The 72,089-nt window shown below is 37.9% G+C and overlaps 2 protein-coding genes across 2 annotated transcripts; one reads left to right on the top strand and one right to left on the bottom strand.

Annotated features, from left to right (window-relative positions):
* Positions 1-1,859: 1,859 nt before the first annotated feature.
* LOC131640305 (uncharacterized) lies at positions 1,860-2,399 on the bottom strand. The gene has a single exon (XM_058910719.1). It carries the CDS (start codon positions 2,397-2,399, stop codon positions 1,860-1,862), a length of 540 nt encoding a protein of 179 aa, XP_058766702.1.
* Positions 2,400-15,575: 13,176 nt separating this feature from the next.
* On the top strand, positions 15,576-66,737 carry LOC131640304 (uncharacterized). The gene is made up of 4 exons (XM_058910717.1): positions 15,576-15,754; positions 65,297-65,301; positions 65,440-66,629; positions 66,720-66,737. Exons 1-4 carry the CDS (start codon positions 15,576-15,578, stop codon positions 66,735-66,737), a joined length of 1,392 nt encoding a protein of 463 aa, XP_058766700.1.
* Positions 66,738-72,089: the final 5,352 nt, after the last annotated feature.

Here is a 72,089-nt window from a genome sequence, read left to right as displayed (position 1 = left end):
TGAGTAGGGTAATTTTCTTCATGCGGTCTCAATTTCTGAGAAACGTAGGCTACCACTTGCCCATTCTGCATTAGAACTCCTCCAAGTCCTTTCTTCGATGCATCACAAAATACTTCATAAGGGATATTGGGGTCCGGAATAATTAAAACCGGGGTCGTAGTCAAATGCTTCTTTAGTTGTATAAAACTTTTCTCGCATCTTTCATCCCATACAAACTGAGTCTCCTTCCGAGTGAGTCGGGATAAGGGGAAGGCTATTTGAGAAAACCCTTTGATGAATCTCCGATAATATCCGGCTAGACCCAAGAAGCTTCTAACCTCTGAAACATTCTTAGGCCTCTCCCAATGGACCACTGCTTCTACTTTTGATGGATCCACTGCCACTCCACCTTGCGATATAACATGACCAAGAAATCTAACTTCCGTCATCCAAAATTTGCACTTGCTGAACTTAGCAAAAAGTTGCTTCTCATGTAGAACTGATAGAACAATCCTTAAGTGCTCAGCATGCTCTTGTGGAGTCCGAGAGTAGATAAGAATATCATCAATAAATATCACCACAAACTGGTCAAGATAAGGTTGAAAGATTCGGTTCATGTAATCCATAAACACAGCCGGTGCATTCGTCACTTCGAATGGCATTACGAGGAATTCATAATGTCCATACCGGGTTCTAAATGCGGTTTTTGGAACATCGGAGTACTTCACCCTAATCTGGTGGTAACCCGATCGTAGATCAATTTTTGAGAAAACACACGCTCCTCTTAATTGATCTAGTAGGTCATCAATTCGAGGTAACGGATACTTGTTCTTGATGGTCACTTTATTTAGCTGGCGGTAATCTATACAGAATCGCATCCCACCATCCTTCTTCTTGATTAATAAAACTGGAGCTCCCCAAGGAGAAACACTGGGTTTGATAAAGTGTTTGGACAATAACTCTTCCAACTGGCTCTTTAATTCCTTAAGTTCAATTGGTGACATTCGATAAGGAGCAACGGAAACCGGGGATGTTCCCGGTACCAAGTCAATAGAGAATTCCACTTCCCTGTCAGGAGGTAAGGAAGTGACATCCTCTGGAAAGACTTCTGGAAATGCACAAACTATCGGAATTTGTGACACAGGTAACTTCTCATTCGGATTCTCAGCTAGAAAAAGGACAAAACTCTTCTCTTGATCATATAAACAGTTGATCATATGGATAGTACCTTCCAAAAGAGTAGTCATTGAATCTTCTGGGGCAGTTTCAACAGCTGGAACCAGGATGGCCCTTTCCTTACAATTAATGAGCACTGAATTGGCCGAGAGCCAATCCATTCCCAAGACCACGTCCACCCTCTTAAGTGGTAGACAAATCAATTCGACTTGGAAGACTCGATCATCAACAGTTATAATACAGTCCTCACATTTCCGAGAAGTTTCTACACTTCCGTCGACGGCGGTGCCAACTACCATCGGCGAATCTAAGGGTACCGTTTCTAATTCGATGCGCTGAACACACTGAGGTGAAATAAAGGAGTGTGACGCTCCACAATCAATCAAAACAAGACAAGTCTGATTATTTAGTAGACACGTACCAGCAATTAGTTCATTGTTGCTCTTCGCCTTCTTTGTATCAAGTGTATACACCCTTCCTGTATTCCCTCCTTGACTGCTCCTATCTGAACAATTCCAAGCAAAATGCCCTTTCTTACCGCAATTAAAGCACGTTACACCTTCACTACCCTTGCAACCTCCAACATGATTTCGCTTGCATTTGTTACAAAAAGGCGAGTGTGATGGTCTAACATTCTGGTTCGGCTTGTATTTGGATGGTGCTCCTCTTGGCCTCAAGTGTTGATTTAGCCTTTTATAATTCTCTTAACTTGGTTTGGCTTGTTCTTTCTCTTGCTGGATCTTCTTTAGGCTTTGCTCCACAATGTAACATTGTTCAAGTAATTCAGCATAAGTGTTATAACGTTGTTGTCCCACACAATAGTCTATCTCTCCACGGAGTCCGATCTTAAACTGGTTAATCTTCCATCGTTCATCCGGGGCGTAGAGAGCTTGACTAGAGTAAGTTGCCATATCTTCAAACTTTGCCGCAAATTCAGCCACCGTCATGGAGCCTTGGCGTAGCATTTGAAATTCTTGTTCCTTCTGAGCCCTCATACTATCTGGAAAGTATTTTTCCAACACGGCCGCCTTAAAATGCTCCCAAGTCTTATCAATTCCTAATGTAGTCATTCTGGCGGAAGCATTTGTCCACCACCGAGCAGCTGGTCCACGTAACACTTGAGTAGCACAAACCACTTTGTCTTCTTCTGAACATGGAGTCACTTCAAAAATCCTTTCAACACTAGTAAGCCAATCGTGAACCTTAAGAGGGTCAGAATCACCATGAAACTCGGGAGGGTTCATGCGGTAAAATTCTCGGAAGCCCCTACTCCCATCATTCTGTTGTGGAGGTGGGTGGACACCCTGCATCTTGTTGCATCATTTGTGCCATAAATTCCTGTTGTTGTTGCTGCATTTGCAACTGGTGTTGTTGTTGCATCTGCATCAACTGTGCCCACTGATTGTTACCAGCTCCTCCTTCAGGATTCTCATTCTGATTCAGGACAACATTAGCTCGCGGCCTTCCTCTCCTTCTTGGTTTTTCAGCCATAAAGTCTCCTGTCACATACATAGATATCAAGTTGATCAGGCTCAATACTAATTAACGTGACAGGATTCTCATAATAGCAACACTAACACAGACGACGAACTAAGCTATTGATGCTTCACGGCTGGGTCAAGAATCGACCTGCTCTGATACCAACTATAACAACCGTGCATAACATATATCTAGAATAATGCCATACATAGCTAAAAGGTGGTACTGAAATCATACAATACACTTAAGCGGCCACAAGTTCATGTATAAGGTATATCACTAGTAATCCAAAATACATAACCATAACGTAGCCAAAAGATCAAAATACAACAACCACAACAAAATATCACAAGACATCTATCACGCCCATCTCTAAACATTCTTGCTTTTTCCCTTCTCCTGAGAAGAAGCACCTGCAAAATAATAACAGGAATGGGATGAGATACTAATCTCAGTGAGTGTTCCTAACTTAGGGTCCACTCGACTCTAGGAGGTTGTACCAATGTTGTTAGTGGGAAGTCTATTTCCTTCCGATTCCGAAGCATCTCGCTTCACCTTACCGGAAATCCTTATCTCAACATACAATTGTCAAGTAAAACAAAACTATAAAAAAAAAACATGGATTGACATCGGATTTCATCTCACGATTCAATTCTTTAAACTTCATGGAATTAACATCGAATTGCATCTCACAATTCGATTCTTAATAATGAAGACAAAGAGGGGAAGGTATTGGTTCGCATCCCCGGGAGTTCATCCCCGAAGAATACTCCTGAACTACGGAGCACCAATCAATCCCGAGCGTCACACCCGAGAAGGACCTTCAATATATGGCCTGGGAGCATCCTTGGACATCGCATCGCAAGGACAACCACATATAAGTAACAAGCATCGCACCGTTACTACCCTTATGCCCATTATATAACTCTTGTTCATGACACAACATTGTTATTTAATCTCTTTAATCCTTCTCAATAGGTACCCTAAGGTCTACCTCACTAAGTTTTACTTTTATTAAACAAGATACAAGACATATACTTGAATTTAGAAATAATTAACATCATGTTAAGGTTATGGGACCTTATACATCTCATAGCCCTTTCCGTTAGCTTTCCAACGATATAAATTTTGCGTCAATCGGATATACGAAACTCAAGTTACGAATTTCTGAAGTTTTTGAAAAACTGCCCAAAACAGTAATGTAACGGGTTACATGAATCATGTAACCAGTTACATGACCCAAAAACTGCGTTTTTCACCCTTTTTCATACATGTAACCGGTTACATCAACCATGTAACCGGTTACATTGCTGACAGACCCAAAAATTCTGCATTTTAAAGGTACTAACTCCAATCCAACTTTAATCCAAAAGCTCCCAACAACCCAATATCATCCAGAACATGATCATACACTAATATAGCAGGATTTTCATCAGGAAGAGCATAGATTAACAACATGTATGTTAATGTAATGATGATCAAGTAGGTTTATGCTTCATATAAATGTGCAACACAAAATCAGAAAATTCACATATGAACACACAGAATCTAGCTAGAAACCCACCTGGAGATGAAATAGGTGAATGATAGGGCTGAGATGATGATGGAATCAGTGGGAATGTTGCATGCAAGGGGCTGTTCTTCTTCTCCCTCTTCCCTCTCTTCTTGCTCTTGTTCAGAAATTCTCTAAGTGGAAGGAACAAAAATGGGAAGAAGAATGAATTAGAGTCCATCAATTTAGTTATGTAGTTCATAAGTGAAAGGACTATTTTGTCCTCTACTTAAACTTTCATAAGCTAACTATGTTTATCTTTACTAACTTCATTCTAATATTCTCCTCTAATTACTAATCATCATCATAATTATGCTTAACTACTCACATTGGTATAATTAGTGGTGATTAGCAATCTAGGGATATTACATTCTCCCCACCTTTAGAATAAATTCGTCCTCGAATTTAGAACTTACCAGAACAAGTGAGGGTACAAAATTCGCATCTCGGATTCCAACTCCCAAGTAGCCTCATCCGGACTCGAATTCTCCCATAGAACCTTCACCATTGGTACTTCCTTGGTTCGCAAATTCTTACTCGAATACTCCAAGATGCAATTTGGATGGGGCTGGAAGGAAAGGTTCGTTTCTACTTCAATTATATCTGGGAGGATGGGATGGAAAGAGTCGGGAACAAACTTCCTAAGCTGGGATACGTGAAACACATCATGGAGATCGGAAAGAGATGGTGGTAATGCTAGCCGATATGCCATTTCTCCTATCCGTTCGATGATTTGGTAAGGTCCTACAAATCTCGGACTTAGCTTCCTTGACTTAAATGGGGTTTTCAAGTTCAGCCGAGGGGTAACTTTCAGAACCACGTGGTCACCCTCGTCGAACTTTAAAGGTCTCCTGCGAGCATCTGCATAACTCTTCTGGCGGTCCTGTGCCTTCTTCAACTTATCACAGATCATCCTTACTTTGTCAGTTGTTTCCTGGATAATCTCCGGTCCAAGAATACTTTTCTCACCAACATCCGACCAACAAAGAGGCGTCCTACATCTTCTTCCATACAAGGCCTCATACGGTGCCATCCCGATACTTGCATGATGTGTGTTATTATAAGCAAATTCAATTAGAGGTAGGTGATCCTTCCAATTTCTTCCGCTTTCTAACACGCAAGCTCGTAACATATCTTCCATGGTTTGAATTGTTCTTCCGGTCTGGCCATCCGTTTGCGGATGATTTGAAGTGCTCAAACGGACTTGTGTACCCATGGCGTGTTGAAATGCCTTCCAGAATCTATAAGTAAACTTTGGGTCTCTGTCTGATATCACCGTTGAAGGAACACCATGCAACCGTACGATCTCTTCAATGAATAACCGTGCGAGATGGATGGTCTTGTACGTGGTCTTGACTGTTAAGAAATGGGCCGATTTGGTTAGTCGGTCCACAATTACCCAAATTGAGTCATAACCGTTGAGTGTACGTGGTAATCCCACTACAAAGTCCATGGAGATACTATCCCATTTCCAAACAGGGATCTCAAGTGGTTGCAACAATCCTCCTGGCCGTTGGTGCTTTATTTTCACCTGTTGACACACCATACACCGGGCTACAAAATTGTTGATGTCCTTCTTCATACCAGGCCACCAATAATCTCTCTTCAAGTCTTGATACATCTTTGATGAACCTGGATGGACAGTGAATTTGCTCTTGTGAGCCTCTTCGAGTACGGTCCTTCTTAACTCTTCATCCTCGGGAACGCAAATGCGTTGATTAAAGAGAATTATCCCGTTTGCTGCCTGAGAGTAACCAGGTCGTCCAAAACTAGATTGCAACTCTTCATCCACCAATTGACAACTTCGGACTTTATCCCTTAGTTCACTAGTGATTCCCAGATTACAGAAAACTATTCCTTCGGGAAGCTCAGCAACCTGTAAGTTGAGATCTCGAAACTTTTCCAATAGCTCTAATTCCAACACCATCAAATTAGCCATATGCAATTCCTTCCTACTCAATGCATCTGCTACCTTATTTGGCTACTCAATGCACCTTAACAGTTGAAGGTTTAATTGTAAACAATTTTGAAATGTTTTTGTTTTAAAAACAGAAGAAGTGAAGATGGACACTAGGTCACATAGGTATCTGAAGAGTTTCATCGGGAATAATGCCCTTCAAATACCAGAAGAATATTTTGAAAACAGATGAGAAGATTTTGTAAAGAAATACAGTTTTGAAAACAAACTATGAAAAGAAAAAGGTGTTGGGTCTTACACTCTATTAGAGGCCCATTGAAATTGATTTACTATTTATGAAAAAAACAGTTGAAGAGATTTGAAATGATACAAGGTTTTGTTGTCTGAAAACCTTGATCGTCTGTTTAATCAGAGTTTGAAAACAGTTTGAAATGTTGACAAAAGTCAACTTAATTAGGGTAAAGACAAAATCTATACCTAATTAAGACCTAAATGATTTAGGGTTTTATCACAAAAAATATTTACAAGAGATTAGGTTTTGAAAATCAAGAGAAACTATATTTTAAAGTATTAAAACATACTTAAAGCATATGATTTTAAACCTAATTAAAATATATTAAAATAATGTATTTTTTTGTGATTTTTTTGGATATTCTCAAAATAGATATATTAAATGAGAAGTTTGTGAAAAATCAAGTGAAAATGATTTACTTTGATAGGTGAATTAATTAGTTGAAGTTGTGAAGAAATTGAATGGGAAAAGTGATAAAAAATAAGGTTTTGTCTCCCAAAGGGCTTGAACTCACGCCCTCTAGGTCACCACTCAAAACACTTACCATCTAGACCACGCGCGTGGCTTGTTAGACAAACACCTTCAACTCATTATATTTGAAAACAAATGCATAAATGAGTTAAAAATAAAATGAACAAAACAAAAGGTCTGAGGGGGGGTTCGAACCCGAGACCTTGTGGCAAGAGAGAGTGGGAAGCGCATGTAACCAAGTGAGCTGAACGTTTTAGTCGTTCAAAACACGCTTCTAACTAATTATATTTTAAACTTTCCTCTGAAATTCAAAAAAACGCGCCAAGCATCTTCATCTTCAACCTCACGATTTCAAATTTCTGGAAATCCTATCTCCCTCAATTCTCAACCAAATCCAAAGATGTAAACATGGATTTTGCTCGTTTTTGACAATGATCATGATAGTATCCTTTAATTTCATTTATTCTTAGTATAACTTAAAATTCGCAAGCATGAACACTAAGAACCCTAAAACTGGAATTTAATATGAAATGACATATATGTATGATATGATGCAATTGATTGAGGGTTAATGATCCTCATAGGTGCAGAAACCAACTGGTAACTTCGTTTTTCATTTATCATGCATGAATTATAGAGTTTGAAGCTCATGAAGCTTACCTCAAAAAATGGAGATCGAGCTCTGATCAGAGTGTCTTACAGAGCTGCTGCAGTTATCCAGATAGCTTCAATGATCCTCCAGGAAGGTGTTGAGATGCTTAGTTTGAGTTAGAACTCCCCAAAACTTCTTGCTCGACCTCAAATGATATGGCTCCAAGTGAGAGATGAAGATGATGATCCTCCACTTACAGAAGTGTTCCAGGTGTTTGGATCACTTCTAAATACCTCCTTTGATGTGTTTGAATACTTACTTTCAAAGGAAGAGCTCTGGTTTGAAGAATCCGAGTCTTCTTGCCAAAGAACCTTTGAAAAACCTAAGTATGAGTGAGGAAGAGAGAAAGCAAGATTTCTGTTGCTTTAGTGTGTCTGATTACTGAGGTATGCTCTTCTATTTATAGGCAAAGGTTCAGAACAAATTAGGGAGAGTGAGCTTTGCTTAATGAGGTTAACTTGGTTTCTTGGTTATGAAGAAATGTGAGAAAGATCCATATGCAATGATGAGTTCTTTGGTACCACTCCCTAGCCATCGGTTTTGCTTGACCTTAGGGGACAAATATGATGCAGAAATGAGTTCTAATTGGTTGGGAGAAGATTCCTTTGGTGAATCACCACTTGGCCATAAATTCTCAAAACGTAATCATTACATAATCACATGTTTTGGTTTTGGAATATTCTCTTCAAATATTTGTGCAATGATGCAAATGATTCCATCCTATCCCTTATAATGTTTCTGAAGTTTAGAGGCACCAATTAGTGTAGGCATTTGCATAAAATTGCAAGTTTCAAACTTAGGCATGACCTATAATTTCACTTCAAATGCCTAATTTTGATCAATCATATCTCTTAGATCAAGATGAATTTGAAGAAGGTTGAGCATAATTTGGAAAGCCCTTAACATGTACTTCAATTCATTAGTTTGGAGTTTCTTCAAAATCATTTGGGAAATTTGTGAAAAATGGGCTTAAAGTTTGAAGAAAACTAGGTTTTTTTGCTAGTTTCATGAAGGCAGAAACTTTGAAGCTCCATATCTCTTCAATGGTTGATTTCTAGCCAAACAATCACATGTGACAAAGTTGTTCATTGGATCAAAATCTACAACTTTGATGTTGGAAGTTTTTTTCAGTTTGTACTTGAAATTTTGAGATATTCCCTTCAAAAGTTTTGAAAAAAAAGACCTTTAAACACAGAAAAATTTCTAAGTATGAAAAGTCAATTTTTGACTTTTTGATTCTTGATTGATTTTCTTGATTTTTCTTGGTCAAATGACTTCAATAATCATATATTGATGATATTAATCCTTAAAAGTCATGTCTTGATCCAAAACCCTAAAAGTCAAAGGTGATCTTGTACAGTTGACAGTTTCCAGATGAAGTGAAATCTTGGACTATTGTGATGAATCAAGCTTTCCTCCTCAAATGAATGATATGAATGAAACATATTGAGGTAATAGAGGTTCTTGAGCCATGTTTTGAGTTGTGGATCCATGTCCTGATTAAAAGTCAACTGTCCAGGTGCATTAGGTCAAAAACCCTAATTGTAGACCAGATGAAATTGATGACTGTAGATCTTGAATTGAGGTACAATGCCTAGTGGATATTTTCATATGGATCATTTGAAGGTGATTGAACCCTTTGAGTGATGTCTCGGATCTATTTAGGGTTTCCCAAATGTGGTCCCTGATTTCAGTCCTTGATAGGCTCAAAACCCTAGTCTGGTGACCTGAGCAAACCTGAGTCCTGATGACTGGTGTTGTCATACCCCAAAATTTGCCCATCTCATTTCTCCTATTCAAGCTCATACCAAAGTTCAAGGCTCAAAGATACATCCTCCTAAACAACGACTCAAGGAATTAGGGTTTTGATTTCTCTGAAGAAAACCAATGAATCAAAGGCTCCAATGCATTTCATATGGCTTATGATGTTTCAAACTATATCCATGACAAAATTCAAGTTTCAATTCCAAGGATTAACCACTCAATTGCTCAGAAAGTCAATAGTCGACTAGTTTGACCTAAAAGTCAATTGTGGTCAAAGCATAGTCAAAACTCCTAATTTTTGTCAACAACCTTATTTTGAAGTATCATTCATCATTTGATCACGGATTGATCATGATTCATCAAGAAAATATCAGAAATCAACAAATTCAAAAAGTTTCTAAATTAGGGTTTTCATAAGAGAAAGTCAACTGAACTTTGACCAGCCATAACTTTCACATGGAACATCAGAAACTTCCCATCCAAATCTCAATTTGAAGGAAATTGAATTCTATACAACTTTGTCTCTCACATGCCAAGTCTAAAAATGCTTCATTTGAGAGATATGGAGCAAAAGATTATAGGTCCTTTTTGAAAGTCAACCAAAAGCAGTTTTTTGTCAAAGCCAATATCGTCAAGATAAAATCCTCAAATGGAAAATAGCTTTCAAAGTGGCTTGTAGAGGACATCTTGAGGTTTCCAAAAAGTCCTATAAATCTTCCATATCTCAAAAATTGAGGGAGATATGCCTTGTCAAAGTGGGACAAATTTGAGTGAAAATGTGAAGTAAATATGGTCCAAAAGGAGCTTCCGTGCAAATGGGCCTAACTTTTCATGATCCAATCTTGTTAGTCAAGTTATCTAGAGGATCCAATCTAAATTCCACGAATTACTTTTGATTTTTTTATTTTTATATGAATTTTTAATCATTAAAAATCAATTTAATCAAATATTTAAAAGGGAAAATACAAAGGGATTTGCTTTGCTTTGATTCTAATCAAATATAATCACCCAAATATCCAATATTGAGTTCCAATTTCGTGAAAGTTGAGATTGGAAAGATTGAGAGGAGATTGGATCAAAATTTGCCAATTTTAGAAGCTTTCTCAAATCGAATATTCCAAAAACTCCAATCTTTGATTCATTAAGATTCACTTCAATTTTGTTAACCTAAACTCTTCTCCTATAAGTACTAAAGTGGTTCAGGTGAAAAGGGACGGATTTTGGCAGCCAAAGACCATAGAAGAGTTCTTGAAATTTCAAGAAAAGTTTGAAAGAGAATTCTGATTTGGAGGCCAATTCAAAGCATTTAAAGGAATCAAATACGTTCCCAAGAGATCCCTGAACAATTCCCAATCGTTTTCCAAGTTTGAAGCGCTCAGAAACACTCATAATTCATCACGGTTTGCTTACTCTTTCATACACTCGTTTTCAATGATTCATGCATCATAAACCAATTCTTGTTGCATATCTGTGATTAGTGTGATGTGATAAAGGTTTCTGGAGCTTTAATCGTATTTATTTGTTCAAATAAGATGTCTGCCATTGTTAGGGTTAGGGAGCTCGATTAGGGGCTTTTCGTGTTAGGCAAAATTACAGGTAGTTTCAGGTACCAACAAGTTTGTGAGGATGAGACGAACTCAACCATGGTCTCATAATGTATTTTTGATGCACACACGAGATTTTGGTGGTCGCAAAGGATACGGCAACAGACAGTGTCCGTGGGTAAAGGAGGGAAGGAGCTAAGACGACGGTTGAAGGAGGAAGATGATTACGTGGACCTTCCTGATTGGTCAGTCACGCGCGCATAGGAAGTTTGAAAGAAGATGGATCCTGTGTGCCTCTTTTACGTGCGTACGATGCACCCTGAGCCTATCAACCATCAGATCGTGTGCCAAGCGAATCCAACGTTCCAACATTTGCATGCGCACCATGGACCTCCCTGGGTGCTCCACACTGGATCGCAAGCTAAGTTTTCTAATTTTTTTTATTTTTTATTTATTCAATAATTATGTTTTATATATTGTTTATTTGATTTTATTTAATAAAATTTCTTTTAAATATTCTTTTAAATAATTTCTTCTAAATTTTCTTTTTTCATAAAATCAATTATTTTGAAAACATTTATTTTATAATTAAGTAATTAATTTGATTTAGTTATTAATAATATCTTTTATTTGATTAAATGGCTAAATTAATTGTTTAAATATTTAATTAGGTTAATATTTTTATTAATTGATTAAAATACTTATTAGGGTTAGACAATTTAATCGAAAATTTATTTTTGCCGATTTAATTAATTAGGTTGAAAACCAATAATTAATTAATTTGGTTTTTATTATTTTATTAACCATGGTTAACTTGTGCCCTAAATCAGGGTTTGCGAGGTTTGTCGTTAGATCATCCATACACTAAAAATTTCTTTTCCTTGTGCAAATTTTCAGGGTTACCCCAGGATCCTTCAGACACGCGCCATACCAATCGAAAAGCTAAGTTTTAATTCTTTTCTTATTTAAATATCAGTTTACTTTTATTTTTGCCTTATGAATTAAATTAGGGTTTGCTTCAACCGTCAATGAATTACTCTTACACTCACCCCTCTTTTTGCCTTCATTAATTTTCAGGGTTAACCAACCGATTAAAGCTCAAACCTTCGGTAACCCTAAACTCGTTCTTATTTAATTTCTCCGATATTATTACTTGTGTTTAACCTATTGCTTATTGGGTTATATTCTTGCTTCTTCCCCTTCCCCATGGCTATATATTGTGTAACTGCTCCTGGTTTGTATTGTTTGGCCTTGAAGGCACTTAAACTGTTATTATAACTGCGTGGTTAGTAATTCTAGGGAGTGCAACTCTGAACAAAATTAGAATAACTAATTTACAAGATAATATATCTGAATCAACCACGTGATTGTGCACCCACACACCTTTTATGGTAACCCCTTTTGTTGCCTATTTCCTGTTGCCTTTTCAGTGCAGAATAATCAAGTCCCTCGGATACGAGGACGCCTCAGCAAATGCTGCCATCAGTTCATTCTCATCACTAAAGATCATAAGTCCCTACGATGCTGCCTTTGATTATATGATCTCGTCCCTCGAGGTTGCCTACAAATATGATGTGATAGTCCCTTTCGATTGCTGAGGTGTCCTCTTGGTTTCCTAATAATGACTATTCTTATCCTTCCCTTAGACTACCTGCCCTCTTTATGGCAGGGACAGTCTTATGGCAAACGATAACTTCGACGACCCTTCAATCTCCAAATAAAAGGACTTCCTACCCTCTTATGGTATGGATAGCCCTGAAAGGCTAAAAGAACTCTTTTACAATGTTAAGGTAATTACCTCCTAATTGCTAGCTCTGGTTTAAATCCTTTTCTACTCTTTTCTCAAAAACCTTCAAAAAGGCTACGCTTATTTACAAGCTAAAGTCCTTATTTCATTTCTAAACTTTTGAAAACTAAAAGAGCTAAGCAATTAAGAGCCCATGGAAAACCATGGATGCAAAGGGTGCCTTACACCTTCCCTTTGTATAAATTACCCCCCGAACTCAAAATTTCTTTTAAAGATTTTTCTATTCTTTTAGCCTTTTCTATAATTTGGATAAAATAAAAGTCAGTGGCGACTCTTGCTTACCGCGATATTTTCTTTAAAGTCAGTTCACCGTATTACAGAATCGGCGACTCTGCTGGGGACTTTTTCGAATAAAAGAGGGGTTACCTTAAAAGTTTAGGATCATTTAAATGTTTTCTATTGTTTTCTTTGTTTGCTTTATTTTTCAGGGCTGCTTTGGGAATTAAAGACGAATCCTACACCCGGATTCAAGTACACCTAAGATAGGAAGTGGAATAGTCATGGCGACCTCCTTCATGTATGTGGAGGATTGGTCAATATGAGAGTTCACGCTTAAGTTAGGCCTCTATGGGTGTTTTCATGCTTCTCTTGTATGAGGGAGGTTCGTGCGGATGTTCGTGGGTGAGTCGGAGCTTAAGGACCTTTAGTTACCTTTAACCCATCTTGACTTTTAGGAACGTAGTGGGGGGACTACTCTTGATGTATGTTGAGAGCATAGTCGCTACCCGATACTACAACTCAGATAGGCTCTTCCTCAAAGTATCATTGCATGGTATGTATGTATCATGTTCGAGGGTGCTTTAGGAGGGTCGATAATTCTGGGTAACTCGGTAGAACTCGTTGCTGATATCATCCTTATCCTTAGAAGTACCTTTTGGGAAGGGTATCTCACATGGTCGAAACCCCACGCAAGCCAAGCCTAAGGAAATTATGTGATTTGTGTGGACTTAGTTATGTTTGTGTATCATGCATACATGCATCATTCAAGCATATCATGACTAACCCATTTCAAGGAATTAAAGGATCTTAACCGTATGCTGTTTTGTAGGTTTTTGAATATGGAAATCAAAGTTCGTAAACCATTCTTCCTTAATTTCAAGAAAGTGCCTACACCATTGAAGGTTTTCTGTGACAACATTTCTGGTTCTCTCAGGTTCAGCGAGTCTCTCAACACGCTTATAAGCTTCGTTCGAGCTAATGTGAATGAAACTCTTCTCAATACTATGATTCAGTTCTATGATCCTCTGCTACATTGCTTCACCTTTAGAGATTTTCAGTTGGTACCATCCTTGGAGGAGTTCTCATACTTGCTAGGACTTCCTGTACTTGATCGGATTCCTTATACTGGTAAAGAAGAAAACCCTAAATGGGAAGACATTGCTGCTGCCCTACACCTACCAAAAGCTGAAATTGAGAAGGTTTGGGTTAGTAAGAAAGAATATTCTAGATTACCTCTTGACTTCCTCTACGAAAAGGCGGAGATTTTTGCTAAGGCTTCAACCATGGATGCTTTAGAGGGTGTTTTATCTTTGCTAATTTATGGGCAAGTATTATTCCACCATTATGATAAAATTATTGATGTGGCTGCTATCAAGATATTCCTCAGTAAGAATCACGTTCCTACTCTACTTTGTGACTTGTTACATTCTATTCATTTCCGAGCGTCAAAAAGGAAAGGTTGTATTCTTGGATGTGCTCCTCTATTACATAAGTGGTTTATTTCGCACTTACCCCGCTCCGTAAGAAAGAATGAAGAAGGTTTAACTTGGGCTCATAGAATTATGAAGCTTTCTTTTGACGATGTCATCTGGTACCAAAAAGAGTTTGAGAGAACTTTGTTGTTTGATTGTTGTGGAGAATTCCCCAACATACCTCTTCTTGGTGTTCATGGAGGAGTAACATATAATCCTATTTTGGCTCGAAATCAGTTTGGTTTCGCTTTGAAAGACAAGCCATGTTCCTTATATATTAGTGCAGAATATTTCAGCTATGATTCTGATGAAGCTAAGAAAAGAGATCTCTTCATTAAAGCCTGGTCAAAAGTAAAGAAAGTTGGTGAAAAAGACATAGGGAGGAGAAACTACATCCCATTAGACCCATACTTCCAATGGATCTATGACAGAGTTGTGGAGTTTGGGATGCCATACCCATCTGGTACGCCTATAGTACCAAGAATAGCTCCTCTTGCTGTTCCGGTTGCGTTTGTGCCATATGTCTCTGCTCCAAACGAAGATCTTGTTGCAACTGTTAACCAATTGAAGAGAGAAAGAGACGACTTTGAGAGACGTTTGCGAGAAGCTGAAGCTGAAAAAGAAGTATTGATAGCAAATGCTAAAGAGCGGGAGACTTTACTTGACTATTTTTCTCGCAAATGGAAGATTGAAGATTTTGTTTCTCCAGATCAGATCAATTCATGGGAGGAGGAAATTTCCAGACTTATCCAAGAAAGAGAAGAAGTGATCAAGGCACACAAGGAAGAAGTCAGGACTTTGAAAAGGAAGCGTCGTCAAGAAGACAAAAGTCCCGGATTTTAGATTTCTATGTTTTTATTATTATTATTTCTTTCTTTCTTTTTTTGCATCTTCACTTTGATGTAACCAAAGGATTATGACCTTATGAATTCGTAATTTAATTAATAATAATGTTTTTTTCCTTTTGTTTCAATATGTGTTAAAATCCTTTTAATTCCTTGAAAACATTGCATCCGCATCCGCATATCATTCATAAACATTACATCACAGATTTCTATAAACAGGTCTCTCATCTTTCCGCTGTTTATTTCAGTAAGGAAATGGATCTCGAACAATCTGTCAAGAATCTCCAGGCTCAAAATGCTGAGTTCCAAGCTTTGATCCTGAACTTGTCCAAGGGGCAAGATGAGGTGAAATCCCTTCTGACTAAGAAGGAGAAGAAGACCAGGAAACCAGTAAGCATCCTCAACATGGGAAGAAGATTCAAGGGCCCTCTCAAAAAGGTCAAAGAAGCAAAAATTCCCAAAGACGATGAAGAAGAAGATGATGATGCTAGCATTAAGATTGATGCAAAGAGTAACGCTGCTTTTGCTAAGCAAGATGATGAAGAAGGAGACTACTATTATGAGGAGGAATATCCTGAGGAGAGGTACAAGCAATTGGAAGAACATATGAAGGCTATGGAAATCCCGAAGGTACCTGAGTTGGATTTTGAGGAATTAGGGCTCATCTCTGGAGTCGTTATCCCTCCAAAGTTCAAGACCCCGACCTGTTAGAACAAGAACTGTTCTGATCAATATTCTTAGTTTTGATGATAACATTATATATGAATTTTGTATAAGACAATGTGGTACTCTAATCCTATGCATTTTCCATTTCGGGAAATATATAAAGAGTATGCACAATTCAACACAAGAAGCACTGACTCAGAAGGTTCAAGTATGCAACATCAGAACATGCTCTCGCAAGACATCAGAAGATGGTCAAGCAGAATCAGAACATGGTCTATGAAGCATCAGAAGAACTTGAGTTCAAGAGAAGAAGCACTGAAGTTCTTATGGTATCACGCTAGAAGCACTTCAAAGTCAGAAGACAAGAAGATGCTCTGCACCAAGCTGAATGACTCTGATATTCAAATGTTGTATCTACAAACATCAGATCAGAAGCAAGTACAAGATGGCAGGCTACGCTGACTGACAAAAGGAACGTTAGAAGCTATTAAAGGCAAAGTCAGTTAAAGCAGGAAAAGCAAGGCTCAAGGTAGTTGACAAAAGAGTGAAACATTAAATGCAAAGTTGTACGGATCACGCAACACATTAAATGCTCCCAACAGTCATCTTCTTATAACGCCTATAAATAGAAGTTCTGATGAGAAGCTGAATACACAACTCTTGCGCAAAATACAGAAACGCTGTCAAATTCAAAAGCTGTCAAACTTCATCTTCAACCTCACTACTCTTGTAATATCTTAGTGAGATTTAAGCTTAGACCTTAAGAGAAATATCACAGTTGTGATTATAGCTTTCTAAGAAGCATTTGAATACTCTTGTAAACATTTATTTTTACATTGATTTGTAAAAGGTTCCTAGAGTGATCAAGTTGTGATCAGTAGACTCTAGAAGACTTAGAAGTTTCTAAGTAGTGTATTTCCTAGATTGATCAAGGTGTGATCAGAATACTCTAGAAGACTTAGAGAGTATCTAAGTGGAAAACCATTGTAATCAAGGTTGATTAGTGGATTAAATCCTCAGTTGAGGTAAATCACTCTAACGAGGTGGACTGGAGTAGTTTTGTTAACAACGAACCAGGATAAAAATTATTGTGCAATTGTTTTTATCTTAAGAGTTTTTAAAGTCACACTTATTCAAACCCCCCCTATCTAAGTGTTTTTCTATCCTTCAATTGGTATCAGAGCACTGGTTCTAGGAGCAAGCACTTAACCGTGTTAGAAAAAGATTCAGGGTGAGAAAAACACTAAGTCAATATGGGTGATGCTATTCCTCCTCCTACTACATCTACTTCAAATGATCAACACAACAATGGAAATGGAAATGGATATTCTAGACCACCAGTATTTGATGGTGAAAACTTTGGATATTGGAAAGATAGATTGGCAAGTTACTTTCTTGGTCTAGATGGTGATTTATGGGACTTGCTTGTGGATGGTTACAAACATCCAGTAAATGCTAGTGGAGCAAATATGTTAAGACAAGAAATGAGTGATGATCAAAAGAAACAATTTAAAAATCATCATAAGTCAAGGACTATTCTGCTGAATGCTATTTCTCATTCTGAATATGAGAAGATATCAAACAAGGAAACTGCCCATGACATCTTTGAATCATTAAAGATGACTCACGAAGGAAATGCCCAAGTCAAGGAGACTAAAGCTCTTGCATTGATCCAGAAGTATGAAGCCTTCAAGATGGAGGATGATGAAAACATTGAAACAATATTCTCAAGATTTCAAACTCTAACTGTTGGATTAAGAGTGCTTGACAAGGGATATACAAAGGCTGATCATGTCAAGAAGATCATCAGAAGCTTGCCCAGAAGATGGGGCCCAATGGTGACTGCATTCAAGATAGTAAAGAATCTGAATGAAGTCTCTTTGGAAGAGTTGATCAGTGCCTTGAGGAGTCATGAAATAGAGCTGGATGCTAATGAACCTCGGAAGAAAGGTAAGTCTATTGCATTAAAATCTTTAAATAAAAAATGCACTAACGCTTTTCAGGCTGAAGAAGAAGATTCTGAAGAATCAGAATCAGAAGAAGAAGAAGATGACTGTCCATGGCATCCAGAAGGGTAAACCAACTCTGGAAAAGTAAGCAAAGGAAGTTCAAGAACTTCAGAAGTTCCAAAAAGCCTGAAAGAGGAGAATCTTCTGGAAGTAGAAGAAATGACAAGAAGAAGGTCACGTGCTTTGAATGCAATGAGCCAGGACATTACAAGAGTGAGTGTCCAAAGCTTCGGAAGGAGAAGCCCAAGAAGAAGTTTCACAAGAAGAAAGGTCTTATGGAAACTTGGGATGATTCAGATTCATCAGAATCAGAATCAGACTATGAAGGCGAGCAGGCAAACATTGCGCTGATGACTACTGTGGATGCTGAATCAGAATCTACATCAGAATCAGACTCTGACTCTGAAGAGGTATTTTCTGATCTATCTAGAGATGAGCTAGCTTCCAGTTTAGCTGAAATTCTTGAAATCAAGGCTAAGCTTAGTATCAAATAAAAAAAGCTGAGAAAGCTCTTTGTATCTGAAACTAAGAAGCTTGAATTAGAAAATTCTGAACTCAAAGAAAAAGTTTTAAAACTATCCAAAGACGTTGAGTCATCTTCTGGTTCAGGAAAATCTATTCCAAGCTTGAACAATATTCTTAAAGAATATGACTTGAGTTTCAGGAAATTCTTATCTAGAGGTATTGGTAGAAGTCAACTTGCCTCTATGATATATGCTGTAAGCGGAAACAAGAGAGTTGACATAGGCTATGAGGGTGATACCCCATACAAACTTGAACCTGTAGATGATATGAAAATCACATACAAGCCATTGTATGATCAGTTCAAGTATGGCCACTCCCATGATATTAGGCTCACCTCACATGCTAAAAGCTTTCACGTTACACACACTAAGAAGCATGTGACACAAAATAGATAATATCATGTTGCTCAACCTAAGGAATATCATGTTGTACCTCTTGTTGTTTACCATGCTAAACCAAAGTTCAATCAGAACTAGAGGAGAACTAACAAGAAAGGACCCAAGAAAATGTGGGTACCTAAGGAGAAGATAATTTATGTTACAGATATCCTTGGCAACAAAGAAGACAAAGCAAAACATGTCACGGTACCTGGACTCTGGGTGCTCGCGGCACATGACGGGAAGAAGGTCTATGTTCCATGACCTGGTGCTTAAATCTGCTGGAGAAGTTAAGTTTGGAGGGAATCAAAAAGGCAAGATAATTGGCTCAGGAACCATAAGTACTGGTAACTCTCCTTCTATAACTAATTTTCTTCTGGTAGATGGATTAACTCATAACTTATTGTACATAAGTCAATTAAGTGACAATGGTTATGACATAATCTTTGATCAAAAGTCTTGTAAGGCTGTAAGTCAGAAGAATAGCTCAATCCTATTTACAGGCAAGAGAAAGAACAACATTTACAAGATTGATCTTCAGGATCTTAAGAATCAGAAGGTAACTTGTCTTATGTCTGTTAGCGAAGAGATATGGGTATGGCACAGAAGATTAGGCCATGCTAGTTTGAGAAAGATCTCTCAGATTAACAAAACTAAATCTGGTCAGAGGACTCCCTAATCTGAAATATAAATCAGATGCTCTTTGCAAAGCATGTCAGAAAGGGAAGTTTTCCAAGCCTGCATTCAAGTCTAAGAATGTTGTCTCTTCCTCTAGGTCGTTAGAACTTTTGCACATTGATATGTTTGGCCCAGTCAAAATAGCATCTGTCAGAGGGAAGAAATATGGATTAGTCATTGTAGATGATTATAGTCGATGGACATGGGTAAAGTTCATGAAACACAATGATGAGTCTCATTCAGTGTTCTTTGAATTCTGCACTCAGATCCAATCTGAGAAAGAGTGTAAAATCACAAAGGTCAGAAGTGATCATGGTGGCGAATTTGAGAACAGATTCTTTGAGGTTTACTTCAAAGAAAATGGTATTGCCCATGATTTCTCTTGCCCTAGAACTCCACAGCAAAATGGAGTTGTAGAGCGAAAGAATAGGACTCTTCAAGAAATGGCCAGAACCATGATCAATGAAACCAATATGGCTAAGCATTTCTGGGCAGAAGTAATAAACATTGCATGCTATATTCAGAATAGAATCTCTATCAGACCTATTGTTAATAAGACTCCTTATGAATTGTGGAAGAACAGAAAGCCCTACATTTCATATTTTCATCCTTTTGGATGTGTTTGTTTTATTCTGAATACTAAAGATCATCTGAGTAAGTTTGATTCTAAGGCACAGAAGTGTTTCCTTCTTGGATATTTTGAACGCTCTAAAGGCTACAGAGTATACAATACTGAAACATTGATTATTGAAGAATTAATCAATATTAGATTTGATGATAAGCTTGGTCTTGAAAAACCAAAGCAGTTTGAGAATTTTGCAGATATAGATATCTCAATTTCAGAAGCTGAAGAACCCAGAAGCAAAGTATCAGAAGATCAAGTTGCTGCTTCTTTAGAGAATCTCAGAATTTCTGAAGAGCCAACTGTCAGAAGATCTTCTAGACTCAACTCTTCTCACTCAGAAGATGTTATTATTGGAAAGAAAGAAGATCCTATAAGAACAAGAGCATTCCTTAAGATCAATGCAGAATGTCAATTAGGTCTTGTTTCTCTGATCGAGCCAACTTCTGTTGATCAAGCTCTAGAAGATGCAGACTGGATAATTGCCATGCAAGAAGAACTAAATCAGTTTACAAGAAATAATATGTGGGATCTTGTTCCTAGACCAAAAGGATTTAACATCATCGGTGTCGCGGGCGAAAAATCGTTTTGTTCCTCTTTTTTGTGGATGAGACACCTGATGCCTTCTTTGGGCTCGAGTGCTCATAAAAAATGATTTTTCTTTTGTTCCGACCAAACTTTTTATTATTTCCAAAGGAGGAAAAGGAAAAAAGCTGCAATAACCTAAAAGTGGGGGAGAGATCTTTGGGTAAGAGGGTTGGTTATACGAAGGGAAGGTATTAGCACCCAACGTATCTATAGTACTCTATAGGTTTCTTTATTTTGTTTATTCCATTCTTGTTATGAGAGGTTCTTGTGAAATAGGTGGGACCTAAGGTGTTTGTTTGATTATGCTCGCAAAGATCATCGCGATCCTCTGCATACATATCCCTTAGAGGGAATCAGAGCATCTGTAGCTCGGGGTCTACGGGTGCTAAGGTTTGAATGGTTTTTTTTGTTTTGTTTTGCTCGCCAAGGATCGACCTTGTGCCTACGTATTCTCAAAGGGATGTTGAGAAAGTCAGAGCAATCGTAGTTCCCACTTATGCTAGTGGAAGCAAAGGAAAATAGACAAATGTCGTCTAAATGCTAGATGTATCTAATCTATATCATCACATACATCTATTTAATTTTGTTTGTTTGTTTAACCAGCCTTGTGGCAAAAACTTTCAATGAAGTCAGCCTTGTGACAAAAAGTTTTGATTAATCAGCCAGCCTCGTGGCAAAAGTTTCAATGAAGTCAGCCTTGTGACAAAAACTTTGATTAATCAGCCAGTACGGTGGTAAAACAGTTTGATTGATTAGCCAGCCTTGTGGCAAAAAAGTTTGATTGATTGATTGTTTGTGATGATATATAAGAGATACTCCTAGCATAGAGATGAAAAATGTCTAATCTCCTAGGGTACTTGATTTGGATATTGGGGATGCTTATAAGAAGCCCGTGGGTCCTTGTACGAAGCCCAAGAGGAGGCTATCCGAGGGTCCTTGCATTGTAAGCCCAAGAGGAGGCTATGGGAGGGACAATCCAGGGTCCTTGCATTGTAAGCCCAAGAGGAGGCTATGGGAGGGTCACTCGTTTGTACAAAGCCCAAGGGGAGGCATGGTATAGTTGGTTTGAGCTCTTAGAGCGATTTCACCGGGAAACCATACTCTATGTCCTAACCTAAACTAGGGAGATTCTTTGCACGAAGCCCAATAGGAGGCTATGGGGAACCTAGTGTTGTACTAAGTTGAACAAGTGTGTAACACAATCACAAATATGAACAAGTACAAACAAATATGCACAAGTACATGAACAGTTATGAACAGTTATACATATATGACAAAGTGTGTGCATATAATGGAGTTTATGAAGGAAATATACCTGTAAGCATGATCCATTTTGTATACACAGGGGCTCGGGACTCATACTCGGGGAAAGGCCCGTTGAGTTTATTCAAAGCTATGTAAACAGGTTTTTACAAAAGGGCTTGGGACTTATACCTACATGGAGGCCCATGGTATTTTTGGGAAGATTTAAAGAAACCTTCATTTTTGGTTTGTTATTCAAAGTTAAAAAAAAACAGATTGAGATATGTACAAAAATGTGTATGTACAAAAAAGGCGTACAATGAAATACCTAATTTCATGTACTGGAACGGGTATGTACAAAAGGGGCTTGGGACTTATACCTACATGGAGGCCCATGGTATATTGAAAAGTTTTGAAGTTTCTTTGAAGTTTTGTTGTTTTGAAAATGATTTGAAAATTGTTTGAAAAGATTTTATTTTGGAGTTTTATTGTTTAAAGAAAAAACAAACTGTACAAAAAGAAAAGAAATGGGACTTACACTCTCTAATATTCGAGAGGCCCCACTTCGTTTTGAAAATCAATTGATCAATTAAAAAGATTTAATCAAAAAGAAGTGGTTTATCGTTTTGAAAAAGAATCGCGATCGCTCGTCTTAAAACGATTTGAATTTGACAAAAGTCAACTTAATTAAGTTAAAACAAGTTTTAATGCTTAATTAAGACCTAAATGATTAGGGTTTGATCACAAAAAATATTTACAAGTGATTAGGTTAAAAATTAAATGAAGAACAATATTTAAAGTAATAAAAAACACTTAAAAATGTATCATTTTAAACCTTATTAAAAACATATTAAATAAATCTTTTTTTGTGATTTTTTTTTATATTCATAAAATATATGTGTTAAATAAAGAGTGTACAAAAAATGAATAAAAAATGAATTAATTTGATGTGTTAATTAATTAAATGAAGTTGTAAAAGAAAATGAAAGAAAAATAGTTGTAAAAAAAATGTTTTGGTCCCTAAGGGTGTTGAACCCGTGACCTCTCTCTCATCAGCCAAAACAACAACCAACTGAGCTGCGCGCGCAGCTTGTTAATGATACACGCTCATTTAAATATATTTAAAAACAAGTATTTGAAATTCCTGAACAGAAAATGGCGCCAAGAACACATCCTCAATTTGATTTTGAAATTTCTGAAAACTGAACCAAATTGATCAAGTGAAGGGTCTATCTCACTCGGTTTTTCACAAGGATCATGATGGTGCCCTCATAATTCATTTATTTTTGCTCTAAGGTGATCAATTTTGTGATGAACACGAAGAACCCTAATTCTGAGATTGATCATGAAATCGTGTATGTGCAAGATAAATAGCAATTGATTGAGGGTTAATGATCCTCATAGGTGCAGAAACAAGATGGTATGTTCATATTTCATTTATGATGCATGATTCATAGAGTTTGAAGTTCATGAGCACTTACCTCAAAAACGGCCAAGCTGGAGATTGAATTTTGCGAAGGAGGTGTTACAGATGTTGTTGCTTGATCTGGACAGCTTCAATGAACCTTATGGAAGGTGTCTGGATGCTTGGAGTGAATTGAAAACACCTGGAGTAGTTGGAGGTACCCGATCTGCAGTCAAGCCTAAGTGTGAATCGAGCTCTATGATTCTGATGTTTCAGGTTGGTGATGAGTGTTTAGATAGCTTATATGTGATATATGTGAGGTGTGGGAAGTGTTAATTTGGACAGAAATGATCTGGAATGAAAATTGGCATGATAAGGCTCTTTATGTGTTCATATGGAGGTTGAAGAGTGAATCTGAGTTTTGGGGTGATTTGGGGTGTGTGAGTGGTTCAAACACATCCCATATGATGTTTATGAGTTGCTAGAACCATCACTTTGGCCATAACTTCAAGGGTTTGGAGGTTGAGTTTTGTACCTCTTAGAAACTTAAGAAACTTGCATTCTAAGAAAGAAAGAGAAAGCCTATAATTTGTGAGACTTTGGTGTGTTTTTGAATGGAGTTTGGACCTCTATTTATAGGCCAAAGAGTCTGAACTCAGAGCTTTGCAACTTGATCAAAGTTTGATGATTTGGCTTAAGAGATAAAAAGGAATCTTTTACATTTAATGCAAAATGGTTAAAGTGACCAAACCATGGTTAAAACTCAAGCTTCTTATCCTCTTCCATTCTGATCTCAAATCAGAGAAAATATCTTCAATTATTGCCTCTTTGCATCATTGCTTGGATTATAGGTCATGTAGTCTTGAAACTTAGTGAAAAATGGTGAAAATTCAAGTGAAAATGATCACTAAATGCATAATTCAAAACCATAGCTACACTCCATATTTTTTCATGCTCTTGGACATTTTGGAAAGCTCATGTTACACACTTCAAAACCCTAGTTGAAAGTTTCTTCAAGACCTTTAAGGAAATGGGTGAAAAAGATCCATGAACTTTGAAGAAAATGAAGTTTTAAGTGAAATTTTCAAAAAGTACCAACTTTGAAGCTCCATATCTCTTAAATGGTTGATCTTATGGAAAAAAATTATATGTGTCAAAGTTGTTTATTGGATCAAAATCTACAACTTTCATGTTGGAAGTTTTTTTCAGTTTGTAGGTGAAATTTTGAGTTATTCCCTTCCAAAGTTTGGAAAAAACCATGAAAAACACCTAGAAAAATTTTCTAAGTATGAAAGTCAAACTTTTGACTTTTTGATTCTTGATTGATTTTCTTGATTTTTCTTGATCAAATGACTTCTCATATCATATATTGATGATTTAAAACTTCAAAAGTCATGGTTGACCAAAATTCCCCAAAAGTCAATGGTGATCTTGTACAGTTGACTTTTTCAGACGAATCGCATTTCTGGAGATTTCAAATGAAACAGGCTATCCTCACCATATGAATGGTATGAATGGATCATATTGAGGCATTAGAGGATATTGAGCCATGGTTTGAGTTGTGGCACCATGTCCTGATTAAAAAGGCAGTTGTTCAGTGAATTAGGTCAAAAACCCTAATTGTTGACCTGATGAAATTGATGACTGTGGATCTTGAATTCAGATGTAATTTCCATTGGATATTATCATAGGGATTATTTGAGGATGATTGAAACCTTTGATTGACTCCCTGGGGATTTTTAGGGTTTCCCAAATGTGATCCCTGATTTTGGTCCCTGATAGTTCAAAACCCTAATCTGATGATTTGAAATTTCACTGTTGATCATTCCTTGTGTAGGAGATGTCTTGAGCCCAATGGATTAGGTCAAAATGATTCACTTGGGGTCTTGAGTTCATGTCCCAAGTCATTAGGTCAAATCCTGAGCAAAAGTCAGGAGTATGCTATCTTCAGTCAAAACCCTAATCTGATTGATTCAGAGCCTTTGAGCTTGTTGAAATGAATCTCTGAGGACCAAATGTTGATTGTTGATGAAGATGATTCATTTGAAATGAAGGGAGAACAAAACCCTAATTGATTGTTACTTGTACTGATGAGTGATTTCTTGATTAAATCCTGCTGAGTCACAAGTAGCAAACACAAGCTATGCAATTTGTTAGAGATGCAAATGATGTATATGCAATGATATGAGGTGGTATCTTAGGTCAAAAATTGGGGTATGACAGATGCCCCTATTTAAGTTTCTTCAACCTGAGACATGAAGATTGAAAATCTTCGTTTTGATAGGGTGGAAGAGACTTAAATATCAGAAGACGCAAATTTTGGACCTAAGATACCAAAATTGCGAATGATACAAGGATATCTTTACCGAGGGAATATCAAAACTGACTCCGCTGGGGAAAAGAGGTTGGGAAGGATGTCTCAATCCGTTTTAGGAAGAGAATCCGTTTTTTTTCTTTTTTGGGAAAGCAAGTGTATGCTTCACCGGGGAATGATAGCTTTGTAAGAAAAGCTTACCTACCGACATTATCGACTATCAGCACGGGGATAGACTTGTTTAATAATGCGAAGGTGAAAGGTATGAAACTGTATTACCGACTATCAGCATGGTGATAGACTTGACAAGGTAAAAGAGTTTCAAAGGTTCGGTTAATATTACCGACTATCAGCATGGTGATAGACATGTTTAATAATATAACCAGAACAAAAAGTTACCGACTACCAGCCTCGTGATAGTGGTTTTGAAGACATGATCAGTTATCAGCCGAGTGATAAAATGATTCTGGAGACTTTGCTAGGGAAATTACTGGTTATTCAGCCTTGTGAACAGTAATAAGGCCCTGATTGTCAAATGGTCTTCATGATTGATTTCCTTGAGGGGAAAAAGCTTTTGAAAGAGACATAAGCTGCTCAGATGACGAGGCGATTGTTTATGGTTCTATTTTTTACGACTCTGTTTGAGGAATCGGAACTTGAATCTCTGGTAAAGACAAGGTTCTAACTAAGAATGAATTGGAAAGAGACAGTCAAACAAGACTTTGTACCCATGAGGAATGAACTCGAATGGGGATTTTCTCCTTTGTTTTGAAGAGAAGAAACTAAAGCAACCTTCTTCCCCGAGGAATGATCTCAGTGGGGAACTGGAGAAACAAGAAGTTTTTTTTGCTTATGGGTGACAACCTACTTGGAGAGATGACACGCCCATACTTGTTTCTTTTTTTTCTTTTTTTTCTTTTTTTCTCTTTTCTTTTTTTTTCTACTTTTTTGGGATAGATATATCCTAAACAAGTAAGTATTGAAAAATGCAAGAATGCATAAATGATGCAAATATGTATGAATGATGAATGTCATGAATGTAGCATGCATGCTGACGAAACTGACAGACAAAAGAGCATATACTGGAGAGGGACCGACGTCGCAATACAACCAGATACTTGGCAAATGTTCTTTAACACGGTGTAGATAAACACGAGTGATGAATGGTGCTGCATGTTTTAAACTTCTCTGGGGAAGATGAGCATCTTTTCTCATTGAGATGGAAGATCTTCTTTACTGGAGATGGAAAATCTTCGTCACTGGGGGACAAAAGAACTTCTTCACTGGGGATAGAAGAGCTTCTTCACTGGGGATAGAAGAGTTTCTTCACTGGGGATAGAAGAGCTTCTTTACCTCGAGGGATAATTGCTTCAAGAATTCTTTTCTGGGACAAGAATACCGTTGTCTCAACAATTTTTCAGGGAGAATCCTTTTGTTCATCCTATGGAGACGACTGCTGATGTTCCTTCCGTTGTTCACAACTCAAAGGAAAATTTCGCTTTTATTTTAAAAAAGAAAAGTGAAGTAAATTCATTTAAAACTTATTTTTTCTTCTTTTTTTTTTCAAAAGTGAATAACACAATTAAAGCGTCATTTCGCAAGCTGAAAGAAATTAAAGATTGCAAACAAATGGGCACAAGGCTCAAATTTATTTAATAGAATGGAAATCAGCTAAAGGCGTGATTCCATGGAGTATTTACAAAAGTTGGAAATGGTAATTATGCGGAAAAGACTACATTGAAAGCAATAACCACTATTCCCTAACAACTTTGAGTTCCAACTGTGCTTGTCGCTTCATATTGGCGATGATTTGTTTGAAGATCCTTCGATGAAGTACAGACTCTTCAGGTGACGAAGTATGGACTGATGCAGTTACTTTGTCATAAATCCCTAATTTTTGCCTAGATTGCCCTTTCAGGTTTTCAATCTACCAGGATGAATTTTTCTGTTTATTGTCTCTAATTTTTGCCTGGACCGCCCTTTCGGGTTTTCAGTCCACCGAGACGCTCATTTTTGCCTAAGTCGCCCTTTGCGGGTTTTCGACTTACCGAGCTGTTCTTTTGTATTTTTTTAGACAAAGTATTTCTTGACTTCATCAGCATTCACAGGATGTGGGAGTTCATCACCATCCATGGTAGTAAGAATCATGGCGCCGCCAGAAAATGTTCTTTTGACAACATACGGGCCTTCGTAATTAGGAGACCATTTGCCCCTAGAATCCGGTTGAAAGGACAAGATCTTTTTAAGCACGAGGTCGCCTTCTTGAAATTCACGAGGTCGAACCTTTTTGTTGAAAGCTTGTTTCATCCTTGCTTGGTATAATTGTCCATGGCATAGAGCAGTCATACGTTTTTCTTCGATTAAGTTCAACTGATCGTATCTGCTTTGACACCATTCAGCCTCTGATAACTTAGTCTCCATGAGGACTCTCATTGATGGTATTTCAACTTCTACGGGGAGCACAGCTTCCATGCCGTATACTAGAGAAAAGGGAGTTGCCCCTGTTGAAGTACGCACTGAAGTACGGTACCCATGTAAGGCAAATGGCAGCATTTCATGCCAGTCTTTGTAAGTGACGACCATTTTCTGGACGATCTTCTTAATGTTCTTGTTGGCGGCTTCGACGGCGCCGTTCATTTTTGGTCTGTAAGGAGAAGAGTTATGATGCTCAATCTTGAATTCCTCACATAATTCTTTCATCATCTTGTTGTTCAAGTTTGAACCATTGTCAGTAATGATCTTGCTGGGAATACCATATCGGCAAATGATGTTATTCTTGATAAACCTCACATCCACTTGTCTTGTAAAATTGGCGTAAGATGCTGCTTCGACCCATTTGGTGAAGTAATCAATTGATACCAAGATGAAACGATGACCGTTTGAAGCTTTTGGTTCGATCATTCCAATCATGTCAATACCCCACATGGAGAAAGGCCACGGAGATGAGAGAACGTTGAGTAGAGTCGGTGGCACATGGATCTTATCTGCGTAGATCTGGCACTTGTGACATCTCTTCACGTGTTTATAACAATCAGATTCCATTGTCAACCAATAGTATCCTGCTCTTAAGATCTTTTTGGACATTGCATGCCCATTTGAATGAGTTCCAAAGGACCCTTCATGCACTTCATGCATTAACATGTCTGCTTCGTGTCTATCCACGCATCTGAGCAAAACCATGTCGAAGTTTCTTTTGTATAGCACATCTCCGTTCAGGAAGAAACTGCTAGAAAGTCTCCTTAGAGTTTTCTTATCTTTGTTTGATGCCCCAAGCGGGTACTCTTGAGTTTGAAGGAAGCGCTTGATGTCGTGGAACCACGGTTTATCATCGATGACTACTTCAGTTGCAAACACATAGGCGGGCCTTTCGAGGCGCGTGATTCTGACTGTAGGCATATCATTCCAGTGATTGACTTTAAACATGGAAGATAGAGTAGCCAAGGCGTCTGCCATTCGATTCTGATCTCGAGGTATATGATGCAATTCAACCTTGTGAAGAAAGTCAACAGACGTCTTGCATAATCTCTGTAAGGAATCAAGCCAGGGTGATAAGTTTCCCACTTGTCTTTGATTTGGTTGATCACGAGGGCTGAATCTCCATATATGTCGAGGATCTTGATCCTTAAGTCAATGGCTTCTTCGAGACCCATGATACAAGCTTCATATTCTGCGATGTTATTGGTGCAATCAAATAGCAATCTGGCGGAGAACGGGATATGAGTACCCTTGGGAGTGATGATGATTGCCCCAATTCCATTGCCAAAAGCATTTACTGCTCCATCAAAAATTAGGCCCCATCTTGATCCAGGCTCAGGACCTTCTTCAGGTAATGGTTCGTCATAATCTTTCATTTTCAAGTACACGACATCTTCATCGGGAAAGTCAAACTTGAGAGACTGATATTCATTAATTGGTTGATGCGCCAAATGATCGGCGAGAATGCTTCCTTTGACCGCTTTTTGAGCACGGTATTCAATGTCATACTCGGATAACAGCATTTGCCATCGGGCAATCCTTCCTGTTAATGCAGGCTTTTCAAAGACATACTTGATCGGATCCATTCTGGAGATTAACCAAGTAGTATTGTTGATCATGTATTGGCGGAGACGTTTTGAAGCCCAAGCCAAAGCACAACACGTTTTTTCGAGCATGGAGTAACGAGACTCACAGTCTGTGAATTTCTTACTCAAGTAATAGATGGCATGCTCCTTCTTACCGGTTTCATCTTGTTGTCCAAGCATACAACCCATGGATTCTTCCAACACAGTAAGGTACATGATTAATGGTCTTCCTTCAACCGGAGGAATCAGTATTGGTGGTTCTAACAGGTACTCTTTGATACTGTCGAACGCTTTCTGGCAATCTTCAGTCCATACAACCCCTTGATCTTTGCGGAGAAGTTTGAAAATTGGCCCACAAGTAGCAGTCATCTGAGAGATAAATCTGGAGATATAGTTCAATCGTCCAAGAAATCCTCTTACTTGCTTTTCAGTCTTTGGTGCAGGCATCTCTTGAATAGCTCTGACTTTGTCGGGATCTACTTCAATACCTCTTTGGCTGACAATGAAACCCAAGAGTTTTCCAGATCTAACCCCAAAAGTACATTTATTAGGATTCAAGCGAAGCTGATATTTCCTTAGTCGTTGAAACAACTTCAAAAGGTATCCAATATGTTCTTCTTCTGTGCTGGACTTGGCTATCATGTCGTCCACATAAACTTCAATTTCTTTATGCATCATGTCATGAAAGAGAGTAGTCATTGCCCTTTGGTAAGTTGCGCCTGCATTTTTTAATCCAAACGGCATCACTTTGTAGCAAAAGGTACCCCATGGGGTGATGAAAGATGTCTTCTCCATGTCTTCAGGAGCTATCTTGATCTGATTATAACCGGAGAACCCGTCCATGAAGGAAAAGACGTTGAACTTAGCAGTGTTATCAACCAGCATGTCAATATGTGGTAATGGAAAATCATCTTTTGGACTGGCCTTGTTCAAATCACGGTAGTCAACACACATTCTGACTTTTCCATCTTTCTTCGGAACTGGCACTATGTTGGCCAACCATTGAGGATACTCAGAGGTGACAAGAAAACCTGCGTCGAGTTGCTTTTGAACTTCCACTTTGATCTTGTTTGCCATATCAGGGTGAGTCCTTCGTAATTTCTGCTTAACTGGCGGACATTCTGGCTTCAATGGCAAGTAATGCTGAACGATATTGGTATCCAACACAGGCATGTCTTGGTAGGACCAGGCAAACACGTCAACATATTCTTTGAGAAGGTCTGTCAACTTACTCTTGACATTAGCATCAAGCAGCGATCCAATGGTCACTTCTTTTTTGTCTTCTTCAGAACCCAAGTTGATCTTTTCTAAAGGCTCTTTGTGAGGCAGAATGGCTCTTTCCTCGTGCTTAAGTAATCGAGAGATCTCGTCCGGGATCTCCTCTTCTTCCTCTTCTTCGGCTTCGAACACAGGAAACTCAAAGTTTGGAGAGGGCATAGGGTTATTGCATTCAATGGGTTTATCAATAGTAAATCTGCACATGTGATTTATATCTATTTCAGAAAATTTATGAATGCAGGAGTGTATGCAGATTTTTTTTTGAAAAAGTTTTTTTTTATTTTATTTATTTTATTTATTTTGGTTTTTTAGGATTACCATTTCCAGAAAAAGCAAAAATAAAACATATAATGTAGGGAAATCAAAATGACACTTTATTTATGATTCATTTTTGAAACAAAGCCCTAAACACAAACTCATTTGTCTTGGGCAGGACAAAGAGGGAAACTTTTAAAACAAAGCCCTATACACAAAGTTATTTGGGCGGAATATTTAAAAGCAAAGCCCTATAAAACATCTCTCTGCTTTGGGCAAGGCAGGAGGTCAAAATAACAGCGAGGTGATTACTTTGAGCGGCGAACAACATTCGGAACGTCGACAGCTTTCCAGTAGCAACGAACTCCTCTGTGTATTATGTATTCAGGAAAATTATCCTCAGGATTGTCTTCAGTATTGACATTGACCGCTGGTCGAGCAGGATTTGAAGGTCCTGGTTTGTCACCCTTGTTCTTTGTAGAGTTGAAACGGTCTTTTTCTACTTCTTGAAGAGCATAAGATGAGTCACAATCTTCAGGATCTTTAGGATGTATTTCCCAGTCTTCAGGATGAAGAGACTCATTGTCAGCGACACTTTCCGAGTCAACTGCGGGACCATCTTCCCCTTCATCTTCAAAAATGGCGTTTATGTGATAGTAACCATCTTCAGGATTATAAACCTTGGTAGATGCATTGAAATCTTCAGTAATTTCAGGCTGCTGAGAAAATTGACAGGGCTGATAAGCCTCTTCTGGTTGACTATTATATTCAAAGGAATCTCCCCATCCAGTTGGTTGGATATCCTCAATCGTAATCTTTGAACTTTCAGGCGCAGTATATTTCACCATATAATCAAATTTTCCACTTGGTTGTCCCAAGGTGTCCCAGATCTCTGCAGGAACAGGCTCAATTTCATTGCCTTTGGATTTCTCCGACGGAGGATATGGTTCTTCCTGAGATATGTATCCCGAGTCATTGAGATAACACTTCCATTCTTCTTCAGTATCAGGTAGACCTTCTTCGATGCATTCTTCAATAAGGACATTAACCTCTTGAGGAATTGGGTTAAGGAATCCTCCACTAATGAATGTTTCTTTGATCGGACGAAGGGTTTCACCCTTCTTGGTGCAGTTTGAGAATGTTGGTGAACATCCGAGACCTGCTCTAGTTTCATTCTTGGTAGGGATCACAACTTGCCCCCAGCCAGTGGTAGTTCCATCCTTTACTACTTTCACTGCCTCTTTGTAAGAAGAGATTGATGCTTTCTTCTTGGAAGACTCGTCTTCTAAAGAGAGACCTTGGAACTGCGTTCCTTCCACATCATCAGCACCAATGAAAGAGAAATTGGATAAATGGCTCACCATCAAGGCTTGCTCTCCACTTATTGTTACCAATTTTCCATTTGTTACAAAATTTAACTTTTGGTGGAGCGTAGAAGTTACTGCCCCTGCTTCATGGATCCATGGTCGTCCTAACAGGCAGCTATACGCAGCTTGGATGTCCATGACCTGGAAGGTGATTTGAAATATTTGTGGACCAATTGTCATGGGAAGGTTGACTTCGCCGATAACAGATTTTCGCGATCCATCAAATGCTTTGACAACTACACCACTGAACTTCATAGGCATTCCTTGGTAAGACAAGCGAGCAAGAGTCGTCTTTGGCATCACATTCAAGGAAGATCCGGTGTCTACCAACACATTGGACAAAGAGTCCGACTGACAGTTCATAGAAATGTGCAAAGCAAGATTGTGATTTTTACCCTCCTCGGGGAGTTTTTCATCACAGAAGCTTAAATTGTTGCAAGCTGTTATGTTGGCTATTATCCCATCAAAATGGTCAACAGTCACATCATGATCTACAAAAGCTTGATCCAAAACTCTCATCAGGGTTTCCCTGTGGGCTTCTGAGTTTAAAAGCAATGAAAGTATTGAGATCTTTGAAGGAGTCTGCATAAGCTGATCCACAATCTTATATTCACTTCTTTTGATAAGTTTCAAAATTTCATCAAAGTCAGGATTGACATTGGTTCCACTGGATTGACCAACATCAATGTTTGTATTACTGACAGGAGATTCCACAGGATTCCCCACTGGTGTAACAACATGATTTTGTCCGGTTGCAGGAGTAACAGGCTGCTTTGGAGGTAGCGGAGTATACACACGTCCACTTCTTGTTACTCGACTCACATCAGCAATGTTTACAACGGATGAGAGAGTAGGCAAAGGAACTTCTTGTCCGTCCTTTATCATTGTGGTATTGTATTTGTATGGAACTGCCTTGTCAGAGTCATAGGGAACAGATCCAGGTAGACAAATGATCAAAGGAGCAACAGGAAACTTCGGCTTGTTGTAAGTAACTTCCATGCGCTCAGGCATGTTGAAATGAGGAATGATGATGTTAACTTTAGGCATTTCCGAGTTGATATCTGATACTAAAAGCTCATGCGGATAACATCCTATCATGTTAACTTCATTTTCATCCCTATTTCTGTAGATCTCAATAGTACCATTATCTGGCAAAACTTGGAGATCTCTTCTCACAATGGAACATCCATAGGAATCCACACAACATATGCGACATGAACCGTAGTGATGCATGCGGAAATTTTGCCCTTGACAGAGAGTGGCGTGCATTTGTACCAAATCGGCTCTTGAGTAATTGATATTATAGACTCGGTATGGACCAGGACATCCATACACCATGTTTACAACATGCCCTCCATGATTGGGCAGGGGATTTGCTTGCACATTAGGATTCAGATTTCTGAAAGAGAGGAGATTTGATCTAACCAACCTCTGAACTTCATATTTCAAGGCTATGCAATGCTCAAGATCATGGCCAGGTGCTCCTTGATGATAAGGGCATGAGACCTCAGCTTTGTACCACCATGGGAGTTTCTCAGGTACTGGTGGTGGCGCTTTAGTTTGAACAAGACCTCTTTCAATCAAAGCAGGGTACAATTCTGTGTAGGTCATCGGAATCGGATCGAACTGTGGAGCTCTTTGTACACGATTCTGATTATTGTTAAACTGCTGAGCCTGTGGTCGAGGCTGTTGTTGAAACTGCGGGGTAAATCCCGGATTCGGTGTTGTATTAACGGCTGGTGCAATAGCAGCTACCTGTCGTTGACGATTAACATTTCCTCTTGGCCTCTCTTGGGATACCATGTCAACACTTTGTTCCTTCTTCTTTTGGAAACCACTTCCGAACTTTTTAGTTCCGCTTGAAGATCCACCTTCTTTAGTTAGACGTCCGGTTCGGACTCCTTCTTCTAGACGCATACCCATGTTTACCATTTCGGTGAAATCACTTGGAGCACTAGCAATCATGCGTTCATAGTAAAACGGACTGAGAGTATTCAAAAAGATCTTTGTCATCTCTTTCTCTTTTAACGGTGGATTAATCTGAGCAGCAGTTTCTCTCCATCGTTGGGCATATTCTTTGAAAGCTTCATGGTCTTTCTGAGCCATGGATCGAAGCTGATCTCTGTCTGGAGCCATATCCGAGTTATACTTGTATTGTCGGACAAAGGCCTCACCTAGGTCATTGAATGTTCGAATATTAGTGCTATCCAAGCCCGTGTACCACTTCAGTGCGACACCAGTTAAACTGTCTTGAAAGTAATGGATAAGCAACTGATGATTATCTGCATAAGTAGACATCTTCCTGGCATACATCACAAGATGGCTTTGTGGACAAGAACTACCTTTGTACTTTTCAAAGTCAGGGACCTTGAATTTAGCAGGTATTTGTACACTGGGAACCAAACACAGCTCCTGGGCATTCTTTCCAAACAAATCTTTTCCACGGATAGCCTTAACTTCCAGTTGTATCTTGTTAAACTGTTCTTGGAGATCTTCCACAAGATTACGCTGATTCGTGCTATCACCCTGATCATGATAAATCTCATTGCCATCATAAGGAACAGTGTGAACCGTAGGGGTCGGAACTGTCATAGTGGGTTGAGAAAGTGCCATAGTGATCTGGGAAAAAGTTATCCCGGAATGTGGAATAAACGCCGAACCTTGTGCAGCAGGTGCTTCAGTTGTGGTTGTTTGAACTCCAGAGAAATTAGGGCGGAAACCTGTACCAAAGCTGAAAGGCGGACCCCAACCTTCTGGCATGGAGAAAGATGGAATACCGAACGCAACTGTAGAAACTGGAGTAGTGACTTCAGATGTTACTGTCGCTTGACTGTTGGGCGGCGGCGGCTGATTCTGTGCGGCCATTAAGGAGTCAACCAGAGTAGTGAGACTTTCCAACTTTTCCTGAAGGGTGGTCACTGTACCACGAAGCTCAATATTCTCTTGTTCAGAGTGTTCCATTACTCTTCTTCTGCTTGAACGAGTATTGTATCTGTGATCTGATTGCGAGCGCGGTCGAGAAACTTTGAGACGCGACAGCTTGACGATCTATTGGAGAAAGATCCAAAAGATGAGACTCTATACAACGGACTCGATATGCAGAATGATGTATGCTAAAAAGAAATTTATGATTTTTCCAAACATTTTAAAGATTATTTCCTTGCAAACATTTGAACACAAACAATTCTTTTATTCATTTTTTTTATTCAATAATGGGAAATGTTACAACATTGGAGCGTAGCTCCTTACAAAAGCAAATGATAAATAAAAAAAGCTAAACAATCCTAAGCATCTTCATCAGACGAAGAACCAAATGCATTGTGCAGCTTGAGCTTCATGATTTCTTTCCCATAGTGAGCTTTCAATTCGGCCTTTTCAGCTCTCAGCTTGTCAACAACATTCTTCCAATCATCAGGAGTCGGGGCGTTGCTTGTCGAGCCTTCCAGATTTTTCTTGCTTTCTTTGATGTACCTCTTGATTGCAGCGTCTTTCTGACGAATCTTCTCATCTTTACTCATGAGCCATCCATCTTGATAATAGAGAGTTTCTTCGTGATCTTTCACTCTTTTCTTCAACTTTCTATTTTCCACCTCAGTGCTACGAAACTTTTCTTCCCAAGCATCTTTTTCTGTCCTCATTTTAGCTAAAGTGCGTTGGTATTCCTCCATAGCTGGAATGTTGGGTCGTTGAGACACTGCAGGAAACATGGGTTTTTCATAAGCATAAGGCATTTGAAACTCTTTTGCTCTTTTCTTTACCCAGCAGGTGTAGGCGTCCATGGCAATGCAATTTCTTTCCTCACCTTTTTCTTTCCATCGGACGTCGTACCAAGCTCTCACCATTCTCGCTTTCAACCTTTTAGGATTATCCCCTTCTCGGTAGAAGTAGCCTTCCACTGCGGGACCAACGGGTTTAATTGAATTTGCGTACCCGAGTTGTCGTCGGGCCAGGACCGGATTATAGTTAATTCCTCCTTGTGTACCAATGAGGGGTACGTTGGCGAACTCTCCACAACTATCAATGGTTTCTGTACCACAGCGAGCCAAGGTATACCAATGAATATCATTATTAGTAAGAGACATAAGTCTTCGAGGCCAACGCAAACCTTCTCGGTTTTCCGTGAAAATAGGAGACTCAGGTAAGTGTGAAACAATCCATTTGAACAACAAAGGTGCACAACATACAATGATTCCACCGCCTTGGCGATTCCTATGATGGACAGAGAAATACATGTCACCAAGTAAAGTCGGAACAGGATTTCCAATCAGAAAGATCTTTATGGCATTGATATCAACAAAGTTGTCGACATTGGGAAACAGAACCAACCCATAGATGAGCAAGGCTAGTATGGCTTCAAAAGCTATCATGCTACCAGTTTCGATGAAATCAAAGGCTTTCTTTACTAGGAAGTGTGAAGTTAAACCCGGGAGGTTTCCTTTGGTAGTCAAATTACTCTCTACTTCAGACTTTTTCATGTGGATACTTGCTGCAATGACGTGTGACTTAGGAATGGCTTCCAAACCATTGAAGGGTATTTTGTCAGACACAGGGATACCCAAAAGATTGGCATATTCTTCCAAGGTCGGTACCAACTGGTAGTCTGGAAAGGTAAAACAACGGTAGATGGGATCATAGAACTGAACCAGAGTTTTGAGAAGTCCTTCATCAACATGAGTGTTCAGGATAGGCAAAAGCTTTCCATAACTTTTCCTAAAATTAGAAGGATCTTGTACAGAAGATGCTAACTCTATCAGTCTTTCTACATCAGGCGTTTTGAAACCGTACTTTTTGGTATACCTTTTTTCCATAACTTAATCCTATAATGTTTGCAAAGAAAATTCTCTAAATTCTTTGGAAAAATCATGTTTTTTATGGAAAAAGATGGGGTTTTTTAATGAATGTATGAATGCATGGATGCATGGATGCCACATATTCAAACATGGTAAAGCAAACATGGTAGTTCAAACATGGTAACACTAACATGGTACTACAAATATGGTACACAAACATGGTAACGCAAACATGGTAACGCATAAGTTCAACGGTCCAGCGTCACGAGCATGAGGTCAGAGAACCAAAAATGGGATAGTTCTAGTTAATCACCTGCACAACATGTTCTACTGATACGTCAGAGTCTACATTTTTCTTTCGGATATTACCGGCTTTCCACAATTAAACTCATGAGCCAGTAATATTCTCAAGAAAAACTCGTCTGAGTGTGGTTCTCCGCATGACAACTAATCCAAGTCTTCACCTGAATAGTTTCTGCACCACAACCTAAAAAGGCCAGGATGGGTTGGGGTTCTACGGTCTCTCAGCTTCTACAGTTCAATGAAAGTAATAATGTCTTCGCTACGAAACATGCTAAACATATATTACCAACAAGGAACCTCCACTGAGCGGAAGGATTCTCACGTGCGCCTGCACATGACTATACCCTCCACCTAATTCTTATGTGTACTTAATCCGGGTTAGGATTTGTCCATAATGTATTACTTGTAACAGAACCACACAAGTAACAGAACCAAAGAACCAAACAAGTAACAAGAATAAAATAAAAACAAAATAAATAGAAATAACCCTTCCTTTGGAAACAATAAAAAGATGGTTCCCCAGTGAAGTCGCCATTTTTCTGTCGCGGACGAAAAATCGTTTTGTTCCTCTTTTTTGTGGATGAGACACCTGATGCCTTCTTTGGGCTCGAGTGCTCATAAAAAATGATTTTTCTTTTGTTCCGACCAAACTTTTTATTATTTCCAAAGGAGGAAAAGGAAAAAAGCTGCAATAACCTAAAAGTGGGGGAGAGATCTTTGGGTAAGAGGGTTGGTTATACGAAGGGAAGGTATTAGCACCCAACGTATCTATAGTACTCTATAGGTTTCTTTATTTTGTTTATTCCATTCTTGTTATGAGAGGTTCTTGTGAAATAGGTGGGACCTAAGGTGTTTGTTTGATTATGCTCGCAAAGATCATCGCGATCCTCTGCATACATATCCCTTAGAGGGAATCAGAGCATCTGTAGCTCGGGGTCTACGGGTGCTAAGGTTTGAATGGTTTTTTTTGTTTTGTTTTGCTCGCCAAGGATCGACCTTGTGCCTACGTATTCTCAAAGGGATGTTGAGAAAGTCAGAGCAATCGTAGTTCCCACTTATGCTAGTGGAAGCAAAGGAAAATAGACAAATGTCGTCTAAATGCTAGATGTATCTAATCTATATCATCACATACATCTATTTAATTTTGTTTGTTTGTTTAACCAGCCTTGTGGCAAAAACTTTCAATGAAGTCAGCCTTGTGACAAAAAGTTTTGATTAATCAGCCAGCCTCGTGGCAAAAGTTTCAATGAAGTCAGCCTTGTGACAAAAACTTTGATTAATCAGCCAGTACGGTGGTAAAACAGTTTGATTGATTAGCCAGCCTTGTGGCAAAAAAGTTTGATTGATTGATTGTTTGTGATGATATATAAGAGATACTCCTAGCATAGAGATGAAAAATGTCTAATCTCCTAGGGTACTTGATTTGGATATTGGGGATGCTTATAAGAAGCCCGTGGGTCCTTGTACGAAGCCCAAGAGGAGGCTATCCGAGGGTCCTTGCATTGTAAGCCCAAGAGGAGGCTATGGGAGGGACAATCCAGGGTCCTTGCATTGTAAGCCCAAGAGGAGGCTATGGGAGGGTCACTCGTTTGTACAAAGCCCAAGGGGAGGCATGGTATAGTTGGTTTGAGCTCTTAGAGCGATTTCACCGAGAAACCATACTCTATGTCCTAACCTAAACTAGGGAGATTCTTTGCACGAAGCCCAATAGGAGGCTATGGGGAACCTAGTGTTGTACTAAGTTGAACAAGTGTGTAACACAATCACAAATATGAACAAGTACAAACAAATATGCACAAGTACATGAACAGTTATGAACAGTTATACATATATGACAAAGTGTGTGCATATAATGGAGTTTATGAAGGAAATATACCTGTAAGCATGATCCATTTTGTATACACAGGGGCTCGGGACTCATACTCGAGGAAAGGCCCGTTGAGTTTATTCAAAGCTATGTAAACAGGTTTTTACAAAAGGGCTTGGGACTTATACCTACATGGAGGCCCATGGTATTTTTGGGAAGATTTAAAGAAACCTTCATTTTTGGTTTGTTATTCAAAGTTAAAAAAAACAGATTGAGATATGTACAAAAATGTGTATGTACAAAAAAGGCGTACAATGAAATACCTAATTTCATGTACTGGAACGGGTATGTACAAAAGGGGCTTGGGACTTATACCTACATGGAGGCCCATGGTATATTGAAAAGTTTTGAAGTTTCTTTGAAGTTTTGTTGTTTTGAAAATGATTTGAAAATTGTTTGAAAAGATTTTATTTTGGAGTTTTATTGTTTAAAGAAAAAACAAATTGTACAAAAAGAAAAGAAATGGGACTTACACTCTCTAATATTCGAGAGGCCCCACTTCGTTTTGAAAATCAATTGATCAATTAAAAAGATTTAATCAAAAAGAAGTGGTTTATCGTTTTGAAAAAGAATCGCGATCGCTCGTCTTAAAACGATTTGAATTTGACAAAAGTCAACTTAATTAAGTTAAAACAAGTTTTAATGCTTAATTAAGACCTAAATGATTAGGGTTTGATCACAAAAAATATTTACAAGTGATTAGGTTAAAAATTAAATGAAGAACAATATTTAAAGTAATAAAAAACACTTAAAAATGTATCATTTTAAACCTTATTAAAAACATATTAAATAAATCTTTTTTTGTGATTTTTTTTGATATTCATAAAATATATGTGTTAAATAAAGAGTGTACAAAAAATGAATAAAAAATGAATTAATTTGATGTGTTAATTAATTAAATGAAGTTGTAAAAGAAAATGAAAGAAAAATAGTTGTAAAAAAAATGTTTTGGTCCCTAAGGGTGTTGAACCCGTGACCTCTCTCTCATCAGCCAAAACAACAACCAACTGAGCTGCGCGCACAGCTTGTTAATGATACACGCTCATTTAAATATATTTAAAAACAAGTATTTGAAATTCCTGAACAGAAAATGGCGCCAAGAACACATCCTCAATTTGATTTTGAAATTTCTGAAAACTGAACCAAATTGATCAAGTGAAGGGTCTATCTCACTCGGTTTTTCACAAGGATCATGATGGTGCCCTCATAATTCATTTATTTTTGCTCTAAGGTGATCAATTTTGTGATGAACACGAAGAACCCTAATTCTGAGATTGATCATGAAATCGTGTATGTGCAAGATAAATAGCAATTGATTGAGGGTTAATGATCCTCATAGGTGCAGAAACAAGATGGTATGTTCATATTTCATTTATGATGCATGATTCATAGAGTTTGAAGTTCATGAGCACTTACCTCAAAAACGGCCAAGCTGGAGATTGAATTTTGCGAAGGAGGTGTTACAGATGTTGTTGCTTGATCTGGACAGCTTCAATGAACCTTATGGAAGGTGTCTGGATGATTGGAGTGAATTGAAAACACCTGGAGTAGTTGGAGGTACCCGATCTGCAGTCAAGCCTAAGTGTGAATCGAGCTCTATGATTCTGATGTTTCAGGTTGGTGATGAGTGTTTAGATAGCTTATATGTGATATATGTGAGGTGTGGGAAGTGTTAATTTGGACATAAATGATCTGGAATGAAAATTGGCATGATAAGGCTCTTTATGTGTTCATATGGAGGTTGAAGAGTGAATCTGAGTTTTGGGGTGATTTGGGGTGTGTGAGTGGTTCAAACACATCCCATATGATGTTTATGAGTTGCTAGAACCATCACTTTGGCCATAACTTCAAGGGTTTGGAGGTTGAGTTTTGTACCTCTTAGAAACTTAAGAAACTTGCATTCTAAGAAAGAAAGAGAAAGCCTATAATTTGTGAGACTTTGGTGTGTTTTTGAATGGAGTTTGGACCTCTATTTATAGGCCAAAGAGTCTGAACTCAAAGCTTTGCAACTTGATCAAAGTTTGATGATTTGGCTTAAGAGATAAAAAGGAATCTTTTACATTTAATGCAAAATGGTTAAAGTGACCAAACCATGGTTAAAACTCAAGCTTCTTATCCTCTTCCATTCTGATCTCAAATCAGAGAAAATATCTTCAATTATTGCCTCTTTGCATCATTGCTTGGATTATAGGTCATGTAGTCTTGAAACTTAGTGAAAAATGGTGAAAATTCAAGTGAAAATGATCACTAAATGCATAATTCAAAACCATAGCTACACTCCATATTTTTTCATGCTCTTGGACATTTTGGAAAGCTCATGTTACACACTTCAAAACCCTAGTTGAAAGTTTCTTCAAGACCTTTAAGGAAATGGGTGAAAAAGATCCATGAACTTTGAAGAAAATGAAGTTTTAAGTGAAATTTTCAAAAAGTACCAACTTTGAAGCTCCATATCTCTTAAATGGTTGATCTTATGGAAAAAAATTATATGTGTCAAAGTTGTTTATTGGATCAAAATCTACAACTTTCATGTTGGAAGTTTTTTTCAGTTTGTAGGTGAAATTTTGAGTTATTCCCTTCCAAAGTTTGGAAAAAACCATGAAAAACACCTAGAAAAATTTTCTAAGTATGAAAGTCAAACTTTTGACTTTTTGATTCTTGATTGATTTTCTTGATTTTTCTTGATCAAATGACTTCTCATATCATATATTGATGATTTAAAACTTCAAAAGTCATGGTTGACCAAAATTCCCCAAAAGTCAATGGTGATCTTGTACAGTTGACTTTTTCAGACGAATCGCATTTCTGGAGATTTCAAATGAAACAGGCTATCCTCACCATATGAATGGTATGAATGGATCATATTGAGGCATTAGAGGATATTGAGCCATGGTTTGAGTTGTGGCACCATGTCCTGATTAAAAAGGCAGTTGTTCAGTGAATTAGGTCAAAAACCCTAATTGTTGACCTGATGAAATTGATGACTGTGGATCTTGAATTGAGATGTAATTTCCATTGGATATTGTCATAGGGATTATTTGAGGATGATTGAAACCTTTGATTGACTCCCTGGGGATTTTTAGGGTTTCCCAAATGTGATCCCTGATTTTGGTCCCTGATAGTTCAAAACCCTAATCTGATGATTTGAAATTTCACTGTTGATCATTCCTTGTGTAGGAGATGTCTTGAGCCAATGGATTAGGTCAAAATGATTCACTTGGGGTCTTGAGTTCATGTCCCAAGTCATTAGGTCAAATCCTGAGCAAAAGTCAGGAGTATGCTATCTTCAGTCAAAACCCTAATCTGATTGATTCAGAGCCTTTGAGCTTGTTGAAATGAATCTCTGAGGACCAAATGTTGATTGTTGATGAAGATGATTCATTTGAAATGAAGGGAGAACAAAACCCTAATTGATTGTTACTTGTACTGATGAGTGATTTCTTGATTAAATCCTGCTGAGTCACAAGTAGCAAACACAAGCTATGCAATTTGTTAGAGATGCAAATGATGTATATGCAATGATATGAGGTGGTATCTTAGGTCAAAAATTGGGGTATGACAATTGGTACGAAGCGGGTCTTCAGAAACAAGCTAAGCAAAAAAGGAGAAGTTGTAAGAAACAAAGCTAGACTGGTTGCTCAGGGCTATAGTCAGCAAGAAGGGATTGACTATACAGAAACCTTTAAACTAGTGGCCAGGTTAGAATCTATTCGCTTATTGATTTCTTTTGCCACTCAACATAACATCACTCTATATCAGATGGATGTTAAGAGTGCCTTCTTAAATGGTTATATAGATGATGAAGTCTATGTCCACCAACCTCCTGGTTTTGAAGACTCCAAGTCTCCAGAACATGTTTTTAAATTAAAGAAATCATTATACGGATTGAAGCAAGCTCCTAGAGCTTGGTATGAAAGATTAAGTTCTTTCCTTCTGGATAATGGTTTCACTAGAGGAAAAGTGGATACTACTCTCTTTTGTAAAACCTTTAAAAAGGATCTTTTAATTTGCCAAATTTATGTTGATGATATTATCTTAGGAACATCTAATGCTACACTTGGAAAGGAGTTTGCTAAGTCTATGCAGGCTGAGTTTGAAATGATCATGATGGGAGAACTCAAGTATTTTCTTGGGATTCAAATCAACCAAACTTCTGATGGAACGTATGTCCATCAAACCAAGTATGTGAAAGAACTTCTGAAGAAGTTTAATCTTTCTGAAAGTAAAGAAGCAAAGACTCCTATGCATCCAACGTGTATCTTAGGTAAGGATGAGGTAAGTAAGAAGGTAGATCAGAAGCTCTACAGAGGTATGATTGGATCTCTTTTATATCTTACTGCTTCTAGACCTGACATTTTATTCAGTGTTTGTCTGTGTGCAAGATTCCAATCAGATCCTAAATAATCTCACTTAACAGCTGTTAAGAGAATTCTGAGGTATCTGAAAGGTACTACTAATGTTGGTTTAGTCTACAGAAGATAGGAAGAATACAACTTAGTAGGATATTGTGATGCTGATTACGCTGGAGATATAATTGAAAGAAAGAGTACTTCTGGAAGTTGTCAATTTCTTGGAAGTCACCTGGTCTCCCGGTACAGCAAGAAGCAAGGTACCATTGCCCTTTCTACAACAGAAGCAGAATATGTTGCTGCTGTTGGGTGTAGTACACAGATGCTCTGGATGAAGAGTCAAGTAGAAGACTATCAGATATATGAGAGTAACATTCCTATCTTCTGTGATAATACTTCTTCTATCTGTTTATCTAAGAATCCAATTGATCAGTGGTTTTAACACGTTTATTTACCGTTGATTTTAGTCGTCTTTGCTTTATATTGTCAAGTGTTTTACTTCATTCTTCTACATTTTATGCTTTGGTTGTGTATTTTACTGTTTGCAGGCTCAAAGGAATAAATCGAGACAAATCAATGCAAAAAAGTACAAAAAGGGGAGTTTCGAAGGAAGTGAAAAATCAAGCTACATGAGGTCTGACACGACCACCTGTGTCACGTGAAATTGGCCGTGTTAGGATGAAGCGTGGCCAAGAAAATGCAAAAGAGATGAAAGTCACGGGGCTGACACGGCTCGTGTTAGCAAGTGTGAGATCTGGAAATTTTCAGCATGTTTCTCATCATGACAGGTGTGTAGTATTTTTACCATAACTAGAGCTTCGTAACTCGGAATGACGCGGTTTCGGTGGCAAAATTTCGCTAACCAAAAGGGCGACAACTTTGCTGAAGAACTCAAAGCCAAATTTTGAAGTTAAGGGCTAACACGGCCCGTGTTACCTAACACGGGCACCCGTGTCAGCAGTGCTGGGAGTGATTTTGAAAATTTAAGTTCAGAGGGCCAACACGGCCACCCGTGTTGCCTGACACGGGCAGTGTTGGCTAAAACGCTGATTTTGCTGATTTTTGTGATTTTTTATTAAGTGTTGACCCAACGGGGTATTTTGGGTACTTCCAACCAACCTAAGTGAGTTTGCACTATTTAGAAGAGTTTTAACGATGAATTAGGGGACTTTTTGGCCGAGAGAAGATACAAGATTGAAGATTGGAGAAAACAAGGGTTTGGGAGAGAATAAGGTTTTCATGAATGGAAGCGATTGAAGATCAACTTTCATCTCAATTCTTGTAATGTCTCTATTATATATTTTGTTTTCTTTGAACAATATGAGTAACTAAACCCTAATGCTAGGGGGTGTCCTTGATTTGATTCTGTAATGATTTTGAATTCCTGAATTCATCAATAGATTTGATTTCTTATTTAATTTAATTGTATAAGGTTTTTATGCTTTCTTTGTCGGACCAACAAGATTGATTTATGGTTAACAACCAGCTGGACAGCGATTGTTAAGGTTTTTGTACAATTAGACTATAGTAGAAATCACCTAGGACTAGGGATACCCTATAGTTACCGGTTAACTCTTGATAAAATAAAGGCTTGATTTCATCATAATTCTCTAAGGACTTAGGATTTAGGATGAATGTTCAAAGGTTTTCCCGCTAAGGAATTAGGGGAAAATATCCTAAAGGGCTGGTAATTGAATAGTGTCATACCCCAAAATTTGCCCATACTATTTCTCCTATTCAAGTCCAAAATCATCAAAGGAAGAGGTTATTAAATTAGGGTTCTAAAGGGAAGGTCAACTGAACTTTGACCGATCATAACTCTCACATGGTTCATCAAAAATTGCCCAACCAAAGCCTATTCTCAAGGAAATTTCATGTTCTACAACTTTGATGTTGGGTCTAAAGTCAAGAAATGCACCAGTTGGATGATACAAGCTAAAACATTACAGGTCCTCATAAAGGATCGCAAAAAAGACGTTTTTTCTCAAAGGATGGTAAATAAACATGGTAAGTTCAATGAAGGTGAAACCAAAAGTATCTTTTAGAAGACTCTTTGAGGTTTCTAAAATGTACAAAAACGCCTTCATGTGATAAAAAATGAGGGAGATATGATTGGTACAAGGTGGGCGATTTTCAAGAAATGGCATAAAAACCTAAGAGAAGAACTTTGCATTTTCTAGTAATGGGCCAATATTTTCATGGTATTCACGAAATTACAAGTCTATTAAAGGCCCAAAGGCTATTTGATATTTATTTTATGGTTTTATTATATTTATTTTTGAATTTATTTATTTAAATTCAATATAAATCAAATTAAATCAAAAAAATAAATCAAATCAAATTATTAAAAACTTTCCATCCATATCAAAATGTCCAAGTACATCCTTTGGCTTTGTTTACACGTGAAAAATAGGTTTTTAACAAAAATGGAAAGATTTTTATACACATTCAAGACAAAATATTTTTCAATGAAACCTCTTGTTTCTTTCCATATTTTTTCAACCCTAATTTGGTCTACTATATATTCATAACTCGTGCAGCCTCTTGGGACACGAAAAACCTAGCCTCCAAAACACGTTTCAAAGCTTCAAAATTTCTCCAGAACTAGGGCATACGAGATTCTTGTTTCCAGCCTCTTTCAAAGAAAAATATCTATTCCAATCCCCTTATAAAGTGCTAAAGGACAGGTATGGACGGGGGGATGTGATCAAAACACCTCTAAATGCATAGTTTCCACGCTTCATATTCGTGTGCATTTGAAATTCGTTTTTTCACGTTTTAATGTTTTTTAACCATGGCTAATGATTGCATTGAGTTATTTACATGTTTTAGAACAGGTTTGATGCATCACATGGAAGGTTTCACGTGTGAACCAAAAAATGCCATGGTTAGGGCTCACACGTGAGGGGCTCGCGGATCCATATCTAGAGTGCTCAAATGACAAAACTAATCACATATTTGAATTCAGGACACAATTTTACGTGGATCTGGGCTCTTTTCCGTTTCTACTAATGTTGTTTTTACAGATTTTGGGGTTCGAAGGATTTTTCGTAAGAAAATGCGCAGCAAATTCCCATGCTAAATCCGCAGCAAACTTTGGGCAAGATGATGAATAGTAGCATATGAATGCGTGGCGCTGTTGAGTGATATTACTGGCCGGTCAAAGTCCCAGCGCATATCACCTCTCTCCATTGGCCCTCGCGTATCATACTGGGCCCACGCTGATCTTGTTTTTTTGAATTCTACCATTTATCATGTATTTGCTTATTTATTGTTTGATATGTGTGTGGTTAACAACAAAAGTACATGGCGCAGGTGGCAAAGGGCAAGACTTGTTGGTAATCGTATTGTCTGGGGTTCAACTCTTGCCCATGACAATTTTGTTTCTTTTGACATTTATTCTTCTTCACAGATCCAGCGTTTCCCTCCATCATATGCCCACGATGCGCCTTATCATCCTCACCGTCCGATCTCCAGTGATCACGATCTGAAGCCACAATGACGCAACCCCATGGTGCACCTTCAGGACATTACCACACAGGATCTAACGCCTCTTGCCACTTGGTTTATCATTTTTTTTTAATATGTTTTTCATTCTATTTTTTTTTAATTTTCACTAATTAGCCAATTAATTCACTTATTAACTAATTAGTATTAGGTGTTTAGATCACTAATTATTTTTAGTAGGATAATTATTTCAGCCAACTAAATTTTTAAATCATAAAAATACAAAAATTAACTTTACTTTAAATATTAAAAAAAAAGGTTTTAGTTTAAACAAATTTAGGATTTAATTCATTAGACATAGTTTATTTTAAATTAATTAGGATTAATATTAATTTAGTAATTAGTTAATAATTAGGTTAAATAATAAGATTTTTTAAAATTCTAATTGCTCCCGATTCTTCTTCTCCCTCTCAAAATCTCGTGTATGGCGCATGTTTGTTTTATTTTGCTATTTTCTTATTCAGATACTAGAATGTACATAGGTAAAATGTAAATATCATAGTGAAAATCTTTACCTTTCTGTACCTTTAAATTCTGTATTTTAATTATTATACTGCACAGATGTATGTTTAAATTAGGGTGTGTATGGTAAGAATAAATCAAACGATAGATCACGTAAAAATACAAGATAAACTATAAATCGAATCCAACACACTTGCACTCACTCACCCCTAGGGTACGCCCATCTTGGTTGCCTTCAATTACATGGTCGTGTCCCTCGAAATGTAGAGGTATCCATTAGCAAACGTCCCTCAATTAAAATCATCAAAGATCATGGTCCCTCGATGACCCGCGATGTCGCCTCGATAATATGATCTAGTCCCTCGAGTGGTTGCCTCCGATACAATGATCGTCCCTTCGAATATTGCTAAAGGTTCCTCTACTTGTTGCCTTCAACGACCATACGATGACCCTTTGATGTCCCGAACACGTCCAATATAACAAGGATTTCCTACTTCTATATAGTATGGATAATCCTGGGAATCGTAAAAAGCATAGAAAAAGACCAGTTAATTAAGGTAGTTCTTGTAACCTGCCTAGCTCAATAAAAAACATCTTTTCAAAAACTTTTTCAAAGGCAAAGGCTACGCATTTACGCTAAAGTCCTTACGTCCTATTTCAATTCAAAACAAACAAAACATGAGCTAAGCAAGTTAAGAGCCCGTAGATAACTACGGATGAAAAGGGTGCTTACACCTTCCCTTTTCATAACTTACCCCCCGAGCCCGTTTTCTTTCAAAAAGGTCTTTTTCTGTACTTTTTACCTTTCCTAACATTGGACAAAATAAAAGTCGGTGGCGACTCTTGCTCACCGCAACATTGTTTGCGAAATAAAAATAAAAGTCAGTTCACCGTGTTACAGAACTGGCGACTCTGCTGGGGATAAATAAAAAGAGGGGTTTACCTTAGGGCTTAGTTCATTATAAATGTTTTCAATTGTTTGTTTGTATGCTTTATTTTTAAAAGTTTGTTTGGGTTTGTTATTGTGTGAAAGATCCTACACCCGGATCTGAGTACCTTAGGTAAATGGCATGAGATCAAGGAGACTGCACAGCGTATACTGATGCGGTTTATCTGATGGCCATCGTTAGTGTGACACATTGGTTTGTCCTGGTGTTCCTTGGGATCCGACCCGAGGAAATGCTTGGCTACCGCGTGGTGTCATTAAGCACTAATTTGCCCCTAAAACCTTAGTTGAACTAAACTTTGGCCTTTTAGAAAGTAGCGAGATGGCTGGCTTTGGTTCCGACTGAAGTTGGTTGATACTCGAAGCTACACTCATATGGACTGGACTTTCGGGACCTTTTCGGTTGGTGATTCGATCGCCGAACTGAGATAAGCGCCTTCGAGAAAGGTCAATGATATGAGCTCCCTAGAACCCGATCTTTATCTAGGACAGGTTGAACCAATTTAACTTCAGTGGGGAGGGTACTTACCTACGAACTTCATGCAAGCCTTTAAACCTAGGGTTATTTGTGTGACTTATTTGTATTCATTATCTAACCGTTTGGTTCCTCGCATGATTTGTTTATACCCTAACCGTTTGGTTTCCTTGCAGGATTTGTGTATACCCTAACCGTCTGGTTTCCTTGCAGGATTTGTTTGTACCCAAACCAACTGGTTTCCTTGCAGGATTTGTGTGTATGCTAAAAACTTGAACTCTTTGTAGGACTTACTCGTCCTCATCACCTAACTAACCTTTTTCAAGGATCTCAAGTATTTAGGGCGCGCAATTCCAAGTGCCATCATCAAGAGCCAGATTCCTAACAAAGGGGCAAGAGGATTTATTTTCCTCTAGCTAGATACCTTCAAACTCAACGGTACAGTTCCTATCAAGGGGCAAGAGGATTTAGTTTCCTTTAGCTATATGCCTTCAAACTCAAAATTACCGTACCCAGAATCAGAGGCTATGACCCACTGGATATGGTGAGCCTGATTCTTAAAGAAGGACGTTCAGAGATGGAAGTCGTAGTTCTTCAACAAAGCTGCAACTACATTTCAATGTTGCAAATTGGGTTCCAAAAAGATCCTTGAAAACATTGCATATGCATTTGCATACATATCATTGCATAACAGGTTTCCAGACAACGAGCTTATCATTTTCTGCCTCAAATCCCTAAAGCTTGATACTTACAACTCCTTTGTGGCTTCGTCAGAATCTTCTTCTTAGAAGTAATCTGTAGTTCAGATACGAACACTTGGTTTGGTTTCCTCTCTGAGCACTTGGTCAGTAGATCGATAATTGCCAACCAATCCGAGATAAGGTACAAGACTTGATTGATGCAAAGGCTATCATATTCACACTTGCAGGTCAAATTTGAAGTTCTCCTTCGACTCAATGGACCTTCTGAAGCAATAAGTCCATACGGAGAAAATCTCCTCAATGTTGGCAATTCGTAATTTCATGCATTTTCATGCGTAATCTTTCTTGTTCTTGTTCAATACTGTCTATATGCAATACTTGTTTATTTTTGAACTATAATAATGATGCATTGAATATGTTTGTCTTGAAAAAATCCATTCGCTCTCGCTCTAATATGTTTTTATTTGCTTGTGATACCAAAATCTCAGTGATAAAGCATGATGACTCTGAAGGGAGAATGACGAACCTATAATACCTATAATCTCAAATGGTATGCTTTCGAGTAAAACCCTGTTGATGATGTACAGGCATTGATTCAGATCCCTAAACACTGGAGATATAAGGAAGTTAGTCCCTTGTCAACCCCTTTGAGCCCTGAAGTAGGAGTTTATTTTTCTATACGAGAAAACCCTCGCATTTAACCCAGGGGCAGGGTAGTGTTCAGTTAACCTGATTGAGTGTTCAAAATTCAGCAGGAGCTCGCATCTAAGGATACAACAATGGTTATCCTTCAAAAGGTTGAGGAAAAGTCGAGACCACAATGGTCATCTCTCGCAATGGGGGGTTAAAATATGACGATACAACAACGACTATCCCTCGTCGACCAAGAAATGAGGCAGTCACAATCTTTCCAACAAATCAAAGACGTCTCAGGATCATACGACTTGCTCAAAAAAAAAAAGAAAAAAGAACGAATTAAAAAAAAAAAAAAAGGAAAGCCCGCTAAGTCAATAACTTGAAAACAAATGACTAAGGCAAAAGTTAGGGCATCCCGCTGGACTTCAAACTCGGAATTCAAAAGAATTTGGCTAGCCAAAAGTTAGGGAAAAATGAAAGTATTGCAAAACAAAAAGTTCCTTAACAAAAGAAAAAAGTCGTGTGATCAGACACCAAATGCAAAAGGTAGAGTGGCTGCCATGTCCAAACACCTCATTGATTCCTCAATCGTCTCAAACTCCTTTTGAAGGACGAATGCTCGCATCGAGTTAACTGAACTTAGGTTGGAGAACATCACGAAGGGGGTGGGCACCAATAAAAATTTTTGAGCCTAAAAATCTTTTCTTCTAAAAAACCGTGAACCTGGCCACGTTACAACCTTTAAAAGTCCTAATTGAGGCAGGGTTAATTCGAAAGCATACTGTAACGAGAATACGGTAAACTGACTCCTAGGAGTTTTGCTAAACACTTGAGTTGGTATCGCACCACCTTTCATAAAAAAATCGATGTTTTGACATCCTTTCAAAAATTTCTTTTTTAAACTTCAAGACAAACATGAACTTTGCATTAAAATTATATTTCTCATACTAAACAATCTTTGCATATGAACAAGTACTTGACACTAGGAAAGCTTCCATCATGAACTGCAGATGAAAATTTTAAGGGACAAGTTGTCTTCAGAACTCCGTTGAGTTCGAGCAAGAATATCTCAAATTCTGATCACCCTCAGGGGCACAAAAGCAGTTGGATACTCCATTGAGTAATAGTTCAGTCAATCTATGGCAATCAGGTCAAGATTCGAAGAATCTCTCAGAAGTATTGAACAATCAGGGGCATTCACCCAAGCATAGTTGAAAATTACCTCCGACCCGGATTAATCGGGGGCATTGTTCCTAAACTCATGATACTGGGGCAAATTGCTTATAACAGCACAAATCTCAGGAAGCCCTCCCGACAGGCATGCTTTAGAAGTGCTTCGAAGAGTAGAAATATTTCCACGACTTACTGAGTTGGCTAAAACGCCAATATGTACAAGGGGCATGACATGTTATTGTCCAATTCATCTGGGGCAATCAAGTCAAGATTCTAAGAATCTCTCAAAAATACCAAACAATCAGAGGCATGCGCTCAAATGGAGCTAAAGCTACTTCCTGGTCAGTCAGGGGCATCATACTAAGTACTAGGGGCATGTCACCCATTGTGCACATCTCATAAAGTCCTCGCGAGGCGAATCTTTCCGAAGTCCCTACTAGCAGACGCAAATCTATGCAAGTCCAGTTTGACATCCAAGAATGGTAGTTACTATAATACTAGGGGCAACTTTCAAGACATCCATGTCTCCCCATAGAGTCGGGTTCACAAGATCATATCCCCACAGAGTACTCATTAAGAAGAGATCTTCAAATGCTCTCGTCCCGACAAAGACATGGCTCCCCAACAGAGTTTACATCTTCGACACTGCCAATTCCCCGACGCTTTGCTCTGCTCAAACAGGGTTATTCATCTCTCTTATCCCTAGTCAGGGTACATCAAGACGAATCATTCAAATCGTTTCCATCCCCAGCTACACATCTTCAAAACAAGATCAAATATCCAAGTCACAATGATACAGAGATTTATTTTCTCAAAACACTCCAAACAAGCATCAGTCATACATCATATTCATACATTGCATACGTTACTATATAATACATGCATCATGACATTGCGTATTTCTAACGTTGTTTTCAGGTTCCGCCTCGACAAGCATTCTCAATCAGATATGGTCTAATGTAGGACCCGTTCCGGTATTCTCAATCAGATATGGCCTAATGTATGGCTCGTTCTGATATTCCTCTTCAGATATGGTCTAATGAATGATTCGTTCTGACATCCTTCATCAGATATGGTCTAATGTATGGCTCGTTCTGATGTTCTCCTTCAGATATGGTTTAATGAATAACTCGTTCTGACATCCTTCATCAGATATGGTCTAATGTATGGCTCGTTCTGATGTTCTCCTTCAGATATGGTTTAATGAATAAACTCGTTCTGATGTCCTGCTTCCAGATATGGTCTAATGAATGACTCATTCTGACACTTTCTACCGGATATAGTCTAATGTATGGCTCGTTCTGATGTCCTGCTTCCAGATGTGGTCTAATGAATGACTCGTTCTGACACTCTCTACCGGATATAGTCTAATGTATGGCTCGTTCTGATGTCCTGCTTCCAGATGTGGTCTAATGAATGACTCGTTCTGACACTCTCTACCGGATATAGTCTAATGTATGGCTCGTTCTGACATGCTCCTTCAGATATAGTCTAATGAATGACTCATTCTCTCAAATGAAGTATATTTTATGGTTCACTCTTCAAATGTAGTCTAATGTACGGCTCTTTCCGACATCTCCTTCAGATTCCAACAAACACTTATCAATGCTTCAAGCTCGGATATAGTCTAATGTACGACTCATTCTGACTTTCATATTATTAATGGCTGGATTGCATCTTTAATCCCATCTGTGAAAAGTCCCTACATCATCAAGGGCAAATTTCTCAGTATTCTAGTGTTCAATCTCCTTCAACCTTCAGATTCTGACTGGCATCCGAGCCAATCTACATCCTCAGGTTTAAGGAAATTGAACAGGGGCAGCTGTCATACCCCAAAATTTGCCCATACTATTTCTCCTATTCAAGTCCAAAATCATCAAAGGAAGAGGTTATTAAATTAGGGTTCTAAAGGGAAGGTCAACTGAACTTTGACCGATCATAACTCTCACATGGTTCATCAAAAATTGCCCAACCAAAGCCTATTCTCAAGGAAATTTCATGTTCTACAACTTTGATGTTGGGTCTAAAGTCAAGAAATGCACCAGTTGGATGATACAAGCTAAAACATTACAGGTCCTCATAAAGGATCGCAAAAAAGACGTTTTTTCTCAAAGGATGGTAAATAAACATGGTAAGTTCAATGAAGGTGAAACCAAAAGTATCTTTTAGAAGACTCTTTGAGGTTTCTAAAATGTACAAAAACGCCTTCATGTGATAAAAAATGAGGGAGATATGATTGGTACAAGGTGGGCGATTTTCAAGAAATGGCATAAAAACCTAAGAGAAGAACTTTGCATTTTCTAGTAATGGGCCAATATTTTCATGGTATTCACGAAATTACAAGTCTATTAAAGGCCCAAAGGCTATTTGATATTTATTTTATGGTTTTATTATATTTATTTTTGAATTTATTTATTTAAATTCAATATAAATCAAATTAAATCAAAAAAATAAATCAAATCAAATTATTAAAAACTTTCCATCCATATCAAAATGTCCAAGTACATCCTTTGGCTTTGTTTACACGTGAAAAATAGGTTTTTAACAAAAATGGAAAGATTTTTATACACATTCAAGACAAAATATTTTTCAATGAAACCTCTTGTTTCTTTCCATATTTTTTCAACCCTAATTTGGTCTACTATATATTCATAACTCGTGCAGCCTCTTGGGACACGAAAAACCTAGCCTCCAAAACACGTTTCAAAGCTTCAAAATTTCTCCAGAACTAGGGCATACGAGATTCTTGTTTCCAGCCTCTTTCAAAGAAAAATATCTATTCCAATCCCCTTATAAAGTGCTAAAGGACAGGTATGGACGGGGGGATGTGATCAAAACACCTCTAAATGCATAGTTTCCACGCTTCATATTCGTGTGCATTTGAAATTCGTTTTTTCACGTTTTAATGTTTTTTAACCATGGCTAATGATTGCATTGAGTTATTTACATGTTTTAGAACAGGTTTGATGCATCACATGGAAGGTTTCACGTGTGAACCAAAAAATGCCATGGTTAGGGCTCACACGTGAGGGGCTCGCGGATCCATATCTAGAGTGCTCAAATGACAAAACTAATCACATATTTGAATTCAGGACACAATTTTACGTGGATCTGGGCTCTTTTCCGTTTCTACTAATGTTGTTTTTACAGATTTTGGGGTTCGAAGGATTTTTCGTAAGAAAATGCGCAGCAAATTCCCATGCTAAATCCGCAGCAAACTTTGGGCAAGATGATGAATAGTAGCATATGAATGCGTGGCGCTGTTGAGTGATATTACTGGCCGGTCAAAGTCCCAGCGCATATCACCTCTCTCCATTGGCCCTCGCGTATCATACTGGGCCCACGCTGATCTTGTTTTTTTGAATTCTACCATTTATCATGTATTTGCTTATTTATTGTTTGATATGTGTGTGGTTAACAACAAAAGTACATGGCGCAGGTGGCAAAGGGCAAGACTTGTTGGTAATCGTATTGTCTGGGGTTCAACTCTTGCCCATGACAATTTTGTTTCTTTTGACATTTATTCTTCTTCACAGATCCAGCGTTTCCCTCCATCATATGCCCACGATGCGCCTTATCATCCTCACCGTCCGATCTCCAGTGATCACGATCTGAAGCCACAATGACGCAACCCCATGGTGCACCTTCAGGACATTACCACACAGGATCTAATGCCTCTTGCCACTTAGTTTATCATTTTTTTTTAATATGTTTTTCATTCTATTTTTTTTTTAATTTTCACTAATTAGCCAATTAATTCACTTATTAACTAATTAGTATTAGGTGTTTAGATCACTAATTATTTTTAGTAGGATAATTATTTCAGCCAACTAAATTTTTAAATCATAAAAATACAAAAATTAACTTTACTTTAAATATTAAAAAAAAAAGGTTTTAGTTTAAACAAATTTAGGATTTAATTCATTAGACATAGTTTATTTTAAATTAATTAGGATTAATATTAATTTAGTAATTAGTTAATAATTAGGTTAAATAATAAGATTTTTTAAAATTCTAATTGCTCCCGATTCTTCTTCTCCCTCTCAAAATCTCGTGTATGGCGCATGTTTGTTTTATTTTGCTATTTTCTTATTCAGATACTAGAATGTACATAGGTAAAATGTAAATATCATAGTGAAAATCTTTACCTTTCTGTACCTTTAAATTCTGTATTTTAATTATTATACTGCACAGATGTATGTTTAAATTAGGGTGTGTATGGTAAGAATAAATCAAACGATAGATCACGTAAAAATACAAGATAAACTATAAATCGAATCCAACACACTTGCACTCACTCACCCCTAGGGTACGCCCCTCTTGGTTGCCTTCGATTACATGGTCGTGTCCCTCGAAATGTAGAGGTATCCATTAGCAAACGTCCCTCAATTAAAATCATCAAAGATCATGGTCCCTCGATGACCCGCGATGTCGCCTCGATAATATGATCTAGTCCCTCGAGTGGTTGCCTCCGATACAATGATCGTCCCTTCGAATATTGCTAAAGGTTCCTCTACTTGTTGCCTTCAACGACCATACGATGACCCTTTGATGTCCCGAACACGTCCAATATAACAAGGATTTCCTACTTCTATATAGTATGGATAATCCTGGGAATCGTAAAAAGCATAGAAAAAGACCAGTTAATTAAGGTAGTTCTTGTAACCTGCCTAGCTCAATAAAAAACATCTTTTCAAAAACTTTTTCAAAGGCAAAGGCTACGCATTTACGCTAAAGTCCTTACGTCCTATTTCAATTCAAAACAAACAAAACATGAGCTAAGCAAGTTAAGAGCCCGTAGATAACTACGGATGAAAAGGGTGCTTACACCTTCCCTTTTCATAACTTACCCCCCGAGCCCGTTTTCTTTCAAAAAGGTCTTTTTCTGTACTTTTTACCTTTCCTAACATTGGACAAAATAAAAGTCGGTGGCGACTCTTGCTCACCGCAACATTGTTTGCGAAATAAAAATAAAAGTCAGTTCACCGTGTTACAAATAGTATGAGCTTGTTGAGGAGATCTAAATCCGAGGTTATTACAGGAACAATCACACACTTTACCCTAGCATAATACTCATATTTGTCAAAAAGCCAATTTACTTTTCTGTTTATTTTAATTATTGTTTAGTCACAATTTGCAAACACAACCCAACATTAGTTTTTGTTTAATTAAACCACTATTGAAACTCGATATTAACGTGCAGTCCTTGAGATCGACATTTGGGGAATTTCCCTATTATTACTACAGAGGCAAAATAGTACACTTTCTATTTTACCGATCAAGTTTTTGGCGCCGTTGCCGGGGATATATGAGAGTAACATTCCTATCTTCTGTGATAATACTTCTTCTATCTGTTTATCTAAGAATCCAATCTTACATTCTAAAGCTAAACATATTGAGATTAAACATCATTTCATTAGGGACTATGTTCAGAAGGGTGTTCTATCTTTAAACTTTGTGGACACAGACCATCAATGGGCTGATATCTTTACAAAACCCCTTGCTGAAGATAGGTTTAAGTTCATTCTGAAGAATATCAGTATGGATTTATGCCCAAAATGAGAAGATGAGAAGTTCTGACGTATGGATTAGTTCGGAAATGATTTTGTCTTATCTTCTTATAAGAAGTTCTGATATTGATCAATTAGAAGTTCTGATTCTGTTATTACTAACGTTTCATTATCTAAGTTGATTCAGAATCTCTTTTAAAGCAAAACAGTTGTCACAGCTATTCCAGAAGATGAACACGTGTTCACTCTATTTGGACAAGAATGCGTGCAGTTTATGAGACGCTGCCCTAGGTAACTGTGCAAATCATTTCAAATATTACGTTATCTCTCCTAACATCACTTTTTATTAAATGTATTTCTTTTTCATTATGTAACCCTGTTCATTCAAACACATATTGCATTTCATTTCAAATCCGTCTCTATATAAACACATCTCTATAACATTTCATCTCTTTACATTCTCTCTCTTCATTCATTGTCTCTTTCGTTCATCTCTCTCTTTCTCGTTTTTGCATAAACCCTAGTTTCTAAACCGAATCTCGAGTGCATTCTTGATTTCATCCTCAAGTATTCAACATAAAATGTCTTCGGCACATCTTGTTCAACAAAAATATGCTTATCTTCCTTTGAAGACTTGTTCTATCCCTTATGATGAACTGGAAGTTCTCTGCGAAACAATGGTGGATTTTGAAAATCTTTTGGAACATGATTTCAAAACCAAGGCTGCAATGCTGGTACAAGGTTGGTCAAACTACTTTGAAAGATTGGTTGGACCAGTTTATCCTCTCTTGGTTAAGGATTTCTGGACTCATGCAATAGTTACCTGCTATCATCTCCTTCGTTTTAGGGCATGAGGTTTTTGTGACTGAGAAGATGATAAGGAAGCTGTATGGTCTTGATGACACAGATGGAATCATAGGTTCTCTTCCTAGAAGAGTTGATTGGGAGAAAGTTGATAGAGAATTGTTTTCCTCTGGATCTACACATCTCATCTCACTACTTCTTTGAAGCCTTCCTATAGAGTTTGGGCTGAGATTATTCTAGGATCTCTCTATCATAGAAAGCTATCTCTTGCTGCTACGTATGTCAATCAGGATCAAAAGTATGTACTTTTCTGCATTGGAAAAGGTATGAAAGTTAATGTCTCACACATTCTCTTTCAACATTTGAAGACAAATATTGAAGAATCAAGAGATGAAGAACGTAAGAAGAATCCAAATTTCAAGAAGAATACTACCCCTCTTGCCAGAATGATTCCAGATATTCTGATAGAAAGTGACTTGATGGATGTTCTGAGAGCTGTTGGTTCACCCAAGTTCTTAACTGTCATTCAAGGACGTATTCTGAATGCTCTTGATTTACAAATGATGAAGCTGATTGAAAAGGTAACTTCTATTCCAAGAATATTTCCCAATATTCAGACTAGAAGAACTCCTATTGTGAGTTTCTCTCACATGTTCAAAGAAGAGCTAGACAAGTTTGTTAAGCGCTATTTGAAGTCATGTGTCAAAGCTCAAACTTCTGTTGATCCTGCGTGGATTCGAGGAAGAACTCTTCCATCTCTGGATGAGTTGAGAAAGAAAGAAAAGAAGAAGAAAGAAAAGAAATAGAAGAGAAAAGCCTCAGAAGAAGGACCTCATGCTAAGCCAGCTAAGAAGCAGAAGAAACCCTTCGATCCTCTCAAGGTACAATCTGATGATTATCTTGCTGAGCGTATTCATAAAGCTTTTCGTGCAGATTCTTCTGCCTGTTCCTCTCAGAAAAAGCCTCCTCCTTCTGAACCCCACAATTCTTTCACCATTCCAAACAGTAACCAACCACCTCCTTCCACACAAATTCTGAACCCTCCTCCACTAAATACTATCCTCCACATTCCTTCTGAAAACATATCTTCATCCTCCTCCTTCTCAGATTCTACATCTTCTTTCAAACCTTCTATCACCCTTTCTTTACCTTCAAGAAAATCCAAATCCTATTGCCTTTCGTACCCTGATTATCGTTTCACCTTTAACCCTCCTGAACCCTCTATTGATATCTGCTTTGACTTGCTCAAGCTTAAATTCAGAACAAGGATGGAAACTTTGAAAGCTGCTCATGACTCCAAGTTGTATCATGTTGATATTTGAAGCTTATGGAAAATCTTTAAGAAGGACTTTCAATTTGATGCTCTGAACATCCAGAAGAGATGCTTGGCTGAGGAATCTGGTTCTCCTGGTTGTTTCTTAGAAGTTGATGATGGTAGGTACTATCATCCAATCAGAAATTGGAGATCCTTTAAAGAGAAAGAATTTGTCGATGAACTTGAGGAAGTGCAGCCTCTTGCTATGGTTGTATGGAAGCCTCAGTTTCATGTTCTGACTGGAGACTTTCAGTCTTTATTCAACTAGTTAAGGGAGAATCCCTCTGCTAAGGCACCAGATATGGTATATCCAGAAGTTGAATACCCATCAGAACCTGCTGCTCCTACACCTCCAAGGAATCTGACTGAGATCCCTCAAGCTCTTGCAAATTTTGATTCTGATATCCCTGCTCCAGAATATGCTTAAGATGCTTCTATGTCAAAAGCTGATGCTGAGAATCACGCTGCTGAGAATCATCCTGCTGAGAAACTTCGTGTTCAGGAAAATCAAGATGATGTTCTCATGATTGATGCTGCTGTTGAGCATGCTACTCCTTTGAACGATAGCTGTGAAGCTTCTTCTGCTGAACCTTCTGTTCTGGTGAACGCCATGAAGGCTCTTCAAAAGAATCAAGCTGATCTAGCTTCTCGTTTGGACAAGCATGAGGATACTCACAATGAGTTTCGCTCTTTCATGAAGATGCAGACTGAAAGCACTTCTGAGATTCAAAACCTTCTGGCCAAAATAGTTTCTAAGCTAGGCTAGTCGTATTGTGTCTTGGTCTTAGTTATTTTCTTGTTTATTGCATCTGTTTCTTGCATCTAATTCTATCCTTTTGTATCTTCTGATATTTTATTGAATCAATGAAATATTATCTTCTTCACTCATACTGTTTTTCATCTGAATCTTTTAAATGCTTTTTGATGTTATGACAAAAAGGGGGAGAAACATGATAATTGATTTGGTTTACTATGTCAGTTGCTGGGATTAAGTCTCAACATTTCTAACATTATTTGCAAGTTCTATGTCTTTGAGATTTTTTGCAGGATTGATGAAACTCTGAAAAAGCTCAACATGAGAAGCAAATACATGGGTGTCATACCCCAAAATTTGCCCATACTATTTCTCTTATACAAATTCAAATCAATACATAAAGCTCCAAGACACATTCTCCTATACAAGGCTCAAAAACCAGGGTTTGGTTTGTTCAAAGGAAAATCAATGAATCAATGGCTCCAAGGCATCCCATATGGCTCAATATATCTCACATAACCTCTATGATAAGTATCAAGTCTCAGCTCAAAGGATTGGTCATTCAATTGTTCAGAAAGTCAACAGTCGACTGGGTTAACCTAAAAGTCAACTGTGGTCAAAGAACAGTCAAAACTCCTGATTTTTTTGTCAAGACCCTCACATTGAAGTATCATTCACCATTTGATCAAGTATTGATCATGGTTCATCAAGGAAAGATCAAAAATCAACAAATCAAAAAGTTTCTAAATTAGGGTCTGTATAGGAGAAAGTCAACTGAACTTTGACCAGCCATAACTCTCACATGGAACATCCAAAATTTTCCATCCAAAGCTCATATTGAAGGAAATTTGATTCTCTACAACTTTGTCTCTCACATGCCAAGTCCAAAAATGCTTCATTCAAGAGATATGGACCAAGACATTATGGGTCCTTTTCAAAAGTCAACAAAAAGTCATTTTCTTCAAAAGGATACACAAGGAGCATGGAAAATTATTTTGACATGAGACCAAAGACATTGGTTAGGGGACACCTCAAGGTTTCTAAAAAGTCCTAGAACACTTCCATACCTCAAAAATTGAGAGAGATAGGCCTTGTCAAAGTTGGACTATTTTGGAGGGAAAAATGTGAAAGAATTGGAATATTTTTGCAAATGGGCCCAAGTTATTTTGATTCAATCTTGATCCACAAGTTATTCAAGACCTAAAAATCAATTGCCACGAATTATTGTCACTTATTTGATTTTTATTGAATTTTTATTTCATTAAAAATATAATTTAAATCAAATAATCAAAGGAAAAATCAAAGATATGATTGGGGATTCATTCATAACCAATCCCAATCATCATTTAAGCCTCATAAACAAGGGAATTTCGTGCACATGATTATGGGAAAAAGATTGGATCAATTAGCCATAATTAGAAATATTCATGAACAAATTCAATCAAATTTTTCTTCAAAGGCAATCAAAGATTTAACAAGATTTGCTTTGGTTTTGATCAACCCTAATCAGTCCCTATAAGTACCCAAACAAACCAAAGGCAAGGGTTCGGAGAATCTGCAGCAAAGAGAACCCTTACCCGAGTCCAAAAAGTGAGGAAAAAATTCAAAGGTGTTTTTGAGATTAAGGCAAAATCAAGGTGTTTAAGGCGCTCAGAAACGTTCCTGGAAGATCACTGAAGAGATTCAAACCAATCTTGAAGGCTGAAGCTCTCTTAATCGACCATAATTCATCACGGTTTGGCCGTTTTTTACTTCTCACGATTTCATCTTTACATGCATCATATATATGTTTAAGTTGCATATTATTGCTTGTTTGGATGTTTAGATTGATTCTGCATCGTTAATTTGCTCGTTATGTGTCTATACCGTAAATCACCATGAATGGATATTAGGGTTTCAAATTGGGGTTTTGCAAAGCGGGGACAATTAGGCTAAATCGAGGCCATGAATGAGTTCGCAAGAACCAGACGAGCACGTTGGTAGGGGTGCGCCAAATTTCTATGGTGTTTTTGCCCTGTTCGCTATTTTGCAGGTGTAATATGTACAAGCTTTTATAGCGCGTATGTGAAAAGCGCTGTAAAAAGCCCTAATCTGAAATTCCAACGAAGAAGACGATGACGCGTCTCCCTCTGATTGGCTGACCAGCGCGCGCGTTTAGATTTTAAATCCATCCAGATCCGTTGCTTCGCGCGTATGCACCTACAGTGCGCTCTCACTCCTTTGGCCGTCCGATCGCTTCTCTCTCTCTCAATCCAATGCTTCCAGACATGAGGACGCACCATAGACCATGCTCGTGAGTCACACAGAATCGCCAGTTAAGTTTTCCAAAAAATTTTATTTTTAATTACATAAAACCTATTTAATTTATGTATTAATATATATATATATATATATATATATATATATATATATATATATATATATATATATATATATATATATATATATATTATTTTTATTTGTTTTTTTCCTCTTATATTATATAAAAACTATTATATTTTATTTTCAAAACTTTTTCTTTTATAATTAACAATTTATTTATTTTATTTATTTTCTTTTAACATTTATATTATTTATTTAAATTCATATATATATACACGTATATTATTTAAATTATTCTTTTTACATATATTATTTTCTTCATTTATTTATTTATTTATAAATTAATATTTCTTTTATTAAAAATCATTAATTTCTTTTATTTAATTATATTACTTATATTTATTCAAAAATTCATATATATCTTATTTCTATTCTAAAAAATTCATAAAAAATATCTGTTGGTTTGATTTTATCTTCTCTTGATTTAATTAGTTAGGTCGCGAGACCAATAATTAATTAAATCGTGTATGTTATCTTATTCAATTTGTATTCTAATCAGGGTTCACGACGATCATTCCATACACTGAGAATATCTGTTTTTCTGTGCCTTTTTCAGGGTTGCTCTTCCAATACACTCTGACTATGCGCCTGATTAGGATCCGAAGCTGAGTATTCAATTTAATTGTTGTTTTAAAGTTTATTTTGTTTCCTTTTAATTAGGGTTTACCCTTTAAATATAATGAACTCCACATACACTCACATTTCTTTTTGCCTCTGTCTTTGCCAAATATCTTCAGGGTTAACCCCGAGGCTACCATCGACTGCCAACCATATCAGATCAAATCAAAAGCTAAGTGTTCCTTTCTATTTTAAATATTTGTTTATTTTATTTTATTTTACTTATTAAATTAGGGTTAACCCTGATTGACATTTGAACTGATAATGCACTCACATATATCCTGTTTCATATTTTTCCCACCTTTTCAGGGTTTGCCAATTGCCAAAGCTACGAATAGTCGATAACCCTAAACCCTGATCTCAATTGTTACTTGTTTCAAATTTATTGCTCTGTTTATCCCGCTGGTTTCAATTTCCCTTTCCCCCACTAGTTTCAGTTTCCCTTTCCCCACTATTGCTTTAATTTTAATATTAATTGCTATGGTTAGTAATTCTAGGGAGTGCAAGCTTATAATTAACCTAGATTAACTAATTATAAGATAAATATCTGAATTAAACCACGTGATTGGTGCACACACGCACACTTTTGGGGTAGCCTTTCTGTTGCCTGTTGCCTTGTGTTTCTTATAGAATAGCCATGTCCCTCGAATACGAGGATACCTCAGCCATGTTGCCTCGGTTATGCAAAGGTCATACGACCCTAATGATGCTGCCTTCGATACACCAATATGACCTCGACCCTCGAAAGTTGCCTACGAAAAGGCTGAGGTATCCTCTGGCTGCCTACGAAAGGCTATTCTGATTCTTCCCTTAGACTACCTGCCTCTCTATGGCATGGGACAGTCTTATGGCGAACCAACTCTCAATGATCCTTCAACCTCCAAATGAAAGGCTTCCTGTCCTCTTATGGCATGGATAGACCCTTTCACCCTGAAAGGCTAAAAGAACATTTTTCATCTAACCAGGTAATTGCCCCTAATTGCTTTGCCTTGCTCTAAAAACTTGTTCATATTCTTTCTCATAAACCTTCAATATGGCTACGCTCATTTACGAGCTAAAGTCCGTATTCTCTTCTTCTACATTTCTGAAAACAAAGAGCAAAGCAATTAAGAGCCCATGGAAAACCATGGATGCAAAGGGTGCCTTACACCTTCCCTTTGCATAATTACCCCCCGAATCCTATTTTTTATTTAAAAGGTTTTTCCTGTTCTTTAAGCCTTTCTGATTAATTTGGATAAAATAAAAGTCGGTGGCGACTCATGCTTAACCGCGACATTTCGAATAAAGTCAGTTCACCGTATTACAGAACTGGCGACTCTGCTAGGGAGAATTTTCTTATAAAAGAGGGGTTACCTTAAAAGTTTAGGAACACTTTAAATGTTTTCTATTGTTTTCTTTGTTTGTTTTATTTTTCAGGGGCGTTTTGGGAATTAACTGAAGGACGAATCCTACACCCGGATTCAAGTACATCTAAGATAGGAAGTGGCATAGTCATGGCGACCTCCTTCATGTATGTGGAGGATTGGTCAATATGAGAGTTCACGCTTAAGTTAGGCCTCTATGGGTGTTTGCATGCTTCTCTTGTATGAGGGAGGTTCGTGCGGATGTCTGTGGGTGAGTCGGAGCTTAAGGACCTTTAGTTACCTTTAACCCATCTTGACTTTTAGGAACGTAGTGGGGGGACTACTCTTGATGTATGTTGAGAGCATAGTCGCTACCCGATACTACAACTCAGATAGGTTCATTCTCAAAGTATCATTGCATGGTATGTATGTATCATGTTCGAGGGTGCTTTAGGAGGGCTGACAATTCTGGGTAACTCGGTAGAACCCGTTGCGGATATCATCTTCATCCTTAGAAACACCTTTGGGAAGGGTATCTCACATGATTTAAAACTCCATGCAAGCCAAGCCTAAGGAAATTGTGTGATTTGTGTGGACTTATTTGTGTTTGTGCATCATGCATACATGCATCATTCATACATGGCATGGCTAACCCATTTCAAGGATTTGGGGATTTTTAACCGTATATTGTTTTGTAGGTTGTTTGAATATGGAAACCAAAGGCCGTAAACCGTTCTTCCTCAATTTCAAGAAAGTACCTACTCCATTAAAGGTTTTCTGCGATAACATTTCTGGTTCTCTCAGATTCAGTGAGTCTCTCAACATACTTATCGGTTTAGTACGAACTAATGTGGATGAGGTTCTTTTCAACATCATGATTCAATTCTATGATCCGTTACTACATTGCTTCACTTATAGAGATTTTCAGTTGGTACCATCTTTGGAAGAATTCTCACACTTGCTGGGGCTCCCTGTGCTCAACCAAATCCCTTATACTGGTAAAGAAGAAGATCCTAAGTTGGAAGTCATCGCTGCTGCCCTACACTTGCCAAGATCTGAGATTGATAAAGCTTGGATTAGTAAGAAAGAGTACTCTGGATTACCCCTTGATTTCCTCTACGAAAAAGCGGAGATTTTTGCTAAGGCTTCAAGTATGGATGCTTTGGAAGCTGTTTTGTCTCTTTTAATCTATGGACAAGTTCTATTCTTCCATTATGACAAAATTGTTGATGTGACTGCTATCAAGATATTTCTAAGTAAGAATCCCGTTCCTACTTTACTTGGTGATTTGTTACATTCTATTCACTTCCGAGTATTGAAAAGGAAAGGTTGTGTCCTTGGATGTGCTCCGCTATTGCATAAGTGGTTTATTTCGCACTTAGCTCTCTCCGTAAGAAAGAATGAAGGAGGCTTAACTTGGTCTCAAAGAATTATGAAGCTTTCTTTTTACAACGTCATTTGGTGCCAAAAGAAGTTTGAAAGAACTTTACTATTTGATAGTTGTGGGGAATTCCCTAATATACCGCTTCTTGGCGTTCGTGGGGGAATAACGTATAATCCTATTCTAGCTCGACATCAGTTTGGTTTTGCTTTGAAGGATAAGCCACGTTCCTTGTATCTCAGTTCAGAATACTTCAGCTATGATTCAAATAAGTCAAAGAAAAGAGATCTCTTCATTAAGGCTTGGTCGAAAGTAAAGAAAGTTGGTGCAAAAGATATAGGAAGAAGAAATTACATGCCATGGGACCCGTACTTCCAATGGGTTTATGATCGAGTTATGGAATTTGGGATGCCTTACCCTTCTGATACGCCCATAGTACCAAGGGTAGCTCCTCCTGCTGTCCCAATTGCATTCGAGCCGTATGTTCCTACTCCAAATGAAGATCTTGTTGCAACTGTTAACCAACTGAAGAGGGAAAGGGATGACTTTGAGAGACGCTTACGAAAGGTTGAAGCTGAAAAAGAAGTGTTGACACAAGATGCTAAAGAGCGAGAGACTTTACTTGACTATTTTTCTCGTAAATGGAAAATTGAAGATTTCGTTTCCCCGGATCAGATTAACTCATGGGAAAATGAAATTTCTAGGCTTGTTCAAGAAAGAGAGGAAATGATCAAGGCACACAAGGAAGAAGTCAGGGTTCTGAAAAGGAGGCGTCGTCAAGAAGACAAAAATCCTGGAATTTAGACTTTTATTTTTTTTATTTGTCATTATTCATTTCTTTTTCAGTCTGATGTAACTAAATAATTATGACCTTATGAACTCGTAATTTAATTAATAATAATGTCTTTTTTCTCTTTTTTTAATATGTGTTAAAAGTCCCTTTAATTCCTTGAAAACATTGCATATGCATAATCATAACATTCATGAACATTACATCACAGGTTTCATAAAAACAAATGCCTCATCTTTACGCTGTTTATTTCAGTAAGAAAGATGGATCTCGAACAATCTGTCAAACATCTTCAGGCTCAGAATAACCAGTTCCGAAAAATAATCTTTCACTTGGCCAAGGGGCAAGAAGAATTAAAGGCACTTCTGACCGAGAAGGAGAAGAATCAACATAAGCATCAAAGTGGTCAAAATAATCAGAGATCCAAGCCTAAGCGATCATTTTCTCTGTTACCCATGCCGCTGTCTCAAGTTCTGCAACAACTGCTCAATCAGAACTTGATAACTCTATTACCTCCATATTCATTTCCTACTAAACCTATTCCTGGGTACAAGTATCATGCGAGATGTGCCTATCATTCAAATAGTCTTGGTCACGATACAGAGGATTGTGGACCGTTGAAGCATAAGATCCAAGATTTAATTGACGACAAGATCATTGACTTCAACTCACCTAAGGAACCTCATATGGCTAATGATGTGTACAATCGGAAAGGTCGCAAGGAACACCACCAATCTGTGGGGACAACTCTGATCTCTACACCAGTTCCACAACAAAGACACAAGTCAGATGCACCTAGGCGTCAGTTCACAAAGATCAACATGTCACTGGCTCAGGCATTACAACATCTACTGAAAGCAGACTTGATCATTGCAAGGGATCCTCCTGTGAAACCCAACACTTCCGCCCCTAGCTATAAGCCCAATGCGAGATGCGCATATCACTCTAATAGCCCTGGCCATGATACAAATAGCTGCTGGGCGTTGAAGAACAAGATTCAAGACTTGATCGACGCTGGTGAAATTGAATTCAATCATCCCAAGACTTCTGTAGTGATCGCCGCTCCCGTTCCTAGTCACGACAAGATTGATTAATGTTTAGAAGGATGAACTTTTTAGATCATTAGATTTACTTTCATTTGAAATTTCTTTTTCTGTTTGTTTAAACATTCGACTTATGATAGACATTATCTGTCTTAATAATAATCATTAGTGCATTGCATATGTTTTGTCTTGAATAAACTATTTCGTTACCACTCATTTTTAATTATGTCTTTACTTTGCATATGTTTTGTGATACTCAATTTCTGCTAAGCTGTAAGCCTTTTAAGGGAGGATGACGAGAACGATATCGCAACCTCATACAGTATGCTTTTGAGCGGACTATGCTGACGATGTACAGGCATTGTTTCAATTCCTAAACAATGAAGATATAAGGATGTTAATCCCTCGTCAACCCCTTTGAGCCTAAGAAGTAGAAGTTTCTTTCTTGTACTAATTTAAACCCTTGATCATAACCTGGGGCAGGGTAGTTCTCAGTTAATTTGTCTGTGCATTCTATTTTAAGAGAATCATTCAGTACACCTTTCAACAAAGGTTTCAATCACCAGCGTTCATCCGCACACATCAAAGAAGTATGGGAGGTGCCAATCAAAAGCCAATAATGCTTCATCAATCATTAAGCAAGGCAGTCAATGTCTTTCAAAGAAAAAAATGAATGAAAAAACATATATACAAAGAAAAGCCTGCTAAGTCAAAAATCAAAAAGAAGACTTAGGCAAAAATCAAGGCGTCCCGCTGACTGTATGCTCAAAATAGACAGTTTAGGCAAAAGTTAAGGATATCAAAAAGATGAAAGAAGAAAAGTCAATAAATTCCTGAACAACACAATGTTGTGACTACCAAAAGGAAGAAGTGACTGCCATCTCAAAAATTTCTCTTTGTTTGTGAACCATCGTCATTATCAAAGGTGCAAATCCAAAAGTCTCTTGGAACCTGAATGCATAAGTTGAAATTAACTGAGTTTAGGACTGAAGATCATCACGAAGAGGGGTGGGTACAATCAAATTTTGAACCTTTACCCTTTGTTTCTTAAACCGTGAACCAAGCCACGCTACAACCCTTGAAAGTCCTAACTGAAGCATGGTTAGTTCAAAAGCATACTGTCGTAACAAAGGTATCCCGACTCCTTAAGGTTCACCACAAATGCTGAGTTGGTATTTCATTTTTTTTACAAACACCACGTTTTTACAAATATCACGCTTTTACGTCTCATGTTTTAATGTTTTCAAAAAACTCAAGACAGACGTATGCATTGCATCTCATGAATTCATTATTAAACATATTCTGCTACATAATTTCAAATGTTAGCAACAGAAAGAATTTGCACAGGGTACAACTAATGACTGGAAGTTATCCCGACAGACAAGATTACTCCGAGAAGCAATGTCTCCTACGTATACAAGGGGCATGGCACGCTTTGCCCAAATCAATCTGGGGCAATCAAGTCAAGATTCGAAGAATCTCTCAAGGGCGCCAAAATAATTAGGGGCATGCATCCAAATAGATCTGAAGCTACTTCCCAACCAACATGGGATATTGTCTTTGGCCTATGATTACTAGGGGCATGTCGCCCATAGTGCACGTCTCATAAAGTCCTCGCGAGGCGAATCTTGTCAAAGTCTCTACTAGCGGGGGCAAATCTATGCAAGTCCAGTTTGACATCTTGATCAATACTCAGCGGTGTGTCCTAATCAAATCTAGGAATGGTAGTTACTATAATACTGGGGGCAATGTTCAAGGCATCCATGCCTTCCCACAACTCCGATTTCACAAGATCATATCCCCACAGAGCAATTCTCAAGAAGATATCTTCAAACATACTCTCGACAAAAGACATAGCTCCCCGACAGAGTTTACATCTTCAACACGGCCGGTCCCCCGACACTTTGCTCTCCTCCAACATGGTTTATCAATATCTCTTATCCCCAGTCTGGGCACATCAAGTTACTGATCATCCCCAAGCAAGAAATCATAAATCCCCAGCTGAGCATCTTCAAGATAAGATCAAACATCAAAATTACAATGACATGGAGATCCACCTTCTCAATCAAGATGTGTCAAATAGCATAAATCATAGTCATACGTCATAAATCATAAACATATTCATACAATTGCATACATGTTCATACATAATACATAATGCATCGCGACAAATGCATACATAACATGCAAGGTTCTCATTTATTTTGAGAATCTCGTCACATAAACGCATTACATGCATCATGACATGGCATAAAAAACTAACTTTGCCTTTTTCAGGTTACTGCTGCAGTCAAATAAACAACTTCAAAACCTTTCAGATCTAAGTCGATACCTTGGACGATTCCTTAATGATCTACCTTCAGATCTAAGTCGATACCTTGGACGGTTCCTTAATGATCTACCTTTGGATCTAAGTCGATACCTTGGACGGTTCCTTAATGATCTACCTTCGGATCTAAGTCGATACCTTGGACGGTTCCTTAATGATCTACCTTCGGATCTAAGTCGATACCTCAGACGGTTCCTTAATGATCTACCTTTGGATCTAAGTCGATACCTTGGACGGTTCCTTAATGTAGATGTTATTGATTGGCTGTATTTTTTGGTAAAACAAATAGTGTCTTTATCATGTCAAACCTGGTGTCATGACATGCATTGTTTTGAAGTTTTTTCTTGTGCAGGCTTTTACCTGATGTCAAGACCGATGTCATGACATCCGAAGCTGCTGTGTTTTATTATGTTCTCAGCATGGTTGTTTGATCTGTTAAGACTTTGCGCGCCTCTTTTGGAAACTTTGGATATTGTTTCGCTTCAGAACAACGTTATGCGATGTTTATTCATAGGATCTGTGATTTATGGAAATGGTTTTAAATTAGGTTTAAAACTAATATTGGATCCAAGGCCCAGCTGCTGCAAGGTTATTTATAACATTTGAAGAAGCTGCTGTATTTTTTTTAGGGGTTTGCCGTCAAGAAGTTGGTTGTGTTTTTCGTTTGTGTTGTAGTTTTCTTGTAAGCCAAACAATCATGATGATGATTGTCTTGGTCTATGTGTTTTGTTTTGAGTTGTAAAAGGTACTCAAAGCTTTTAAGCAAGAGAACCATTGTACTTGATCAAAGCTTTTAAGCAAGATCAAGTTGTGTTTTGAAGAGTGTCTTCTTTTGTTTTTCATCTGTTAGTTCTTCATCACTGCTGTGATTGAGGGGGAGTGAGTAGGAGCTCTGGTCTAGCGGTTTAGATTGAAGTTGCATTGGGTAGATATTAAGTGAAAGGCGTAATATTGAGTTGTATTACCTTGAATTAATATTACTTATAGTGGACTTCCTCCCTGGCTTGGTAGCCCCCAGATGTAGGTGTGTTTGCACCGAACTGGGTTAACAATTTTCCTGTGTTGTTTTCTGTTTACACTTTGTTCATTTGTTTAAAAACATTCAGATAGTGATGTCGTGACATCCTGTAAGACATCACGTGTCTGAGTCCAGAATTTCAATTGGCATCAGAGCAGGCACCCTGCCTGTTTTCACTGGGTGAGATCTAGGGAAGGTATTTTCTGGTTCGATGGACAAAGAAGGTGGTGGATTTATAATGAGACCACCCATTCTGGATGGCTCTAATTATGATTATTGGAAACCTCTCATGGTGGCTTTTCTGAAATCTGTGAATAGCAAAGCATGGAGAGCTGTGAACAAAGGATGGGAACATCCTGTTATTACTGATAAAGATGGCAACAAAACTCTTAAACCAGAGGAAGAGTGGGACAAAGATGAAGAGGCATTGGCGCTTGGCAACTCTAAAGCTCTAAATGCTTTATTCAATGGAATTGACAAAAATATATTCAGACTGGTGCACCAGTGTGAACTAGCCAAAGATGTCTGGGATATCCTAAAGACTACTCATGAGGGCACCTCCAAAGTGAAGATGTCAAGACTTCAACTGCTAACTACAAAATTTGAAAATCTAAGGATGAGGGATGATGAAAGTATTAAGGATTTTCATATGAATTTACTCGATATTGCTAATACCTCAGGAGCTTTGGGAGAAAAAATGTCTGATGAAAAGTTGGTAAGGAAAATCCTTAGATCCCTACCTAAGAGATTTGATATGAAAGTTACAGCCATAGAAGAGGCACAGGATATCAGCAAAATGAAGGTAGAAGAGTTAATTGGATCTCTTCAAACCTTTGAGATGGGAATCAGTGAAAATTCTGAAAAGAAGAACAAGAGCATAGCCTTTGTGTCCAACTCTCAAGAGGAAGTAGAGGAAAGTAGAGAAGAGAATCTATCTGAATCTATAGCTATGCTTGGCAAACAATTCAACAAAATTATAAGAAGAATGGATCAGAAGCCAAGACCTAATGTCAAGAACATCTCACCTGACATCAGT

This window comes from Vicia villosa, unplaced genomic scaffold, assembly GCF_029867415.1.
Source record: "Vicia villosa cultivar HV-30 ecotype Madison, WI unplaced genomic scaffold, Vvil1.0 ctg.003036F_1_1, whole genome shotgun sequence".
Taxonomy (NCBI): Eukaryota; Viridiplantae; Streptophyta; class Magnoliopsida; order Fabales; family Fabaceae; genus Vicia; species Vicia villosa.
Note: the sequence above shows the minus strand (reverse complement) of the source record. Positions and strands in the feature narration are given on the sequence as shown.

Excerpts from the sequence above, each read along its gene's own strand:
- LOC131640305 (XM_058910719.1), bottom strand. The coding sequence starts at position 2,399 with ATGAACCCTCCCGAGTTTCATGGTGATTCTGACCCTCTTAAGGTTCAC.
- LOC131640304 (XM_058910717.1), top strand. The coding sequence starts at position 15,576 with ATGGGAAGAAGATTCAAGGGCCCTCTCAAAAAGGTCAAAGAAGCAAAA.